At 34.1% G+C, this 54,760-nt stretch overlaps 1 protein-coding gene and 2 long non-coding RNA genes across 18 annotated transcripts; all 3 read right to left on the reverse strand.

Annotated features, from left to right (window-relative positions):
- Positions 1–18,383: 18,383 nt before the first annotated feature.
- On the reverse strand, positions 18,384–19,466 carry LOC112775848 (alpha-methyl-mannoside-specific lectin-like). Its single transcript, XM_025819744.3, has one exon. The coding sequence runs from the start codon at positions 19,402–19,404 to the stop codon at positions 18,562–18,564; it is 843 nt and encodes a 280-aa protein (XP_025675529.1). The 5' UTR covers positions 19,405–19,466; the 3' UTR covers positions 18,384–18,561.
- Positions 19,467–21,834: 2,368 nt separating this feature from the next.
- On the reverse strand, positions 21,835–23,800 carry LOC112776586 (uncharacterized). The gene is made up of 4 exons (XR_003190070.2): positions 23,095–23,800; positions 22,871–23,013; positions 22,656–22,783; positions 21,835–22,192 (listed from the first exon to the last, which is right to left on the reverse strand). It is a non-coding gene; the product is annotated as an uncharacterized lncRNA (long non-coding RNA).
- Positions 23,801–46,193: 22,393 nt separating this feature from the next.
- LOC112775143 (uncharacterized) lies at positions 46,194–50,575 on the reverse strand. Of its 16 annotated transcripts, none has more exons than XR_011878035.1 (10): positions 49,939–50,526; positions 49,598–49,760; positions 48,674–48,800; positions 48,194–48,270; positions 48,068–48,091; positions 47,686–47,936; positions 47,478–47,555; positions 47,029–47,202; positions 46,799–46,878; positions 46,194–46,594 (listed from the first exon to the last, which is right to left on the reverse strand). It is a non-coding gene; the product is annotated as an uncharacterized lncRNA (long non-coding RNA). The 16 variants fall into 16 exon arrangements; XR_011878030.1 differs by having other exon boundaries at positions 48,657–48,800; XR_011878021.1 differs by having other exon boundaries at positions 47,686–47,970; positions 48,657–48,800.
- Between the last annotated feature and the right edge of the window lie 4,185 nt (positions 50,576–54,760).

The raw sequence follows: 54,760 nt of genomic DNA on the forward strand, positions 1-54,760 counted from the left end.
ATAAAATATCTAAAAGATCCACATGATGGATGAATAGGTCCACATATATCACCTTGAATCCTTTCTAAGAATTCAGGGGACTCAAATCCAATCTTTACTGGTGATGGCCTTAAAATTAACTTTCCTTGAGAACATGCAGCACAACAAAATTCACTAGTTTTAAGAATCTTCTGGTTCTTTAGTGAATGTCCATGAGAGTTTTCAATAATTCTCCTCATCATGGTTGTTTTCGGATAACCCAATCTATCATGCCAAGTTATGAATTCATTGGGCTAGTAAACTTCTGGTTTACAGTGGCATGTGATTCAATTGTACTAATCTTGGTATAATATAACCCAGATGAAAGTGAGGGTAATTTTTCTAATATAACTTTCTTATTTGAATCATGAGTTGTGATACATAAATACTCATGATTTCCCTCATTCATTGTCTCAACATGATATCCATTTCTGTGAATATCTTTGAAACTCAACAAGTTCCTCAGGGACTTGGTAGATAATAGTGCATTATTTATTATAAATTTTGTTCCTCCAAAAAACAAAATTATAGCTCTTCCGGAGCCTTCTATCACATTGCCTGAGCTAATAATACTATTAACATATTCCTCTTTTGGCACAAGATGGGTAAAATATATATCACTTTTAAGAATGGTGTGCGAACTTGCACTATCCGCAAGGTATACATCTTCATTATATATCCTTGCCATTTTCTTCAAAGACAAATAATAAAAATGAGTAGTATGCGCAGTTAAATTGAATACTTGATCGGAATTATTTTTCTAAGAAACACTGTTCAAAATAATGTCATATACTGAAATTTTATTTTAAAACATGACACATTTAATGATTTCAAAATTTATAAACATTAATATTTCATTATTTATATACATCACATTTGAAACTTAAATACATAAAAAATAAAACTTAATAATAAGTTCTTTACATTATTTATTTACATAGATACTTCACAATCCCATATATTAAACTATTCCATCATTGATCAAATGACCAATATTTCCCTCAGGGTCCTCAAAGAAATCAGATACATCATAATGAGTGGTGGAATTTTCAGTATCATTTGAAACAAAATTTGTTTCCTTTCCTTTGTCATCCTTTTTCAAAGATGCCTGGTAAAGATCGACTAGGTGCCTTGGAGTACGACAGGTATGTGACCAATGGCCCTTTCCACCACAACAGAAACACTTATCCTCTGTTGAATTATTCTGCCCGATATTTCTTTCTTTATCCCACTTCTGGTGAGATCCTCTCTTTTGAACATAATTTATTTTCCTTCCATAATTTTTCTTGTTATTAAAACCTTGCCATTTACCTCTTCTGGGGTAATGATTTGCCGCATTTACTTCAGGAAATGGGGCGGCGCCAGCTGGACGCACTTCATGATTTTTCAATAGCAACTCATTGTTGCGTTCAGCAACAAGAAGGCAAGAAATTAACTCGGAATATTTTTTAAACCCTTTTTCTCGATACTGCTGCTGCAGGAGCACATTCGAGGCATGGAAGGTTGAGAAAGTTTTCTCCAACATATCATGGTCAGTTATCTTTTCCCCAATTAATTTCATTCGTGAGGTGATTTAAAACATAGCAGAATTATAGTCATTTATAGATTTAAAATCTTGTAAACGCAAGTGCGTCTGATAAACCCATATTTTATGATATATTTTGTGCTTAATTTGAGTGATTTATCCAATCCTTCACCCACTTATTCATATTAATTGCATGGTTTTACTTCTCCTTCCTTATTATGTGATGTATGTGAAAAACATGTTTCCTATGCTTTAAAACTAAATATTTTAATTACCTTTAATTCCATTCGATGCCGTGATCAGTGTGTTGAGTAGTTTCAGATCTTCTAAGGCAGGAATGACTTAAAGAATGGAAAGGAAACATACAAAAATGGAAGGAAAGCACAAAACGGAGTTTTTGGAGAAACTGGCATCCACGCGATCGCATGGGCGACGCAGACGCATGCCAAGCGCGAATCAATAGCGACGCGGCCGCATGACTGACGCGACCGCGCGCCTTATGCAGAACGCATATGACGCAGTCGCATGACTGACGCGACCGCGTGACAAGAAAAGCTCCGAATGACGCGGCCGCGTGACCCACGCGGATGCGTGACAGAGGCCACGCACTAGAAATTACAGAAAATGCTCCCAGCGATTTCTGAAGCCCTTTTTGGCCCAAATCCAAGTCCAGAAGGCATAGACCAGAGGTTATGAAGTGAGGGAATGCATCCATTCAGGAGAGCTCGCCAATTTTAGTTACTTTCCATGAATTAGATTTAGTTTTAAGAGAGGTTCTCTCCTCTCTCTTTTAGGATTAGGATTTAGGACTTTTCTTAGGTTTAGGAGTGACTTTCGATCCCAGGTTTAATGTTCCTTTACTTTAAGCTTCCCTTTTACTTTTATTCATTGCATTACTTTAGTTGATTATTCACTTTTGCCATTTAATTTATGAATTCTTCTATGTTACAGATTACTCTTTTGAATTAATGTTATTTGAGGTATTTCAGTTTAATATTGCTTTCTTTTATTTATGTCACCATTGCTTCCAATCTGAAGATAATTTTTATTCCAGCAATTTGGCTTTTTCCCCTTTTGGGCTTGGTTAAGAAATCAGTAACTCAGGAGTTATCTTAGCTCAACATAATTGATAACTGTTATCTTTGTTAGTTGAATTGACTTTTAATAATCCCAATCTTTTCTTAGGAAATAAATAGGATTCGAAGGTCAAACTAATTAGTCCCTTGACTTTCCTTTGCTTTAGCAAAGATTAACTAAGTGGAATTAATATTGAATCTTCTTTATTGTTGAGAAGGGTGACTAATTTAAACTTCCAATTTCTCATACCTTGCCAAAAGTTTGCTTTACAGTATTTATTTATTTTAATTGCCATTTAAATTATTTGTCATACTTATTCCTCACTCTCAACCCCGATTTACAACCTTTATAGCCAATAATAAGAACATACTTCCCTGCAGTTCCTTGAGAAGACGACCCGAGGTTTAAATACTCGGTTATCAATTTTTAAGGGGTTTGTTACTTGTGACAACCAAAACGTTTGTATGAAAGGACTTTTGAAGGTTTAGAAACTATACTTGCAACGAGGATTTATCCGCAAAATTTCTAGACCACGCAAAAGTTCCTCTCATCAAAATGGCGCCGTTGCCGGGGATTTGCTAGCGTGTGCCTTATTATTGGTTATTGTAAATATTTTTCTTTTACTTGTTTATTTATTTCTGTTTTTCCTTTTTAATTTTATTTGCTACTATGAACTCTCACCCTTCTCGCTTTGAGTTTGGTTCTAACTTCGTTGAAGGAAATAGAAGTTACAGCAGGAATATGCATCAAGGTCAGACCAATCAAGGATGGATGGAGCCAAGAGGATCTAATCAACCCTTTAGGCAACAACACCCTCCAAGATATCATGGACAACGACCATTCTACAATGCATACCCAGCTGATAGATATGGTGGACAACCTTGTAACTACCAACAAGCCCCACCACGTGCCTATAGACCATCCTCTCAACATAACCTCGAACCACCACACTCACAAGCTTCTCTTCACCATTCGCCACCGTATGATCCTTTCCTACCCCAGTTCCAATCCACTCACTCCCAAGCACCACCACTTTCCCATATTTCATGTCCAAACCCATCACCCCGAGAATCAGAGGTTCGCCTCAAGGAAACGATAAATAAACTTCAAACAACCATTCGACAACTGGAGCAAGCAGTAAAGCAATTAGCTGCTAGATGTTCGAACACCCAAGGACCCTCCACAACCCCAGGTGGACAATCTAATGAAGAGCGTAGCATGAAGAAAATACTAGAAACTCCAGTGGACAAGACAGAGCATGGCTTCGTACTGGAACAAGTAGAAGAAGCTGTTATTATTGAAGAAGAAGAGTTGGTTGAAGACTTAGGAGACACTGAACTTCCATGGGAAGCCAGAGTCGTGGAAAATTCTGTCAAGGACGTTACAACAGATGCTAAGGAGGATTGTGCACAATTCCCAGGGCAGGTACTTCATAAAGAACTAGACAGAATAACCCAAGAAGTAAGTTTCCTTGATAATGATAATCTCCAGTCAAGTCCTCCTAGTGATGGACTTGCATCCACAAGTGAATTCTCTGAGATAGAAGAATCTTCCCCAAGTGACTATGAAGATGATACGGAGGTAGATTTCTCTCAACCTCCAATCTACGACTTAAGTGACGAGGAAGACATAGATGGCTTTGATCAGGACATGGATACATTTGAAGAATCTTGCAAAGAAGTGGAGAAATTCACAGAAGAACACAAGGGAGTAGAACTCACAGAACCATTGGAATCACCTACCCCAAGGCCATTACCACCCAATACAAGCTTCAAGTGGGTACAATCCTTAACCTTTAACTGTATTTTTCCACTTGAATATGGTTTACTTGAAACAGATGGTCAGCTTAGAGTTCTCTGTGGCTTTAAGAGTAAGCGGGAAATGGCTTGTGCTCAGAGCTGGTGCACAAGGTTCAGTAAGGTTCCACGCTTCAACTTGAAGTGCAAGGATTGGTATCATATTCAATCGAATGGATCTCGGAAAATATTTGGTTATCCTGGTGAGAATCCAATTTCTAAACCGCCCAGATGGAAAAGTATGGATCAAGATGAAGGCGGATCTAACAGCAAAGTTAGGGATCCTGGAATCTATTCTGACATTCGTCACCCCGGGAGCCTGACAATCTATTTGAAGCTGCTCAGAAGCTTCACATGCCTAGTATGGGACCCCGGAGGCTATTGGCATTCCAAGCATTGGTGGAGATTTTTGGATGAATTTAAATATAAGCCGCCAAAAGAGGAAGCTCTTCCAATGTCCAACTTAAGGACTTTAACTAAAAGTGCTAGGTGGGAGACAACCCACCATGGTATGATCGTTCATTTTGCACTTTTGATTTTATTTAGTTTTTTTTGTTTTTGAGTTTTATTTTATTTTATTAAACCTGGAATCATGCATAGCATCTCATTCATCATTGCATTCTGCATTTTTCATGCATAAAAAAAAGGGGTGCGCGACGCGACCGCATCATCCATGCGATCGCATCAAATGGCGAAAATATACTTCCCACGCGACCGCGTCATCCACACGGCCGCGTGACCTGGAGATCGGCGTAAAGATCCAACGTCCAGAAAGTTAGGCTGGAATCGTGCGGCCATTGTGCGTTTCGCACAAATAACCCACGCGACCGCATCACCCACGCGATCGCGTCACTTGCACAATGCCAATCCCACGCGGCCGCGTGAGCGACGCGACCGCGTCGCATGGATTGTACGAACACCCCAAAGGAGACAGAGAGTTGCGCTGAAACGACGCTGGATTCGTGCGTTTAGCACAAATCCCAGCAACGCGATCGCATGCCCCAGGCGATCGCATCATTCGATCTTTTTTGCCCTCCATGCGATCGCGTCACCCACGCGATCGCGTCACGCCCCATTTCACTCCAGTCACGCGACCGCGTGCCCCACGCGGCCGCGTGGATTCAAATTTATAACCCCCCAACCACGCAAACCCTATCAGTCGCGCCCCCCCTGAAACCCTCTCCACCCTCTCTTCCCCTCCAATCCAACCACCACCACCCAGCCACCATCACTGCCAACCCCAGACGCCACCGACCTCCCAGACGCCGCCGCCACCTACCCCCCTTCCTCCTTTCCCCTTCTTTCTTCTTCTTTCTTCCTCTTTCTCCCCTCTCCGCCACTGCCCCCTTCGCAACCACCACCCACCGCCGCCGCCCGTCCCAGCCGCGCCCCCCATCCGCCACACACACACCTACCCCCTCCCTTCCCCTCTTACCCTCCTACCCCATTACCCATCCCTTCTTTCCCCCTGCCCCGAACAGCCGTCACTACCACCCCCAGCCACCTTTTTGCCACTATCCTTATTCGGCCTACCAGGTTCCGACGAACGCCACCCTTCTATCCTTCATAGTTATTTCATATTTTTCTGTTTCTGTTCATCATTAGGCTAGTTAGATATGCATGTTGTAGTGGATTTTAGGTTGTTAGGTAGCCTAGAATGTGGTTAGTGGATTTAGGTCTGTTTAATTGCGATGTTCGTGTTTCTTGTTTCATTATTTTCACAATTCTGCTGTTGCTGTGATCATGTTCATATGCTGTACTTTTCTGTATATTGCTGCTCTTTACACTGAATTTTCATGTTTATATTCCTTATATGTAATTGCAAGCTTTAATTTTAATTCATATGAACTATTTGACTGCTGTTTATTTTCCGGGACAATCCAATTTTAGCCGGAATGCTGCCCAAATTTCTCTAAAATGTTTTCATTCATGTTTTGGTTTTGGCGTTTTGAAAACTGCTTTCCTTTGCTTTAACCAAACCCATTCTTGAATGCCAGGGCAAGTTTTCTTATCCTTTTTAATTTCCCGGTTCATATATTGCATTTTTGATGTTTGATTCCAATTTTTGCTATTTCTATATCTATTTGAATCATCATCAACCTGTTTTTCTTGTTTGGTTATGAGTTACCTATCGCTTCTAATTATGAATGCTTGTTACTTAGAAACTTATCCTTATGCCACTTACCTTAACCCATTTTTCATTGACTCTCACTAATTCTAATTTCCTGAACTCTTTTTTTTTAATTCTAACCAAACTAACCTTTTAAAATCTTTTTTTTGGTTTTTCACTTTCTTTTAACCCTCTAACTATGGCATACTGATAATTTTTCCTACTTAACATGCCTTCTATTACATTTTGGATTGTGAATTTTTCCTTTCGAACTTTTAACTCCTATACAATCCTTAATGCACATTTACTTAACTCATTTACCTCATTCTAATTCTCCTTTGCCACTTTGTAATTCTTGTGACTATTTGCCTATTTGTTTTCCTATTTTTTTATATCCTGGTTCTCTGTTTTTCAGGATGTCAGATTCCCAGAGAAAAGGGAAAGGAAAGGCAACAACTGGCAAACGGAAAAGAGGAGAAGCCTCTATGTCCATCATAGATCTCATGCATGATGCCTCCTTGCGGGAGAAAAATTTTACCCCGCAGGAGAAGGCCGACCAGCTAATCCCTTCCACTGATCCAATAAAGTTTGCAAACCGATACTGTGAGCTGAGGTATCCGGTGTTTGCAACCTCCAGGAACTTATACCTGGAGAGGACTCTGAAGATCCCAGAAGAACTCCAGCAATACACCTCTGACCAGATCAAACAAAGAGGCTGGTTCTTCCTGGAGAGACCTCTGACTGAGGTCAATGCATCTTGGGTTAGGGAATTCTACTGCAATTACTTCAAAACCTCCCTAGATGCAGTGAACCTCAGAGGAAAGCAGATTCTGGTTACTGAAGAGGCAATTGAAGATGTTTTGAAGCTTCTGCCTAAGACTGATCAGCTGGATGGTTATCAGAAAGCTGAGGAAGACATGCGCTTTATGCGATTTGATTGGGATGCAGTCAAAGCCCGGATAGCCCTTGACTCGACCATTTCCTGGATCATGGGTCAGAACACCACGATGCCCAAGGGAATCAAGCGGGCATACTTGAATGATGAGGCTCGGCTATGGCATCAGATATTTAGCAACTACATTATGCCGAGTACTCACGAGACTGAGATACCAGCTGCTATGATCACCCTCCTATGGTGTGTGATGGAGGGTAAGGACCTGTACCTGCCACGCTTTATCCGGTACTATATGGCCAGGGTCCACGTCCGAGGCACTCTTCCCTTTCCTTACCTGATTACCCAGCTAGGCCGTCGAGCTAACGTGCCATGGGAGGATGCTGATGAGAGGCCACCTGCTGCAGATTGAAAGAAGATTATCCCGCACAGCAGAAACTTTCTGGCCTTGGGCTACAGACCTCCATTCCTCACTGCCCCTGGTGACACTGCCACACCATCTGCCGGCCCCTCTTCCTCTACAGCTACACCTGCCACCACCACTGCCCCTCCACCTGCCCCAGAGCCCATCTATCATCTAGTGCACCGCCTGTTTCGACGGCTTGACCAGATGGAGCGTCGTAACAAGCGACGCTATGAGCACCTGAAGTTGATGATACGATCTGGCGACATCCCCTCCGAGCCTGACACACCTTCTGAGGCATCTGAGGAGGAGGCGGATGCGCCTGAGGCAGAGACTCTTCCACAGAGGGAGGCTGAGCAGCCAGGCACCCAGCAGGCAGACACAGAGCAAGTTGCTTCACAGCAGGAGGCCCCACACCAGATCCAGGGTGCAGATCCTGAGATCCCTATTCAGACAGCACCTCCTCTGCAGCAGCCAGACCCTCAGCCCGCCACCACAGAGACACCAGCTACCCGTCCTTCCAGTGATGACACCCCTTCACACCCTGCTTGAGTGAGCATCGGGGACGATGCTACATTTTAAGTGTGGGGAGGTCGCCATCTCTGGCGTATATTTTTTGGTGAACCACTACATACTCTTTCATTTTATTTTGCTACTTTTCTGTATTTTTCTTTTTATCTTTATTTTTATTTTCTGATACATGGCTATTTTTTATGTATTTTTACTCTATTTCTGCATTTTGCATTTTAGTTCATATTATTAGCCATTTAGTTTTAGATGCAATTCTAACTTATTAGTTATAGAATTGTGGATTAATTAGTATAGTTTACCCTTTTTAGCATAAGATAACTTGGAATAGATTGAAAAAAAAGGAAGTAAACTAGAGACTTTAAACAGAATCAAAACAATCCACACACCTTGTATATATAGCATTACATGTTAGTTAGTTAACAAGATTTCATCAAGGAGAAACACTAGAACTTTAAAGCCACCTTAAGTTTTACATTGAGAATAATGAGAATTTTTAACTAAACCTGCATGACATACATAACTGATAAATGATTTTTGAGCTAGAGAACACATAGCCTGTGAGTTTTGAGCTTAATTGTATGGTTACATTCAAACCATAAATTTTATTCCTGTGTGTTCTGCCCTTCTTTTATATTCTGGTGTTCTTTACTTTGTTTTAATCTATATGTCCGATTATAGAATATAGATGCATACCAAAAGAGTGATTGAGGCCATTGTTTGATTTTAGCTCACTTATCCCAAAATAGCCTACCTTTCACATCACCCTTGTTAGCCCCTTGAGCTTTTAAATCCCCTTTTATTCTAGTAGCCACATTACTAGCCTTAAGCAGAAAAACAAAATAAAATCCCAAGTTGAATCCTTGGTTAGCTTAAGATAGAAAATCAGGTATAGTTTAAATGTGGGAAACCTATTGGGAACATGGATGATAGAAACAAAGGGTAGAAGGTTGAAAAAAAAAATAAAGATGTTTCAAAATAAGAATTTTTGGGAAACATGCTCATGTGAAGTTAAAGAAATTAAATTACCATGTGCAAAAAAAAAATTTATATATTTTTAAAGTCTTTGAATAAAGGGGATACAAAAGAATTCCCCAATTGCAACAATAAAAGCAATGCACATGGGATAAAAAAAAATTGAAACATGAGCATGTAACATCAAAAGTGGGAAAAGATGGGAAAATAGGTAAAGAAGTTTTGTTTTACTAAGTATGTATGTAGGTGAGATCTTAGTCTAATTAAGGATTCACTTATTAGCTCACTTAACCTTATACATATTTCCTTACCTTTACCTTGGGCCCAGTACAACCTTAATTAAAGACCTCATGACTTTTGTATGTCTATATTCTATAATTGTTGATTGGTTAGATGAAGAACAAAGTTATAGAAAGTAAGAATAAAAAGAAGAATAGAGTGATTAACCCAATAAACACTGAGTGATTAGAGAGTAAACACAAAATCCAGTGAGGGCTCAATAGCTCATTAACATTTATCTCTGTTTAAATTATTAATTGTCTTGCAAGTTTTTAAAATGTTTTTCTCTCCCATCTCAATTGTAAAGGCACTTTATCACTATCTAAGGCTTGGCTATATATATACATGACTCCTTGAGAATGTGAGTTAATTCAACTACATGCAAGCTTTATATGCAAGTGAATAAAAATTAGAATTGCATGATGCATCATTCATTTAGGTAGTTGCATTTAGATTAGATTGCATTACATGACATTCCATCACTTTAAACCTTACTTTTCACCTTGGATTTAGCATGAGGACATGCTATTGTTTAAGTGTGGGGAGGTTGATAAACCCATATTTTATGATATATTTTGTGCTTAATTTGAGTGATTTATCTAATCCTTCACCCACTTATTCATATTAATTGCATGGTTTTACTTTTCCTTCCTTATTATGTGATGTATGTGAAAAACATGTTTCATATGCTTTAAAACTAATTATTTTAATTACCTTTAATTCCATTCGATGCCGTAATCAGTGTGTTGAGTAGTTTCAGATCTTCTAAGGCAGGAATGACTTAAAGAATGGAAAGGAAACATACAAAAATGGAAGGAAAGCACAAAACGGAGTTTTTGGAGAAACTGGCATCCACGCGATCGCATGGGCGACACAGACGCATGCCAAGCGCGAATCAACAGCGACGCGGCCGCATGACTGACGCGACCGCGTGACAAGAAAAGCTTCGAATGACGCGGCCGCGTGACCCACGCGGACGCGTGACAGAGGTCACGCACCAGAAATTGCAGAAAACGCTCCCAGCGATTTCTGAAGTCCTTTTTGGCCCAAATCCAAGTCCAGAAGGCATAGACCAGAGGTTATGAAGTAAGGAAATGCATCCATTCAGGAGAGCTCGCCAATTTTAGTTACTTTCCATGAATTAGATTTAGTTTTAAGAGAGGTTCTCTCCTCTCTCTTTTAGGATTAGGATTTAGGACTTCTCTTAGTTTTAGGAGTGACTCTCGATCCTAAGTTTAATGTTCCTTTACTTTAAGCTTCCCTTTTACTTTTATTCATTCCATTACTTTAGTTGATTATTCACTTTTGCCATTTAATTTATGAATTCTCCTATGTTACAGATTACTCTTTTGAATTAATGTTATTTGAGGTATTTCAGTTTAATATTGCTTTCTTTTATTTATGTCACCATTGCTTCCAATCTGAAGACAATTTTTATTCCAGCAATTTTGCTTTTTTCCCTTTTGGTCTTGGTTAAGAAATCAGTAACTCAGGAGTTATCTTAGCTCAACATAATTGATAACTGTTATCTTTGCTAGTTGAATTGACTTTTAATAATCCCAATCTTTTCTTAGGAAATAAATAGGATTCGAAGGTCAAACTAATTAGTCCCTTGACTTTCCTTTGCTTTAGCAAAGGTTAACTAAGTGGAATTAAGATTCAATCTTCTTTATTGTTGAGAAGGGTGACTAATTTGGACTTCCAATTTCTCATACCTTGCCAAAAATTTGCTTTACAGTATTTATTTATTTTAATTGCCATTTAAATTATTTGTCATACTTATTCCTCACTCTCAACCCCGATTTACAACCTTTATAGCCAATAATAAGAACATACTTCCCTGCAGTTCCTTGAGAAGACGACCTGATGTTTAAATACTCGGTTATCAATTTTTAAGGGGTTTGTTACTTGTGACAACCAAAACGTTTGTATGAAAGGACTTTTGAAGGTTTAGAAACTATACTTGCAACGAGGATTTATCCGCAAAATTTCTAGACCACGCAAAAGTTCCTCTCATCAGCGTCCATTCATATCGGGCTTGAGGAAGTATCACCGTTTTCTGATGATTATACCTTTCTTCAAGGTCTTTCCAAAGATCTGCAGGATCTTTTAATGTGAGATATTCATTTTTCAATCCTTCGTCAAGATGGCGAAGAAAAATTATGGCTTTGGCTTTATCCTTTTGGGATGCATTATTTTCAGCCTTAATGGTATCTCCAAGATCCATTAAATCAAGATGAATTTCAGCATCTAGTATCCATGATAAATAATTGTTTCCAGATATATCAAGAGCATTGAATTCAAGATGAGAGAGTTTCGACATAATAAAATTTTGTTACCTGAGTCTTCCTAAACTTTGATAAGAGTCTCGTGCTGATAACGTGTTGTAAAATAACTAAATAAATAAGGAAGAAGTAACAAATATAAAACATGGAAATATAATTAGATAACTCAAGTAGTAATATTCACTAAGATTACTATATCAATATAGTAAATATAATTAATAATATTGTAGTAAAGAATATAAAAAAAATAGTATAGGAGAAAGAGAGAGAGAATAGAAAATATTTTAATATTCTTATTGCTATATGTTTTCTGAGACTTCCTATTTATAAATACAAAAATCCAAGCATTCAAAATTTCATTTATTTTTATTTTGGTTTGGAAGCTTCATTTCTCATAGAAAAAATCAAATCGTCCTTATATTGAATGGGCATCTATGTACTTTGAACTTATCACAAACTGGGTCCAACTGGGTCCATCTTTTATATTTTTCTTGGTCTACATTATTGCTAGTAGGTCCATCTAAGCCTAGAAGTGAATGAACAAGTGTTGTGAATCCTTGGGATTGGATGTCTTCTTCATCGTTATTATATTGGGGACCCAACATACACTAATAAAGTTTTATTATGTGACTACTTGTCCGGGTCCAGTTGCTTCGAACAAAATCTCTTTTAATTTGGACACACTTTTTAAAATAACTTTAATGTAAATAGTAATGTTAGCACGATAAAAAAAATTAACTAAAATTTATTTTAATTAATTTTTTTTATTATTAAATATTTTTGAAGGTCAATTATTTATATGAAAGTTATAATATAAGAAAAACGTGGACGAATATATGTGGTAAAATGATATCAGACTTGAAGAAGAAGAGTAAAGAAAGGAAGGAAAGAAGAATAAAGTAAGAGAGAGCAAGATAATTCTATTGTTGGGTCACTCTACCGTAAAGATCAAAGTTGGGAAAGATGTAAAGATATTGTGTTTTCTGCCTAGAAATGAAACACGTGTGCCGTTGGGTTTGCATAACGGAGGAGGCTGCGAGTAGGCTTAGATGGAGTGAGCCTAGCCATTTTCATAAAGATAGCTTGAGCTGTTGATTCAGGGCTGGTTGGGCATCTGGGTTTTTGTTGGGTGTGGGCTTTGGAGAAAGCAGATTTTTGGGCAGCCTCCAACCTCCCAAAATATTATGTGTTAGTGAGTGGGGAGAGATGTATTGTTTCCACTATCCAGTATGATCCTGGAAAATGGGGCAGCCCAAAAATATTAATCTAGTAGTGCCATTATCAGGTATTTAATATTCGTTCTCTTGTCGAAGAGTCTCAGTTCAGGTAGTATTTTATCCTCTCCCCACCACTAAAGTCTAGAATTCAAACTCTAGAGGTTGCATTTGAGGGAAAAATATGATAAATGTGTGAGGAATGTGTGAGTGTGTTGTGTACCTAGGATTGGAGGTTGTTCAATCCATTGGGATACTTAGAATTGGGGGTTGTCCAATCACTGACAAAAAAAAAATATTCGTTCTCTTTATTCATTACTTTTTAAGTTATACGAAATTAACCTATAACGAATACATCACTAAAACAACTACTTCCTGCTAAATAAACTAAAAATGTGTTTGATAGACCCGTCCGAAAAGAAAAAGCACGTTTAACTTTTTTGAAAGTTTAACTTTTTATTTGGCTAATTTTTTATTAGGCAAACGCAGAAGTGATTTTGTATTCAAAACCACGTTTACCAGAAGCAACAATTTCTAACTTCTGCGTTTCACTAACAGACTTTGAGCCATTTTAACTAAACATCTATTTTTCCTTTATCAATTTTATCCTTTAGACATGTTATTAGGCTTTTTTACTGAAATGCGCATGAAAAAATCTTTAATTCCCAATATACGCACGGTTTGATTTTTCTCCTCAAATACGCACGGCCATTTTACTTGGGTCAGCCACGAAATGGTTCTAGGCAGCAAGTCAAGCATGGTGAACACGAAATGATGCATTAGGTCTGACACAGGCTATATCTTCTGTAGCAGGCACGAGATGGGAGACCTCACCTATGACACACACGAAATAGTGGAATTCATATATGAAGCACACGAAATAGACCAACTCAATGCAGGCACACACGAAAATTTTTTTAAAAAATACCCAATAGCAAAAATTTTATTTTTTATTATTAAAATTTGTTTATTAAAATACTTTTTAATAAATTATTCTTTTATTGATTAAATTGTATTTTTTAAAAATTAATAATTATATTTTTTTTAAAATACCCTTCAATAATTTTTTAATTATTAAATTATAATTTTACCAAAATTTTCATTAACAATTTTTTTATATTTTACTATTAACTTTTCGATATCTATATATATTATTTTAACATTAAATAAAAAATTTTAGTAAAATTATTTTCAATATCAATATATATTAATTGTTATACATATTAATAATGATAAAATTTTTTATTTAATGCTAAAATAATAAATATTGATATAAAAAAAATTAATAATAAAATATAAAAATAATTGTTAACAAAAATTTTGATAAAATCATAATTTAATAATTAAAAAATAATTGAAGGTTAGGTATTTAAAAAAAAATAATTTAATTATTAATTTTTTTAAAAATATTTTAATAAAAATACAATTTAATCAATAAAAAATAATTTATTAAAGGATCCTATTTTCCCTCGTTCATCTCCTTCCTGTCAAACATTAAAACACTAATCAACAAAAAATTTATAATTTGTATCTAATTACGTCTAAATACGTTTTTGTTGCAAAAATCCTAAAAAGAAGAACACATTTAAATCAAGCTCATTCTTACCATTCTCATGTGATATTTGTCGGTGGGATCATGGTTTTCTTCACTCTTTTTTTTCCCTGCACTCACCATCCTAAAACTCTAGTTCCTTTTTCGTTTTTGTTATGCGAACACGTGAAACTCTAATTCCTTAAACCCACTCCCAATCCATACACACTAGGTCCAACTTGTTTTCTCCATTCAGTGTACAACAACGGTTACGAAACCCACATCCAAAGCCCATTACGGGCTTCCCTCCTTCTGGCCACTTAGCGCGGCTTCCAGAACACCCAGCCCCGACAACGCCTGCAACTGTTCTGTCGAGCTGCTCCCCTCCAAAGATCCACATGCCACTTGTCACCGCAACATTCAACATCAGGGAATCTCTTTAAATCTGTATAACTTTACCTCTGTACGCTATAATTTTCCTTATTGAGATTATAAGAGAATAACGAAAAGTTAGTGAAAATAGTTGGCAATGAGTTACTTATAATAATGAGATTAGCCAGCTGTCATCTTGAAAGTCACATAAGTTAAAACAGGTTAACTAACAGATTAACTAGTAAATGATGAATGTAAGCTAACTAATGTAAGCTAACTAACTGAGTTAAAGCATGTAAGTAACTAGCAGTCATATTTAACTGACTAGCTTACTTTATCATGACTCCTACTACTCAATTTCTTTTTTGGTGCTTTAAATTTGTTAAGCTCATTTATTGACTTACTGTCATGACCCTTACTGTTCTGTAGTTATGACATTTATTTGAGAAATTATATCACGGCTACTGCTGCTGTTGCTACTCTCCTCTGTTGCCTTTTCATATTGTTTTGAGATCACCTTTTTCTTTGACTCTTTTTCATTCAGCCTGATAGAGGGAGACCTGTATTGCTTCAGGTCTTCTATCATTAGTTTTTTTCTGAATTCTGAAAAAGCAGTACTTGATAATGATTTTATCAACACATCAGTCAATTGCACAGTTTTAGATACATGACTAACTTGAACAATCTTTTTAGTGACATAGTCTTGGACAAAGTGAAGATCCGTTTTAAAATACTTTGACTTTAAATGCAAGATTAGATTTACTGCCAACAACACTGCACTGAGATTGTCACAATATATTAATAGAGATGTCGAGAGTGGAACTTGCAGTTCAACCATGAGATTTTTTATCCAGGTCAATTCAACAACTAGATCTGCCGTAGCTCTATACTCAACTTCAGTGCTAGACCTTGCAACAACACCTTACTTCTTTGAGCTCCAAGACACCAGATTTTTTTTCAAGGAAAACACATAAACCCCAGTTGATTTTCTATCATCTGGATCACCTCCCTAGACAGAATCAGTGTATGCTCCAATACTTTGGATACTTGTTTGGTGTAGGTGCAAACCGAAGCTTGCTGTGCCACTCACATATCGCAGCACTCTTTTTACCAATTTTCAGTGCTCATCCAGAGGTGTATGCATGAACTGTGACACCTTGTCTACAAAATATGCCAGTTCTAGGCGAGTGACAGTAAGATACTGTAGCAATAGGATTAGTCAGTTGTCATCTTAAGAGCCACACAAACTAAAACAGATTAACTAACAGATTAATTAGTCAATGCTAAATGTAAACTAACTAATGTAAGCTAACTAACTAAGTTAAAACCTAATGTAACTAACTCACAGTAATACTTAACTGACTAACTTACTCTATCATGTGAAATATCCACTTCCCTTAAGAAAGTCATTTACAGTTAATTTGATTTATTAAATATAACTCGTAGAGTAGATCAATAGGCATAGGCGAACATTAACATGTTTATTCATCTATCATTTTTTTTAGTAAATATGTGTAATAAAATAAGTGCGAAATAAATTAAAATGTCAATATTTGTAAATTTTTATATTATTTTTTTAAATTTAAATCTATTAAAAAGTTTTTTTAAGATTTTTTTTATTGATTTTATACTGAAATTTTTTTTTTTTGAAAGTCAATGATGAAACTCTAAAGTTTTATTAGGTCATAGAAGTTTGAATGTTATACTATAATATATCATTTTTTTTTTAATTTAAGTCGATAGAAATAGATACATAAGTTATTATATTTTTAATAAAATAAAAATTTATAAAGGTAATTTTAAAAAAATTAGACCGTTATTAGCTTCTTTATGTACAATATATGTTTTATTTGTATACTGTTATCGAGTAGATTGTCCAATGCAATGAGCTTTTCACCAAAACCTAATAAATAAGCAAGCACAGGGAAAGAACAATTAAGTTCTAGATCCCCACGCTTTACCCCTCTAATCTTTACTGAAGTTAAGCCTCTCCTCAACGTTTTCTCACTCAATAATTGGATATCACTAATGTCAAGGTTGAGACTTATTATTAATTTGGCTTAGCTTTAAATAAGTTGTTGGTTTTTATAAAGTCTTTTTTGGTCTTTGTAATATATTTTTTGGTGACTCGGTCTTTGTAATATATATATATATATATATATATATTGGATTTTAGTATGATAAATTTAACAATGATTTGTTTTTATCATTAGTTTATTCTATTAAATAGCGACATGACGTGAAAAAGCAATTAGAAAAGTTTAAATTTTAATGAACTAAAATCAATTTCTTTCGATAACAATCAAAATAAAAAGAAAAAATAATATTATAGAGAAAAAGCCTTGTTAAAACCTCTAATTAAACTTATTTACTTGTAATATAGAAGTATATGCATTAGTAATTATCTTATTCACAAGTATCAACACAATTTTAATTAAAAATATGTTTTTTAATAATATTTTTTTAATATGATATCAAAATTATAGTATTTTTTTTTTCGCTCCTCAAAACTCTTTTATATATGAGAGTATTATTTATATTTTTGTTCTAATTTTCTTATTTGTACTTAAGTTTTTGTAATTCTGTTTGTAATATATTTTGTTGGTGTTCCATTCTGATAATTTTGTCTATATTTTATTTTAGTAATTTTGTCTGCGCTTTATTTTAATTTTCGATAAATTTATCTGTCTCATTCCAACAGTTTTATCTGTATTCTATTTCAGTAGTTTACTCTATTTTTGTCTGTATTTCGTTTTAGTATGTAGTTTGCTCTATTTCAATAATTCTATTTGTGTTTTATTTTGACAATTTCTTCAAATACATTTTTTTTAACTTAATTAAGCTTATTAAATAAATTACTTTTATTTTTATTTATCAAATATAGTGATTATAAGTAAAAAAAAGTGTCGTTAAAAAACCAACTTTAATAAAGTATTTTTAAAAGTTAAAATTTTACCAAATAATCTAGCCAAAAGATCGAAAGCCCACTACTCTTTGGCTTATTATATGGCCTATCGTCTATATACGTACATGTTTCACAAAGAAATGGTGCTGGGAAAAATATAATAGAGACCAAGGGGATATTCCAAATTTATGTATTGATTTGGCGACACCAAGAAGCAAAAGGTACCAAGGCCAATCCAACGCACTCTAAATTTGTTTGTCAAGCTATCCTTTTCATATCATATTATGAAATCACTTATTTAAAAAATTTAAATTAGATCGATAAAGACATTATATATCCAACAATATTAACCCTGTTTGTTACCGTGATAAATGGTGTATGTCAGTTTATGTGTGGGGGTGAAAGTGAAACATCTGCAAAATGGATACTCTAGAAGGCGATAACAAAAGTAATAAAGTTGACGACACTTGTAATAAGAAGATAACAAACTCATACATTATTCATACAAAAGAAAGTTGGTTCTACACGCACGCCCATGGCTTTAACATTACGAAATAAAACTTAGACCGTGGACAATACTTGTCCTATTATTTCCATATCTTACATGCATGAAAGGTAGATTTGTGATATAGAGACGATTATTCTTCCATATCATATCATGAAGCGTCCAAGTTTAAGGTAGTGGGGTGAAGTGTACAACAAGGTTGAGGTGAAGGACCAAGATTGAAGCTCATGAGATTGGTATTGTTGTCCCGAAGCAGCTGAGAATCCAACCCTACCCCATTCTGGAAGATAGTCCCTCAAGTCAACGTTATAAGATACCTGATAACTTTGACCATCAGGGTAGCTAGCAGTCACTTGTAGGTTTTTAGAGTTAGCATCATAGCTTACGAGAACATTTAGGGTTTGGCCATTTCTCCTCTCCCACTTGGTGGTTGCAGCGGATTTAATAGAGTTCACATCAATTCCGATGTGTTGGTAATTGGGGTCCCAACCATTGGAGTCTTGAGCATAGAAGGTGTCAAATTCAACGGCGAGAACTTGGTTGGCCGAAGGGTTCTGGGCAGTTGAAGGGTCAAAGAGCCCTAAGGTCCCTCCGGCCGAGTTGTTTGGAATTTCGCTATCTGGTGCCGCGATGAAGAAGGCTATGCCATCGGCACCATTGTCAATAGGCGAGTTGATAACGAAGCTGAACTGTGCTTGGAAGTTTGTGAGCCGGTTCGTGCTCTTCTCCCAGAGGCGCACCTGGGTCGAGTGCAAGACTCGACCCACAGTACTCTTTGCAGGGGTTCCGTTATCGTCTACCTTGGTCAGTTGGATTCCCTTGCTTGCTGAGAACGTTGCATCACCTTGCAAGATTAGGTTTCTTTCATCGTCTTGTTCAAAGTTGTTGTAGCTGAAGGAAAGGGAATCTAGTGAATGGGCTTTGTTTAGGAGCAAAAGGAAGATGGTTGCTATGGAAAGAAGAGGGAGGATTTTCTTGGAGATAGCCATGGTGATGATTAATTAGATGAGTGTGTAGGCTCACTCCTTTGGTTTGTGTTGTGTGAAGAATGGTTTGAGGCTTATGCCTATTTATACTTTCAAAATAGGACTGTTCCATTATTTTTCAAATTATCATTCATTTTTATATATCTTGAAATTAGTATTATGATTTTAACTATATTTATTAATAAAAATATATTATTAAATAGAAGAGAAAGAGAAAGAGAAAAAGGTATCCACCACACTAAGTTCCTGTTTTGTTATATTATATTCTTTTTAATAATAACAATATTATTTAAATTAATTTTATTTTAGTTTAACTAAATGATTCCAGAAATTTATTTTTAGTTTACTCCTCAAATCAAACATATTTAGATTCTCTTTAAGTTAATATCTATTAGTGTAACTTATTCGAAAGGTTAAATAATATTAGTTAACTTTACTATCACAGTTACATTAATAATATCTTTAAAAATAATACTTAGTTCTATTTTAAAAAAAAAAGTTCTCCTTATATATATTAGAGTAATATTATATAATCAATAAAATTACTTTTTTTGCTAACAATTAGTCAATTTTAAACTACTAAATTTTAGATCTTTTTCAATTTAAATTTTAATAATATAAAAATAAAATATTCATCTAAAATATTGATAAAAATTATTTGGTTTTTTTAATATTTTTCTACGTTATCTTCTTGTCCGCTATTTTAAATTTCCAATCTATACTTTTGTCTCAACCCCAAGTGTTATCCATATATCAATAGTATCATATTATATATGGCTCTAACTTCCAAGAGAAATAATTGTTAACCGGGGAAACAACTACACATGGAACGGCCAGGCATCGATCTGTGTTTTTTTTTTCCCATGACGTACATGAATTATGATTTATGAGTTAGAAACTAGAATATCTAAAATTTAGATGTTTTAAATTTTAAATTTTTATTTTAAAAGATAAAATAAAATCTACCATACAAGTAATTTGAAAATAAATATAGGAAAATTTGCATTGTATCACATATATAGGTGTTTTTTACGGTAAAATTAATGGTCTAACACACATATAAATACGTAGGCTAGGAGTTAGGATGCAGTTATAAACGAAAATTAATATATTATTATTTTTATATTTATTTTTTATTTAAAAATTCACATTTGTTAATACAATAATTTCTCCTAAATTAAAGTACAGATTTCCTATATATACGAATTATTTTAGCTTACAAGTTGATATAAATTAGGCTAAATTTAACAAAAATAATCCTCACAATAATTGCGTGTAAACACGCGCTTACTCAATCGTTTCAATAGCGCACTTAAATTATAAAAGACACTTCTTCTTCTTCGATCAAAATTCCAATCCTAAAGATTCAAACGACGCTCGAAATCTCTCAAGAAACTGTCAAAATCGTCGCGAAACTCAAGGAAACCTATAAAAAACTTCAAAATCTCCATAAAAATACAAAAACAAAAGAAAAAAGATTATTCAAGGTATTATTTTACTAATCGTCCAATTTTTTCACTTTTCTCTTTCTCATTTCGAACGCAAAATACTAGATAGTTGTATTTCTATTTATTAAGTAGATTCATTATGTATTCTTGATTTAAAATACATACTATTATTCTCGTCATACTATTCAATCAGTGATAACTGTTTTACATACTGTTTCGTGTCTAGTTTAACATATATTTTCATGTTTTTTGTGCATATTTGGAACTGAGTTTCTATAAATAGAAACTTTCATTATATTTTAAGTAAATTCGAATGTAACTGGTGATGTTGTTCTTGAATATTGTTCTTGTGCTTCTGGTGTCATTTTATGCATGTTTTGTTGACTTGAATATCATTTTGAACTCATATTATGTCATGTAATCTACAAAATAATAAAGGTATATATGGCTGATATTTCGGTATATATCAAGCGAATTCGACTGTAACTGGTGCTATTGTCCTATCCCTAGTGTAACTAGAAACAGAATATTGTCCTTGTACTTCTAGTGTAATTTTATTTGTGTTTGATTGATTTGAATATTATTTTTAACTCATATTATGTCATGTAATCTAAAAGATACTAGAGGTGTATATGGCCGATATTTCGGTTTATATGAAACAAATTCAACTATAATTGTTGCTGTTGTCCTATCCCTGGTGTAACTAGAAACAGAATATTGTTCTAGTGCTTCTGGTGTCATTTTATCCATGTTTGGTTGACTTGAATATCATTTTGAACTCATATTATGTCATGTAATCTAAAAAATAATAGAGGTGTATATGGCTGGTATATATTTCGGTGTATATCAAGCGAATTCAACTGTAACTGGTGATGTTGTTATCTATTAACCTTATTTTTTTATTCCTTACAATAAAAGTGACAAATAAGAATCATGCTGCACCAAAATATAATGTAAGCACATATATCTTATACCAACTCAATTGTTTTTTTGTATAAATATAGTTTATTTAAATGATTCTTGTTTCGTTTGTTTACAAAAAAAAACTCGTGATTTGAGATGCTCGACAAGACTCCTGAATGAAAAGTTACAAAACATGAGCAATGAAAAGAAGGCCATCATCCAGGAATTGTGATTTGATGGTTTGATGCACATCCCTCCAATAAATGTGCCGCATAAGCTCTTGAAAGAGTTGGCATATTCTTTTGATTTGATAAGAAACACATTGGACACCTAGTACGGTGTGTTGACCATCAACCAGGAAAATATAGAAGCGGCCCTCAGCTTGAATGCATCTTGTAACACCTTCACTATCAGAATGTCACGCTTCCGGCTGCTCTACTCTGATGGCAAGAAGTATTACGACGACTTCATATACTTAATAATAAAATAAGAGCCTTTGACTCGAAATCGTATCATTGTTCTTTTTTGAAAAACGGAAAAAAATACTTTTTAAATAAAACAAAACAAACATATACATATACAAAATTAATTTATTTTTCAAAATCAAACCGCTTCCAAAATCAATTCATTTTTCATATCTCAAATTATTTCCAAAGCTGATTCATTCACATTATTAAATTAACTCCAAAACCATGAAAAAAAACCATTTTTTCATACTATTCAACTAAATACTCTACAAACCAATTTCTCGTCAATAACTGCACACCACTCAAATAATCAGTAATTCAGTCCAACAAACAACCACGTCCATAAGGAAAATAAAATGACAGAAATATATTTTTCACTTCATTATCTATTTATAACAATTCTGTAATATAAAATAAGTTTTAAGAAAACTCCTACCTCGACAAGTCGAAACACAAACCTTTTTCCTCGGCCCTAAAACAAAGACAACCGCGACCTTAGCTCCACTCGCTTCCGCTACAACATAAGCAACCTTAATCGCAACATGTGGCCCCGAAGACTAAATCCTAAAACATTAACATCGCAAGAATCTTAACAACATACAATAGAACAACGACTAAAAGAGTTCAAAACTGAAACATGGAATAGCTTACCGTACTAAAGAGGAACGACTAAACCGAGTAGCCGCAACGACAACAACACTCCCTGTAACAATGGCTCAGAGCAAAGACGGTAGCAGTGGGATGGTGGCTCCGACGGCGGCGTACAATAGGAAAACTCGCAGTGACTGTATAACCTGACGCAGACAACCTCAGTAACAACTTACGGTAGAACCAACTTAACAGAAAAGAAGATCTGAGGCAAGATTAGAGCTTACCAAGCAGACCTGGGCTTCAGTGGCGGTTTTTGGTGGCAGCGGCGGCGGCGTGGAGCTCTGGCGATGCAGCAGCAAGCATAAATGGCGGCGAGCAGATCGGTGAGGGCGGCCATCCTTCCAGCAGCGGCGGCCATCCTTCCAGCAGTGGCGGCTGGACCCAGCGACGGTAACTGAAATGGCAGTGGATCTCGACGGCCGTAGAAGCTCGGCCACCCACCTCCAGGAGTGGCGACGGAGCAAGCGACGGTGGCTGGACGCGGTGATGGTGGCAGAACCGGCTCCCTCTCTCTCTTCGTGGTTCTATTGCTCGACAGCGGCTCGTGGGCGGTTCGGCGGTGACGGCTCGGTGGTGTGGTCTCCCTCCAAGGTCCGAGGACGACGCGAAGATGGCGTTGAGGCGTGGTGCAGCGGTGGCACGACTTCTCTGCTCCCTCAACTCCGCGTTCTTTCTCTTATTCCCAAATCTCCTCTCTTCTGTGTCAGTAGCAGCGGCAACGGTGGTAGTGACGCCCACCGCGCCACCTTCCCTTCTTCCCCCTCTCCTTGCTCTCCGCGGTCCCCTTCCCTCTTCCCCTTTTCTTTCTTTTTCTTCCTTTCTTTTCTTTCTTTCTTTCTTCAGTTGCTGTGTTATGTGTTGAGTGTGTGTTGTGTGTGTGTGACCGTGAGTGAGAGAGGGTGCGGCGTGTGTGTGTGTGTGTGTTAGTGTGGGTAAGGGTAGAAAATTAGGTTTAGATAAAATTAGGGTTATGTTAGATATTTTATTAAAACTTTAGGTGTAGTAGTGTAATTTTATAAAATAAATAAAAGATAGGATAATAATTAAAAATAAAATTAAATATAAAATATTCATCTTTAAAATACCTTTCAATTACAAATTTGTAAATTAGTTTCAATTAAATGCTAATTAAATAAAAACTGGAGATAGATAAATTAATTCTCCTTTATTTATAAAATAAAGTTAAAAATATAAATATTTAAAATTAAAGCATATAAAATATTCACTATTTTTCAATTATAAGAACTCTAAATAAAAAATAAGAGTTTACTCAACTTTTATATAAAAATCTCTAAAATATAGTCTTAATAAATATAATGCATCATAAATAATTAATTAATAACTTTTAAAAATTTAGGGGTCTTACATCCTACCCCACTTATAAAAATTTTTGTCCTCGAAAATTGACTTAATATACAAATTACTAAAATAGTTTTGAATACTTTAGAAAAGCAGAGGTCTTGGCAGATATATGTATATAATTTTCCCAAATATCAAATAATTTGTAAAACTTAGGTGTAAGGAAAAAGCGTGGTTTAAAGTAAAAGTGCCAAGATGGTTCAAAACAAGAATGTCACACGGGTTACTAACCAAAACTTGAAGCACAAGAAGGTACAAGTGTTCCAGTTAGGTTTTTGCAAAAACAAAGCGGTATCTAGATAGCAAAAGTTTGAAAACAGGTTGACATAAACAAACAGGATAACGTCTGCATACAGACCTCGTACCAACTTCAAAACTTCAACCTCCCAACTCCATCAGTCACTTCACAACCTCCTAACCCGTCACAAGCCTAATCATCCGTAACTTTTTTCAAGGAACAAAACTCTCACAACTTCTCATAATGTTGCACACTTACCACTTCACCTTCCATATTCTTAAACCACTTCTTAAAGAACCAACGCATCGCATTACTATCTAAAGGTTGCACGTGACATTAAATCAATCCCCGAGTTTAATCAGAAGGGTACTAAATCTTAGTAAAAGGACAAGCGACCAGGACAATATCCACAAGAATTTGAAAGAATTGTTGGGGTCACAAGTAATCGAGGATGTACAAGGAATGAAGAGGGTCGGAAAGAAAAATCAGTTTGACAACCTCAGGAACGACCCTCGAATCAGAGAAGACCGATAGGAACAACAAAAGAAAAATCAGTGTGGTAGTTTGAAACAAAGTCAAGCTGAGTTAAAGAAGTATAAAATCATAGAAGAAGATTAACTAGAGTCAGTGATGACGCTCACAAGGTTTAAAAATTTATGATTAAGAATACCTTCTAATACATTTGAATATAAAGAATGAAAAAATTAAGGAAGATCACCTCATGCTCTAGAAGAAAAGGTATACAACCCACATTTTGCAAAAGGATGACAGAAACATATATCAAAACTGCAATATGGCTAAAAGAAAAATTAAATTGTATTTCTCCGAATAGTTTCCAAGTAAAAGGCAGAATAGGTGAGGCTTGAAAAAATGAAATTCAATTGTGTTAAGGCCAAAATAATGTCTCACCATTCTCGAAAGACATGTAGGTACTAAATCAAATAAAGTTGTGCAATGGAATCGCGGCAAGGTTGGAAAGAGTCAAATTTTGTTGGAAAGGAAAGTCTGGGGTAAAATTTTAAACTACACAAACTTTCAAAGTTCATATTCAAACTCCATTTAGAAAAGAAATTTCGAGGTAAAGTTTTCTTATAGGTTAGTAAAGGAAATAAGTGATGCGTTGTAAACAAACAGGTTTCTGCTAAATAAGGAAGCTTTTTAAAACTTCATTTAAAATAGCGCATGCCAACTTTAAAACAACTTTGTCCAATTTAAAGAATAGCTATGGATGGAATTAAGCGAGAAAAATTGATTTAAAATTTCTTAAGAAGGGACTCCAAAATTTGTTTTTAAAAAAAATTCACATCAAAACTTCAAGAATACACTTGAAATTGCCATCACCTAGGGACATTCAAGCATATTAAGGTGTACCGAAAAAGAAATCAAGTTATATGAGAAAGAATCTTAAATCAAGGGAGTTCAAACAAGATCCACAAGGCATGAAACATCAAACAAGCTTTCAATCGATCTAAAAGAATACAAAACTCGTAAGGAAAGACAACTCAATCAATAGTGAACTTTTGAGAAAGAACCACTGACTAAACAAAGACAAATAAGAGGATAAACGGTGCACTTAATGGAAACGAATTTAAGTTGACTTGGATGAGTATGAGATTCACAAGAAAAGGAAAACTAAGACTAATGGTGACGTTCACAAAAGTTAGAGAGTAATTAAAAACAGAATCAAATATGACATTCACAAAAATGAAAAGCTTAAGAAGGGAATTGGTCCGTTCATAAGAAAAAAGACACGAGTCCAACATTTTCAAAAGAACAACAATTGTATAGACAATGTGTTATACTATACTAAATTCAAATTAAAAATAAATTAGGTGAAGTTTATTAAACGAGAATCAACTGGAAAGAGACAAAAATCTTTCTTTAAAGAATATCTAAATACATAATCAAATAAATATATTTGTAAAAGCTATAATATAGTTGTTGGAAAATCAAGTTGTATTTTTAAAATAAGTATATTTTCACAAACTAATAAAAGAACTGGCGAGGTATTGGGAGTAAATAATTTTTAACTGCATAAAGAATTTTCAAAGTTTTATTCAGAGAATGTTATATCAAATCAAAAATGATTTTATAAAGGCTTTAAGAATAATGGTTGTAAATATAGTCAAGTAAGAGAAAAGTTAAATCACAACTCTTTTAAAAAGAACTCGGAATAGGGGCTTAAAGGAATACACTGCATCAAAACAAATTCAAAATTGTACCAAATAATACATGGATCAAGAAAAGAGTTCAAACAAAGAAAGATAAACACACCAAGGACGTTAAGCAGACATATGCGTCTAGGATCAAACGAGGGAGCATATGAACAGAAGAATAAGATTGAAGAAACATCAACTTACTTCCCAAAAGAAATAGCAATTGAGGACTCTAAAGTAAACTTATAAGAGAACAAGTCACATGGCATCAGTAGAAATAAGACACTTAACCGAGTAACTTTGAGAAATAGTTTCTAACGTTCTCAAAACCCACGATTCGCATTATCTGTGACTCGCATATCATCTATGATAACCCATTGGTACTTCCATATACATAATTCACTAGTGTTAAGCCAGCCAAACTTAATACTAGGAATTATGTAAGGCAAGATTAATGGCATTAATCAATAGACCGTCATGTGCATAAATCTCGAATTCTCGTTATCTGAACGAGACCTATTACATGACAAATGCTCAGAACATGCAATTAAAGCATAGTCGGTCCATTCCTCAGGCTCTACAGGAATGACCGCTCTGATACCATCATGTAACACCCTCACTATCAGAATGTCACGCTTCTGGCTGCGCTTCTCTGATGGCAAGAAGTATTACGACGACTTCATATAGTTAATAACAAAATAGGAGCCTTTGACTCGAAATCGTATCACTGTTCTTTTTTGAAAAGCGGAAAAAGAATACTTTTTAAATAAAACAAAACAAATATATACATGTACAAAACTTCTTACTCAAATAACTTATACATATTATATACATACAAATCATACAACTCCTATCCCTCTTACATAATATAATATTGATGGCAAGGGGTAAATAAATAAAAACTAAATATCATTATCGACTAAGCGAAACGCAATACAACCCTTCGTGAGCTTTTTCATCCGTCTCCTAAAAAAGATAAAGCTGTAAGGGGTGAGAATCTAACCACACGGTCTCACCACAGAGTTTCAGAATTGTCATAATAAGATATTTAAAGAGAAATCTATTTTTAAGCTCAGTGATTATTGTTCGCCCTTTGAATATTTTAAAAACTAACAACTAGTCATCTAAAAACCTTTCTCGAAAATCAATATTTAAATATCTAGAAATCTAAAACCTTTCTTTTCTTATAAGGAAATCTTAATCATAAACCAACCACGCAATCAATCAATACAATCATCAATTCAGCACCAAAGCTCATTCTCAAAAGTAGCACACCAGGACAAACACAAGCAAAACAAACAAGGAAAGCACAGGTTTAGGTAGCAGTTACAGCAAATAGTTCAGGTCGCAGGTAATAACAGTTTAACAATTAGGCAAACAAAAACAAATTCAAACCCATGCAAAGCATACAAATGCATATGATGCATGCCTATACTATGCCTAATGAGCTCATCTGTCGGTTATACAGCCAACCCGACAAGCCTGATTTGCTAAACCCTTGGACTGTCCCCCGACGTGCATCCCCATGAGTCTATGCATAGTTTTTTCTCATATATATATCAAATCGCTCAATAGGAGTACCATTCCCGGGAGTTTATAAGTGCCCGGTTACCCTTACGTCGTAGGATCAACAGAGTATTGAGTCTCAACCTGGAGTAAGTGGTGGCAAGCCACTGCGTCTATCCAGGGAAACTCGTGTCTCAGATAATTCAAATAAATAAGCCATATGAATATTTCAATCATAATTCATCAATATCCATATCATTCTCAATATTATCATCATTCATCAGTTCATATCTCATTTCCAAATTCATTCAAGAATATACTTTAAAATCAATTCTCATAATCCTTCACTCAAATTCAATCATCATCATCCATCCTCCCATTCCGTTCTTCAACAACCCCAACTCAAAATATAATTTGTTCTTTTCTAAATAAATCAAATTTAAAACTTATAATCTTTAAAACCAAATCTTTTTAAATAACTATTCCAAACGAAACTTTCAATTTTTATAAAATTTCGGCAACATTTCCTCTAAAACTCGGACATTGCCACCTTTTTTGGGTCCCATCCAAACATTCCTCAACCATCCTCAATCATTTCCAAATCTCAATCATTTTCCAAAATTCAACCAATTCTAATAATAAATCTTTTTTCAAAGTCAAACCAGCTCCAATATTAAATCATTTATAAAATCAAACCAACTCAAAATCAAACCGCTTCCGAAATCAATTCATTTTTCATATCTCAAATCATTTCCAAAGCCTATTCATTCACATTATTAAATTAACTCCAAAACAATGAAAAAAACCACTTTTTCATACGATTCAACTAAATACTCTACAAACCAATTTCTCATCAATAACCGCACACCACTCAAACAATCAGTAATTCAGTCCAACAAACAACCACATCCATAAGGCAAATAAAATCACAGAAATATATTTTTCACTTCATTATCTATTTATAACAATTCTGTAATATAAAACAAGTTTTAAGAAAACCCCTACCTCGACAAGTCGAAACACATAAACCTTTTTCCTCGGCCCGAAAACTGCAACAATGACAACTGTGACCTTAGTTCCACTCGCTTCCGCCACAACAGAAGCAACCTTAATCACAACATGTGGCCCCGAAGACTAAATCCTAAAACATTAACGTCGCAGGAATCTTAACAACATATAATAGAACAGCAACTGAAATAGTTCAAAACTGAAACAAGGAATAGCTTACCGTACTAAAGAGGAACAACTAAACTGAGTAGCCGCAACGACAACAACACTCGCTATAACAGCGGCTCAGAGCAAAGGTGGCAGCAGCGGGATGGTGGCTCCAACGGCAGTGTACAAAAGAGAAACTCGCGATGACTGTATAACCTGACGTAGACAACCTTAGCAACAACTTACGATAGAACCAACCTAACAGAAAAGAAGATCTGAGGCAAGATTAGAGCTTACCAAGTAGACCTAGGCTTTAGTGGCGGTTTCTGGTGGCAGCCGCGGCGGCGTGGAGCTCCGGCGACGCAACAGCAAGCATAAACGGCGGCGGGCAGATCGGCGAGGGCAGCCATCCTTCCAGCAATGGCGACTGGACCCGGCAATGGCAACTGAAATGGCAGTGGATCTCGACGGCAGTAGAAGCTCGGCCACCCACCTCCAGGAGCGGCGACGGAGCAAGCGACGGCGGCTAGACGCGGCGGTGGTGGCAGAACCGGCCTCCTCTCTCTCTTTGCACACTCTCTCTCTCTTCGTGGTTCTGTTGCTCGACAGCAGTTCGGTGGCGACGGCTCAATGGCGTGGTCTCCCTCCAATGTCCAACGACGATGCGACAATGGCATTGAGGCGTGGTGCAGCGGCGGCGCGACTTCTCTGCTCCCTCAACTACACGCTCTTTCTCTCCCTCCCAGATCTCCTCTTTTCTCTGTCAGCAGCAGCGGTGATGGTGGTAGTGACGCCTACCGCGCTGCCTTCCCTTCTTCCCCCTCTCCTTGCTCTCCGCGGCCCTTTCCCTCTTCCCCTTTTCTTTCTTTTTCTTCTTTTCTTTTCTTTCTTTCTTTCTTCAGCTGCTGTGTTATGTGTTGAGTGTGTGTTGTGTGTGTGTGACCGTGAGTGAGAGAGGCTGCGGCGTGTGTGTGTTAGTGTGGGTAAGGGTAGAAAATTAGGTTTAGATAAAATTAGGGTTTAGGTTAGATATTTTATTAAAATTTTAAGTGTAGTAGTGTAATTTTATAAAATAAATAAAAGATAGGAATTTTATAAAATAAATAAAAGATAGGATAATAATTAAAAATTAAATAAAATATAAAATATCCATCTTTAAAATACCTTTTAATTACAAATTTGTAAATTAGTTTCAATTAAATTCTAATTAAATAAAAATTGGAGATACATAAATTAATTCTCCTTCATTTATAAAATAAGGTTAAAAATATAAATATTTAAAATTAAGGCATATAAAATATTCACTATTTTTCAATTATAAGAACTCTAAATCAAAAATAAGAGTTTACTCAACTTTTATATAAAAATCTCTAAAATATAGTCTTAAATAAATATAATGCATCATAAATAATTAATTAGTAACTTTTAAAAATTTAGGGGTCTTACACATCTGGTAACTGATTGCATTAACTGTTATAATAGAGGTGTATATAACTGTATTTCGGTGTATTTCAAGTGAATTTGAGTGTAATTGGTGATCTTGTTTTGCTACTTTTGTAATAGGGGTGCTCTTTCCAAGCAAAGTTAATTTTAAAGAGTTTACTGAGGAGGACAAAGAAGTTTATAGAAGCTTCTAAGGCAAAACATTGAAGCAATTAACAGACTTGATGATGAAAATAGGTGTTGACCGTGATGAAGATCAACTTACGTTCAAGAGGGCATTCATCCTCCTCATTCAAATGTCGTTCTTATTGCCGATAACAATAAACAAGATTTCTCCCATCCACATGCCTCCGATTTTTTGTGTGGACACCATACGGAATTGGGGTGGCCATATCTTCGACTTCCTCATCAAGGGCATAAGTGAGCACGTCTTAAAAAGGAAAAAATCAGTTGATAGCTACCTCTATGGTATGATAATTGTATACTTTCACGAATCTAAACACAAAAACAAGACGGCATATGCAATCCCTGGATTACCCTAGGTGATGCATTGGACTAAGGAGTTACTGCTTGAGAGGATAGAAGCTGAAATTAAGGGTCATACGGTAGCTGAATAAAAACATTTCTTTAATTCCGATGTATTTCTTTTTGTATATGATGTAAACTAATGTTTTACCTTTTTTAGGGCATTGTCAAGAGGGCAAAGCTGAAAGAAAAATTGACGAGAATAAAAAAAAAGAAGGAAAAAAGGAAAAGACACAAAAGAATAAGGACATTTCATCGGAAAGTGATAGTGGTACTTCCTCTTAGTCTGATTCTGAACAAGATTCAAAGGAGCCACCAAAAGCAAGAAAACAACCAACTATAAAAGCAAAAAGGTAAGTATTATTTTTAAGTTTATTTCGTCGTTTTTACTATATTTTTTGCCTCATGACTGTTTGTTGTCCAGAATGATATACAAAAAGAGGAAGCAAATTGTTCAGGATTTATCTTCTGAAATCCAAATTGAATCTGATGATGAGTAAGATTCTCAAATTATCATTGGAATGCTATATTTTCTGTTTATATCAAAATTTTATGTATTAACAGAATGTTTCCAATTTATTGTCAGAAGTGAAGAATTGGAGCGAATAACAAAAGAAAAATCGAAGAAAAAAGTTTAGATTCCTACAAAAACGTATACATTGCTTTAGGGGGGTATTTAATCAATTTTGTTGTGTTTGTTTGATTGATAATTCTTTAATTTTCAGGATGCAATAAAAAAATCACATTATTGAGGATTCATCTTCTAAAAAAGAAATTGAATCCGATGACGAGTAAGAGACATTTTAAAGCTATCTTTTCTTTTTCATCAAAATTTTATTTGTTAACATAATTTTATTTGTACTGTCAGAACTGAACAAACACAAAAATTTTTAAGAGAAGCAAAAAAGAAGAAAACAAATGACAAACCTGCAAAAAGGTATGTTGCTTTTCGATGTATTTTGGCAATTTTACTATATTTTTGGTGGCTGATGATTGGTTGCTTTCCCAGGATGCAGGAAAAAATGACAGATATACCAGAAGGTGGGCTCTGCTCCACAGAATCTCACTATGATTGTTCCCAAATGTAAGATCCTTTATTTGATAACATTTCTTAAATCCTGATGTAACTAATTATTCTAATTTTACTGAACAATGTTTATTTTGCCTTAGAATGCTGGATGTGTACTTGGTAAGTAAAAATGATCCTGTCTTTCAAACACAAACAAATCAGAGCAATATAAATAAACCAAGTGATAACATATAATTTCTATTTCTATTGTATTTCCTTAATTCTTGTGTTACCATGTTCTACTTCTGATTCTGTATATATTTTTTTTAGAAAAAAAAAGCCCTTTAATGATTTATTCAAGAAAAAAAAAACTACAACTATGTAAGTTCTCATAAAACAGAGGTTGTGTTTCTATGCTTGAGGTGTATTCTGACATGATTTCAGTGTATTTAAGGTTGGGGGAACAAGAAGAATCGTACAATGACCCAGCTCAAGAAAAAATAATTGTTCTTCAAAAAGAGATACATTCACAATCTGAATTGCTCGATATGTGAGTTTTCCAACTTAATTTCAACCTTCTATTCTTCTATTTTAAAAAAGTTTATTAACTTTTTATTTTTCTCTTCATTAGACTTCCACTTCAAATATGTGCACCTCCATCAAAGACAACGACATCAAGCCCTCTGCAAAATCAACCAATCCCTGCAAATTCTCTCAGCGAGGAATTTAAAGAAGAAAAAAAATTAATGCGTAAGAAATAATGCTTTTAATGTATTTGGTTTGTCTTTGGGTTTATTTGTTCATGGTTTAAGGGTTTAAATATCTTTTATATAGAAGTGTATTTGGTTCTTATTTTAGTGTATTTCTTTTGAATTGAGGTGCAATTATTTTTTTAATTTAATTCTTTTTCTGTAATTCTCCAACACTCCACAATTTCATCAACCTGCTGAAAACACACCAACAGAGCCAATAGCTCCTTCTAAAATGTAAATTCTACACAATATAGCTCTCTTTCAATATTTTTGTCTATTCTTATACTATGTTATATGTTACAATGCAGTTATCCACCCCCTCAATTCACTACAGCATTAAGGGAAATTTACTAAAATAAAACATTTGGCCTCTAAATTTAACAGAATATAACTTTTGCATAATGGATACCAAAATAAAACTTTCCCATAAACCTTGTAAACCGCAACAGGAGACCCACAGTTTACAAATGAACGTAAACCGCTACAGGGATCTCGCGGTTTACGTTGGAAGAGCAAATGAACAGAATCCGCGGTAGGGGTGTCGCGGTTTCTGTGTGAATGGTGAATGGGCAGAAACCGCTACAGGGGTCCAGCGATTTATGCTTTGGCATAAATACGCGTTAGGGTGTCACGGATTATTCAGTTTGAGTCACTTTCATATCTTAGAGAGAGAAAGAGACGTTTTCTAGAGAGAGGGAGAGAGGAAAGTGTGGGTTTCTTGATTTTGTTGGGGGCGAGACTATGGCGGACGAACGCAGTCTTTACGGGCTCAACAGTGTTGTGCACGTTGCCGGCAGCAGAAACAAAGATGTTAGTTTTTTTTAGTTATTATATTTCATATAATATTTTGTGTAGTATCCGGCTGCGGTAGTTAGGATAAGAAAAAGGCCCACGACTCTGCATTCTCCCCCTCCACAAGCGCAAATGCAACGGGCAAGATATTCGAGTTTCCATCTTGCACAATAGCCAAAAGCAAAGTCCTGCCATACTTCCCATACAGATGAGTACCGTCAATGCTTACTAGTGGCTTGCAATGCCTAAATGCCTCAATGCATAGAGGGAATGTCCAGAAAAAATGGTGAAAGTACTCCGTAGACTCATTAACCTGATCACCTACACTCACTGGAGAAGTCTTCAACAATGCAACGGTTCCCTCCATCGTTGCTTGCACCCCAAGGATCCAACGAGAGGCAACTCGGCATACGACTCTTTCCAATCCCCGTAGATCTGCAACTGCCTTCTGTTTTGCCATCCACACCTTCCTATAACTAGGCCTGAATCCATAGGTTGACTCAGTAGCTTCTTACAACACCTTCATCGTAACCGCAGCATCCGCCCTAACCAATGGAAAGATCCTCACACAAATTTTGCGTGGTGATCGAGCTGTCGGTGGTCTCTTGAAATCGACGTGGCCAAGTAAGTGTGAGGTCCGTTGTACTTTCTAACTTTCCAATGACCCTTGTGCTACCGACGTGTGATGCCAATCATCCACGTGCAGCCGTTACCAAACTCCTTGCATCTCTCATGATACTTCAGATGATCTGACTCCATCACCCGATACTGAACTCCACGACGGATGCTATAATCCTTAACACTTAACACAGCTTCTTCCTTAGTCTGGAAAGATTGGCTAATCTGAAATTTTCCAGAAGGATTTCCTTCGTGTAATCCTTGGCCTTCGAAGGTGGGATCTATGTCCGGCTACTGGCCCACTGCTTCCAAGTTCAATGCGGAGAAATGTGGCGGTTGTTGGTGCGACCCAAAGCTGGATGGCCCCTGACGTGCTGGTGCCCCCTCCCCCCGGAGTATCCTCCTCACTATCCTCCAATATGTGATCGGGCTCATTGTCCGAATCATCTTCCGGCATCACCTTTTCAACATGATCTGGCTCACCATCACCAAAAAGACCAGTAATCAAACTAAGGGACCTAGCTGTCGGTGGTGGAACAGATGGAGGTGCAGCCAACAGACAACAAGGTGCAACGACAGGAATCAAAGTAGAAGTACCCCCACCGTCATCGACTGAGGATTTGGCGCTGAAGCCCCAGAACTGTCAACACCATCTTCCAACTTGGCATACAACTCGTGTATTCTCACCTCCGGAAATCTGCATGTCTTCGTCCAACCCTATCACAAATATTTCGTATTGTACACCACTTGACACAATCACAATCGGAATCTTGTAGAACACCTTCTTTACCCACTTGGCCCCACACAACCCTGCCTTTTGTAATATACTCATCTTTAGATCTGACAAAGTATTTGTCGATCGGATAAAAACGCTCAATGGTTCTTTATCCTTGAACTTAACACCATGCCTTTTACTTTTTTTTTTTTATTTTACTAGAATAGTGGACTAGAACAAAAAAACTCTCCTCACTATCCATTTGTGAAGGTGTGAAAATGACTCTCTACAAATGCACCATTCCCTCTTGTGGGGTATATATATATAGGCGAATTTGCCAAAGCATAAACCACTGGACCACTGTAGCGGTTTATGCCCATTCACCATTCACACAGAAACCGTGACACCCTACCGCGAATTCTATTCATTTGCGCTTCCAACGTAAACCGCGAGATCCTTGTAGCGGTTTACGTTCAATTATAAACTGTGGGTCCCTTCTTGCGGTTTACATACTTTATGAAAAAATTGTATTTTGGTATCCATTATGTAAAAGTTGTATTCTAGTAAATTTAAAGGCAAAATATTTTATTTTGGTAAATTATCCCAGCATTAATAATGATTACTAAGATAGCATCATTTGTAAAGCATGAATTTCTTGCGTCATCGTTCAGCCTTGGTTTTCTGAATTGAGCAGGAAGATACACTGACTCAAGAGGGTCAACCACAGTTGAGACAAGAAAAAAAATAATAGTAAGTTATGTCAAATATTTTCAAGCAGATGGTTAAGTGTTGGTTTAAATTGAGTTATTTGAGCAAAAAAAAAGTATTTTTTAAAAATAAAGTATTTTTATTAAATTTTAAATATATTTAGATATATTTTAAAAAATATTTTTATTAAAAAATAAATTATTTATTTATTTTAAAAGTCAATAATATCTTATTTAAAAAAATAGCATAAGCAAAAAAATTTTTAATGTTAATTTTTTTAAAGCCAATCTAAACTGATCCTAAATTTAAATTAAGATCACTTGTCACTATCCTAATACCTAATCACATATATTCACATATTATTTAAATTAATTTATTTTATCTTAATTAAAATGATTTCAGAAATTTATTTTTAATTTACTCAAATCAAACATATTTAGATTCTCTTTAAATTTAATATCTATTAATGTAACTTATTCGAGAGGTTAAATAATATCAGTTAACTTTACTACAGTTACACTAGTAATATCTTTAAAAATAATATTTAGTTCTATTTAAAAAAAGTTCTCCTTATATATATTAGAGTAATATTATATAATCAATAAAATTACTTGTTTTTTTGCTAATAATTAATCAATTTTAAACTATAAAATTTTAAATTTTAAATTTTAATAATAAAAATTATAATAAAGTCGGGTTGTTCTAGTGGTTAGCTCACTAGTCCACTTAATCAAATGTCACGGATTAATCTTTATCGATATACTTTTAAGTGGAACTCAGATTCATAACGAATTAATTATTGGCCTGACTTCTTAAGTTAAGAGAAACCGTGAAAAATAAAATAAAATATTGATAACATTATTTGTTATTTTTTTATATTTTTCTATGTTATCTTCTTGTCGGCTATTCTAAATTTTTAATCTATACTTTTGTCTCAATTATTGTTCATAATGGCTCCAACTTTCCAGAGAAATAATTGTTAACGGAGAAACAACTATGCATGGAACTAGATGACGAATCCGAATTAGATAATGGCGAGGCAGCGATCTGTTTTTTTGGTCCCCATGACGTACATGAATTATGATTTATGAGTTAGAAACTAGAATACCTAGTGCCACGCACAAGTAGTTTGAAAATAAATATAAGAAGATTTGTATTACATATATAGATGTTTTTTACCGTAAAATTAATTGTCTAACACACATATAAATGCGTAGGCTTAGGAGTTAGGATGCAGATATAAACGAAAATTAATATATTATCATTTTTATTTTTTATTTAATAATTTACATTTTTTAATGCAATAACTTTTCTTAAATTAAAGTAATAATTAAGGAGTCACTCAAATAAAGACGTTTAAAATATTTTTTTAAAGATATTTTTAGTAATTAAAATTTAATACATATAATCGATTAAATTGTATTATTTTTGTTAAAATTAGGCCAGACAAATTAATTTGACCAAAAAAATAGTGAATCAAATCATAAACTGATCTAAATTAATATTATTTTTTTTATAAAAAATAACTACAATACCCTTATTATAAAAAATGACTAAAATACTTATTTTATATATATTAGTTTTGAGAATCTTAAATTCTAGCCATTTACTTCTCTGTCGTCATAAAGTTAGAATTTTGAATTTTTAATATATATATATATATATGATAAGAATATTTAGTCATTTTCTATAATAAGAGTATTGTAGTCATTTTTTATAAAAAATAATATTAATTTAAACCGATTTAAGATTTGATTTACCATTTTTTCGATTTAATTAATTTATTTAACCTAATTTTTAACAAAAATAATACGATTTAATCGATTATATGTGTTAAATTTTAATTATTAAAAAACATCTTAAAAAAACGTTTTAAACGTCTTTATCTAAATGAGTCCCAATAAATTACGTCAAATATTTTACAATCAAAGCAGAAGATTAAATTCAAATCAGCGTTACTTGTGAGTATATATCCTAATACCTAATCACATATTCATCTTTACAAATATTATTTATATATTAAAATCAATCACTAAAATTAATCATTAATATATTTATATATAAATATTAATTATTTTTAATATATATTTATATTTTAACATATATTAGTATATATTAATAATTAATTTTAATATTAATTTTAATATACACATAATATAATTATTTATCTTGGTCACCAAAAAGTGTAACCATCGTATATGGTACCCAAAAAAAAAACGGTTTCTTTTGATATATATTTTTAAATATTTCCAAAATTACTCGGACTACTAATCTATTTGTAATAATTATATGGCGTGTGCTATGATGACTATTATGTTGATTATAATAGCTATACAATTTTGACAATATTTAAGATGATTTTTTTCTATTTCAAAATATTTTTTAATGTAACGAAACAAAAGTAAAAGGTAAATATTTTTATGCGTTACTAAATTTTTATCGGAAACTTTTAATGATCTATTGTAGTATTACTAAAGTTGTATCTAATCCAAAATGCCATCCAGATACCTTCACAATCGTCCATTTTATCTTAGCTTTCCGGACCGGTTCCCACCTTACAGGTAATGCCATGTGAATTGATCGACACTGTCGTACAACGACCATATTAAATTAGTACTGCTATACATAATAAATGATGAGAAAACAACATTGATTGTTTTTTTTTTCTTTTTTTTCGACAAAAGAAGAATTAAATCTAAGATTTAACTAATTTTGTGCCTTAAAGTACATTTTAAAAATATAATAATAGAATAATTTTAATGTTTTCCCGACAAAAGAAGGATTAAATCTAATAGTAATAGATAAGAAAGTTACACTTACAAAGATGAAACAATTAATGGGCATCCTCAAGTGAGGGCTCATTAAAACTACCTCCAGAAAATCCAATTATTGATGATATTATTAGAGGTTTACACGAGTTAAATTAATTCGGGTTTAAGAGAGAATGAAAACTAACATGATAAAATTTGATCGGTTTGAATAAAAGTTTTTGTGAGTAAATCTGAATCAGTCTAGTTCAATTAAATTAAATTAGATCGATTCAATAATTAGATATTCGATTAAAAATTTAAAAATAAAAAAATTAAAAAGAGCATATCTTTTTAAAAAAATATAAATATTAAATAAACAAGTTATTTTTAACTAAGTTTTATTAATTATCTCTAGCCATATTTTTTAATTGACATTATTTATTTGTTTAATTTTAATTTCAGCATCTTCTCTACCTTTTTTTAACTTAATTAATTTAGCTGTCAAAAATACTTGTATATATAATATTATTATTGTTATACAGATTTTTAGCAAAATATGAGTTGGTTCAATTTTTAATGAATTTAGGAGCGAAACCTACTTATTTTTAAGGATTTCAGTTTTTAATTGTGCATCAAACATTTTTGTTGGACTAATGATAAAAACAAAAGAATGTAGAAACTAAAGATAAAAGCTACAAAGTTTGGAATAAAAAAGATACAAGAGAAACAAAGTAAATAGCAAAGTTGAAAGAAAGTAATAAATCGCCTTTGGCATGATCAAAGGACTTTAAAATTCAAATACATGGAAATCAAAGAAAGAAAGAAAAAGACGTTGAAGAGAAAATAAATTGCTGGAAAGAAAATTTGCAAAAGGAATTGAAATGAAAGTGAAGACTATGGAAGGAACTCTACAGAAAAATGAACTCTAAGCAAGATCAGAAAGTTTCTGGAGATGTGATATTGCAATAGCTTTTTCTGAAAATGAATTATAACCTCTATTCCTTCTAAGCTGTGTCTATTTATAGCCATTTTCAACCAATCAAAATTCTTTCACGTGCTCCACATACAAGAAAACCAAACATAACTGTTTCTACCATAACGATAGTGTGATAACCGTCTTCAACTGCCTTAATTAGTAGCCTCCCCATTGCTTCAATCACAGATCCTCATTTTCGATATGCATCTTTGATCAACCTAATTTGCTCATCGATGATTTTCCTTCGATCACCTTGAGCACCTTCTCGACATAGTCCAGACAAATGTCTTCGATTTGTTCATTATTATTTTTAGCCAATAAATTACCCCCTTGAATCAACGATTCCTTTCTTAAAACAAAGAATGTGTCGATTCAATAGAACTTTCCTTCTCTTTTATTTAAAACATAAAGAGAATAAAATTTAAACACAAAATGTTTAGGATCCCCAATTGATACCAAATTTTGGAAACCACTTCATTTCGTCACACCCATTAAATGCGTGTCCCATCATGCACACTTTTTCATTAATTTCGGACGTTGATCCTTTTCAATTCCAAATTATAAATACCACTCCACTAGCTTTTAACACTTTTTCAGAAAATTCCCCGTTGCGTATCTTCTCCTTCCTAGTGCCATATCCTTTCATCTTTCTTGTTCAACATCCGAAAAAAAAAACACTTTCTCTATAAAGTTCCTTACTACTCGTGATATTCAAACCCATCTACTCTCTTTCCTCAAGGTATTTTCATATACTTACCATTAACGTTTGAGCTATCAATTACATATATTTATTTCTATAAAGGAGTATTTTTCATTTCACTTATCTCGCCGCTGCTTATTTTCTAGAATCACTATAGCTACAAGTAGCAATCTTTCTCCTTCCACAAAAGGGAAAAAAACCATGGAGGAAAACCCATGCAATTGAAGATTCTGTTGATGCCGTCAATGCACAAAAAATTCTTTTCTCTTTTGGTGTTAAGGACTAAATGCATTGGTTCGTGAGCCCTTTACTTCCCCCTCTGAGATTGATCAAGTCCTTTCTTTTTTTTCCTTCTCTCCTTAGCCAAGAACTGTTAATAAAAAAGGACATTTATATGGCTCCCTTTGATGATCATACAAAACCATTTCGAAATAACTCCAAAATTTCTTCGAAAAATATTAACTATATGGCCTGGTTCAAAAGGATTGAACTAGAAAATAATGATTTTTGGACCTGATGTGACATATATGACCTCCTTCGCCTGTCTTAGTACCAACTCACTACTTATCATTGGATGATCGGAGCTACGTTATACTTTTGGAGTCAGTCGACTAATAACCTTCATTTGCCATGCGGTATGGTTTGCTCTACCCTTTTCGATGTAGCCATTATCACAGGGCTAACTCCTTCGGAGATCGATATTTCCCCTAACATGGAACCAACAAAGAAGTACAAAATCAACTGGTAAAGCTCTTCTTACGTGAAATTTATAAAAAATAACATGGGTCAAGGTAAAGACCCCATTTATGATTATGAGCACGTAGTCTTTTTATGTTTTTGGTTGAATAATGTTGTAGTTTTTTGTTCTCGAAGTGTCACCATGTAAGGATTCTATCAATCTTTTGCTGAACTGATCCACAAGAGTTGATCGACCTTATGTCTTTCTAAACTACTCTTAGGTAACCTGTATGATGAGCTTGGTCACATGGTAACAAGACTCGAAAATCGATCTCCTCTCAATGCAGGGGGGACCACTCTGGCTCCTTCAATTGTGGGTGAATGCAGTTTTTGAGAAGTTTATGGAAGTTGATGGCGTCCTTATTTCAGCTAAACAAATCATTAAAGGCATCCACCTTACATCTTTGAAACCAACTTTTCCTGGTCCCAAAATTAGAGATCTTTTTTGGGGAGTCTTTACCAGATTTTACCATGCAAAAATCTTTCAGAACGGGAAGCTTAACTTTGCATCTTTTTCCGATAAAAAATGTGGTCCTACTTAATTTCGAGCACCAAGAATTTCAAAGGACAATAATGAGAAGGTGTAATGTTCAAATGACAGAAACTGGAGCAATTATATTGCCATCCAAGTTTCCATTACTGGCATTCCTATGTACAAAAAGGACCAATATTGAGTCACTTTACATGCTCTTCATTTTGTGGCTCGACAAATAAAATTTTCTTAAGCCTTTCCAGCTCCATTCGGTTCAAAATTATCAAGTCAACTGGGCCAAAAAATCTACAGCTCCATGTCACTTATAACTCGAGAACTAAAGCACAACAAAGGTCATCGATCTGAGTACGAAGCAATTGAATTTGTCCCGAGTCGATATGTGACCAAATCTTTTCTTGTTTGGTGGAAAAAATATTATTCTCAATACAATCGCAGCCTTGAAGAGATTCTTGAAGGTATGTTGATTTGCTCAAGCATGGGTGAAAAGTCTGCCATCATTGCTGTCTCGAAGAGGAAAGCAAAATCCTCGAAAGCTCCAAGAAAAAAATTGAAAGCTTCGAAAACTTCTTATGCAGCATCAAATTTGGTAGAGGTATCAAAACAAACTATTTCTATTACTTTCTTACTTATATTTGCAATTAAGGTTATCTAAAAAACTTTTCATTTTCTTAGGCTAAATAACAACACATCAGCAAGTCTGTCGAAACCCCTTTAGAAAATTCAAATACCAAAACTTCTCCATCGAACACTAGAGGTTTCGAAGCTGACTCTGAAGATATCTCTTCCAGTTCTCACAACATTGCAGATTTTGAAGCTACCAAGATATTTGCGCTTTCTTTTTTCATATATGTATAAAAAGAAAAAACTACAACCTCTTTATCGAAAAGTTTGTATGCAGGAAATGACTCCTTCTCCCAGGAGAACTAGTACCAGCGTCCCACCATTCATCAATTATCTTTTACATCTTCCAGAACTAACTCGATCCCACCAATCAATACTGAGCCAAAGAAGACAAAAGATGTTTAGACAGATTTGTTACAAACTGGAGTTGTCATCGAAGCTCCATCGACCACACATGATGTCATCGTGGATACTCCTTCTGACAGGGTCAAACTCATACCCTTTGCACAAGACCCAATTCCCCACATGCTTCAAACTGGAGGTGCAGAAGTCAATAATCAAAGGGAAGAAACTATCAATCTCAGTCAGGGTGATGACGTGTTGAGTGAGCTTTTTGGAGTCATCTCGAAGATCTCCAAAGACAAAGAAACCAAGCTATCGAGTTCTGAGAACAAATTAGTTCATTTAGATTAGAATCTACAAGTTCCTAACCCTCTTGAAGGCACACATGATCCAAATGTGACAAAAAATTCCATTGATCCTAATATTCTTGATCTCCTTCAAAAACTAAAACTTTTGCTTGCCAATCCTGTTGATGCATGGTTCTCACAAGATGGTCTTGATGCTGCACTTAACTAGATTTTGAGTCCAATATTTTCCTTCAAGATCCTTCTGATCATATCAAATCACTTGCATTTTTTATCAATCACATAAAAAAACTTTTCTCGTGTCAGAACGAGCTTGAGTTCCATCAAAAGGAAATGAAAGAGGTTAAAGATCGAAGTGACAAGGTTGAGATTTCCTTAGCTGATAGACAAAAGAAAGTCTTAGATTATGAAACCCATCTAACCGAGACTTTTACCGAATTGAACCAATGATTAATAGGGCAAATGAATTCGAAAAGAAACTTGCTAAAATCAGGCAGAATAATACCCTTCTCTAAAAATTTCTCAAGAAGCCCCAAAGTATAAAATAATTGCTGGACAAAAAAAGTCCTTTCTCCAAAATATAAGATTGATCGTATCTATTTATAAGTCCCATAAATTTTGGCCTTTAAAATTACATAACTTTTTAAATCAAAGTCTTATATTCTTACTTATAAATAATAATTATCATGATTATTAGATTGTGTTCTAACTCTAAGTTTAATATATATAAAATAAAAAATTATTTGAATTTTTTATTTACATGAATTCTTTATCTTTTTTTAAAAAAACTTTTTTATAGGTACGATCTTATTAAAAATATAACATAACACTTTAGAAATTAAAGTATTGGTTGTTTACTTGTTTACAAATGAAATGTGCACTTACATTTTTTTATAAATAGTATTGAAATATTTACTTATTGTATTATACTTTTTTTTTTAAATTTAATTACCTTGTGAATTTCTTTATTTTATATCAATATTGAATATTCATATAAATACCAAAAAAATATACAAACTTGTGTTATGTAAATTAAATATATTCATAAAAAATATTTAAAAGCATTTTAGACATAAATATTTAAAAATAGTCCTTTCTTTTTTCATTACACGGGTACATAACCCTAAGAATAATAAATAATAATTAATTATGCTACAATCCAAATCTTTTTAACAACCAAATTTAATCAAGTTAGTTCAAATCCAACAAAAATTAGTTTCATTAGTGAGAGCGTATAAATACGCTCCAACTCTCAGTAACGGCATCACGCGTTTCTTTTTCTTCTTTGGATTCTTTCTTCTTCTTTGCGCTCTTCCTCCTTTTTCTTCGCATTCTGCATGCAATTGCTGCATTTTTTTCTTTTCCTCTTTCTCTTCCTAGTAATTTTGTAATATTATATATTTATTTTTTTCTTTATTTGATTTTTTTTCCTTATGATGATGATGAGGAGGAGGAGGAGGAGGAGAAGGATGATGATGATGCTACATAAAGATACCAAACTCAAGCCTATAACAAGAATTACATTGAATCTAAATAAAAATAATACCGAAATTTTAAAATGGTGACCCAAAAAAAAAACTGAACTCAAAACAAGTACAAAAACATGAATCACATTGAATCTAACTCATGATAACACCAAAATTTGAAAACGATGACACCAGAAAACTCATCAACATGGTTTAAATCATATAAGAAATACTACAACTACATAGATATTCCAAATCCAAGCCTATGACAAAAATCACACTAAATTTAGATCAAAATAATATCGAAATTTTAAAATGGTGACACTAGAAAAAACTAAAGCCAAAACATGCATAGAAACATGAATCATAATAAATCTAACTCATAATAACACTGAAACTTGAAAATGATGGTACCAGAAAACTCATTAACATAGCTTAAATTACATAAGAAACACTACAATTACATAGAGATTTCAAATTCAAGTCTATGACAAGAATCACAATGATGATGATGATGATGATGGAGGAGGAGAAAAAGAAAAGAAGAGAAAAATATCAAATGAAAAGGAGGGAAGAGGGAGAGGTGGAGATGGCGATGGCGGCAGTGGTGGTAGCACTACAAGAAAAACGTTGAGTACTGTCAAATTCATTGAATATATTTGACGGTAATTATTTTACTGTCGGATTTACCGTCGAAAAATATCAGCTGGTATAAACCTTTTCGGTAAATATTTACCGTCAGATTTTTGTGTCCGACAAAATTTACTGTCGAATTTTCCAATGGAATATATTAACAATAAAAACGGATCATGGTCGATGGTACTGTCAGAATAATCTTATGGTAACATTTGGCACCACTTCGTTTTGCTTTTCCTGCCATATCACCGGTAGATTCATCCTATGCTATTTTCGACAGAAAAGTTATTTGAATTTTTTCTTTAAAAAATATTACTGTCGGAATAGTCCAACGGTAATTCCAACGGTAGAGTTCTTCTTTATTTAAATTATATTTTTGCATCCATTTCTAGTGTACCTTGATAATTAATAATTGAAATACTGCTTCAAATTTGACGTGAATTACGAAAAATTTAAAATACAAATACCGAATAATGGTAATTGAAATATCTAAAAGAATGCTAACTATATTACATTCAGAGAACTATGTTTACATTCACTGAAACATATATTATAAATATGCAAAGTTTCATAAAGAAATACATATCACAAAACTATATTTACGTTAACCCTAATCAGATTCAGCATCTTCTACCTCTGATTCACCATTCTCCTCTTCCGATGTAGTTTCCTGATTATCATCGAACTCATCTTCCTCTTTTTCGCCGCCATCGACCCCATCTTCACTACAAAAAAAAGGGGTTAAAATGACGGTTTTTTAAGGTAATTACGGCGGTTACAACCGCCATTATTGCCGAAAATGTCACCTCCAAGAAACGCCGAAATTCTGGGCGCCATTCTGGTTATTACGGCGGTTTTTTGGCAGTTAAAATGGCGGTTTTTAACCGCCATTTTAACCAAATAAAACGGCGGTTTTGTTGTTGTTTAAAATGACGGTTTGTAACCGCCGTTTTTACCTGGGTTTAATGGCATCCTCCTCGTTTAAAATGGCATTTGTAACTGCCGTTTTTACCTGGGTTTAATGGCATCCTTCTCGTTAAAAATGGCGTTTATAACCGCCATTTTTACCTGTATTTAATGGCATCTTTTTCGTTTAAAATGGAATTCTAAACGCCGTTTTTACCAGGGTTTAATGACATCCTTTTCATTTAAAATGGCATTTTTAACTGCCGTTTTTACCGGATAAAAATGATATTTTTTATCTTTTAAAAATGTAATTTTTACTATTATTTTTATCTTGCTAAATAAATAATTTTTTTATTAAAATTCTACAATAACAAAATCATAATCCATAGACAAAATATTATATAACTCAAAGTATTAAACATAATATATGATTTTTTAGTATTACAAATAAAAAATAATAATTCCTATACAAAGTATCAAACTATTATATAACTCATAAACAAAGTATTAAACATAATATATAACTTTTTCGTATTGGAAATAAAAAATAATAATTCATATACAAAGTATCAACTATCTAACAGGCCTATAAGCAGTAGTTATCCACAAGTTCTGATTTAATTCAATAAATAGTCCATGGTATTATGATTATCACTGGCTACTTCTTCTGATTATTCCAATTGCCACTTCTACCTTCTGGGATTCTTTGGACGCTAAACATGTACTCATTTGCAGTTGTAACCTGATAAAAAATTGCCACTTCTACCTTCTGGGATTCTTTGGACGCTAAACATGTACTCATCTGCAGTTGTAACCTGATAAAAAAGAAAAAAAAGAAAATACAATCAAATTCGTGTGTAGTTTCTTTTACATGAAATTGAATAGTTTTGAGTATATATAATGGTACTGGTTTATTTAATCTTATCATTGACACCAAGATAAACTTTCATTGGAAATCTTTTCCTAAAAATTAAAAGTAGAAAAGATGAGAAAAAATGGAAGAAACAGAGAAACTCGACCTATAATCAAGTAGAAGAAGATTGCGAGCCTTGTCCAAGAACTAATGACATGTGTCTGATAAATGATGTTTTATGAGTATCTGCATGTGCACACACACAAGTGTCATAGATGAATATAACTAAATTTAAGAATTTGACATATGAATATATTCATCAAGTGGCATAGATCACAAACAAAACTATATTCATCAAGTGGCATAACTGTCATGAACCTGGATAAAATGTCTAACCTGGACAAGCACCAATAGCAATCAGCCTCTATTAGAAATTTTCTCTGCAGATAGATCAAACATTGACCAATTATCGATACCCCTTGCAAGTGTTCTGATAGGAAAACGACTAAAAATGGTGTAACAAGATCATTTATCCCCTGTACATATCCACTGGCAGGATGCCGAATAGCCCTGGCAAAAGAACAATAAGTCATATAAGTAAATGACTAAAATAATAATACAAAAAAAATTAGCATTAAAAAATTAGTCAAAACAAAGTATGATCCGGAGTATCAACCAGGGATAAAGTTTGATATACTTAAAATCGGAAAAATAAGAGCCTAAAACAAAAAGATCTATTCTGGTTATAGGTTCTTTTTCCTATATACTTTTCCTAAGTAAGCTATTGCTCTGAACTGATAATCAAAAGTAAAGGTACTCTAGAACAGAGCAATTATTCCCAACACCTTCTGAAGTATACACTACAGATGAGCTCTAGCAATCAGCTTCAGACTGTTTGTATGATTAAATTGTTCAGATATATCCTGAAAGGACAAATGTGATCAATAAAAGGAGTTAAATTTTATATTACATTAAGCCATCTTAAATTATCAACAGTAGAGCTATAACAAAATCATAACTTCCTAGAGCAAATTAAATAAGCAAGCAACTAACCTTGCTTTCATCATGGAGACGAAATTTCAAACTATTTACTGCTTCAGTGACTCTCTCTTTATTAGCTGACATTAGGTGTGTGAATGCTGCCTACAAAACAGCTTTTACCTTCCCTTCATCATCCTGATCACTGGTTCGTAAGACCAGGTCTGTATTTTTAGCCCCAATCAATCGTGCAACTTCCGGAACAGTATGAAGCAAAGCCTTAAGCTCCGAAAATAAAACACAACACACCGCTGAGTTAGCCCATACTGCATAATTTTTCAATGATGCATTAGAATAATCCTGCCAGCCAAATATGGATAAGAAAACTTCTATTAGATACACATAAAAACAGATTAAATAATCAATTAACAACAATCCAGTATGATGATGTACATACCGAAACTTTGTTCCCACTCTTGACCTGTATTCGAATACTAAATTACAATGAAATAGAATGACAAAAAGGTCGACCATCTGAATATGCTATAAACATCAGAGTTATAGGCTGATTACATGTACATACTTTTCAGAATAATGAAGGAGGTACAAGTACATGAGCTTCTTCACTTTCAATGATTGAGAAGCAACATTTTTAACAACCTACAATTTCTCGTTCAATGAGTAAATGGAGGGAGAACAGAACATGAGAAAGAGTAAATGAGCAGCATATCATTTTCTAAAGCTACACATCATATATATGCATACTCTAATTATTTCCCAAGCAATCAAGGTACTCTTTGGGTTAACTGTAAGGTAAAATCCTGCTATATTAAAAAAAGAATAACAAATTCACAACAAAACTAGTTCATTATGTAGTTTCAACTCAGCTAAACAAAAAGAAAGCCATTTAAGGTATGTTTGGTTGAGGTGCAAAAAAGGCCTGGAAGTTTTTGCGGATGACTTTAGGTGAAGTTAAAAAGGGAGCTCATCCATGGACCCTAAACCTTCAACCAAACATATCTGTATTGTCAAAATTTCAACAATACCTAGAGCAGCATCATACCCCTGCTTGGACAGCAATGGAGGGGGCTTTTCCATAGGCTCAGGATCGATCATTTCGGTCTTCACAGCCTTTCTTACAGCTATAGCTGTAAAACCAGAAACAGAAAGTATAGCCAGCCATCCTCCAACTGCACAGCATTAACAACTCTCACCATTACATAGTAAACAAAAACATCAATTACACAAACAAACATGAAACCAGGAATTTTGGCTTTGGTCCAAACTGTGTTCTTTTCAATTCTTATTTCACCCTACAACCATCCTTAATCCAATTAAAACCCCACACTTTCTCCCCAGATATAAGTTTATTCTAACCATAACAAGAGTTTAACCAGTTAACCGAACGATACAAATGAAATATTTCAATTGGAGCATATTTTCTCATTTTCAGATTTTAAATAAATTTCTCTTTATCAATCGAGGTACAAAAATAAAATGAAATTTGCTATGGTTCAAGATCAAAATCAAGATGTAACTGAGTGCAAAATGAAACGAGAGAATAAATGAAAAGCGCAACAAGCTACTGAGAAACTATTCATAAATAACCGATGGAGAAATCAACGCTTACAAGTGAACAAAAAATGAATAATGGAAATTACATTCTTGTGCTTATTTTCCTTCCCCTACCAAAACAAGAAGATTATAGTGCCACTTTAAAAGCCTCAAACTTCATCTAATTGGCTTGGCTAAAAGAGATTAGAACAGAACCAATAGGAACATATGTGACATGTAACAATGAATCAAAGAAAAATTCTCCCTATAATTTATATTTACATTGCATTTGGAGAGGCATAGCTTTCTAGTGATAAGGATTAATCCCCTCACCAAAGACTAATAAAAGCCTTTCTAATTTTATACCTGAATAAAAGATCAATTTTATACCTGATTGACATAAATCACCACAGGAAAAGGATAATTATCTTACTCTCCTTCTTGGTTTCTTTTGAAAGTTGTTAACAGAGAAGAGCTTCTTCAAGACCTTCACATTCACCACCATGCTAGGCCTATTGATATTCTTAGTTGCTAGAACTAGTGCATCATCATTATTGTTATTATTGGCAAATCTTGATGAAGCTGGAGTAGCACATCTGAAATCAACACATATTCTATTATCACAAAACTTAATAATACTTTATCAAAAGCCTAGAAACCAAGGAAATTAGATTCTTAATTCGATAGTGAGCAAAAACAAACAACCATTGATAGAAAATTAGGAATTTAAAAACCCTAAATTTCAGTAAAAAAGTGAAAAGAAGAAAGAAAGACCTATGTGGCGCTGGCGAATGAGGACCATGGCGTGGTGGATTGACTTGGCCACGCCGAACTTGAAGACGAAAGTCTGGAGGCGGTGCTCAAGGAAGTTCTCGACGGTGAGAGCGAGGACGTAATCGCGGAAGTTACAGAGAAGGCGGCACCAAATCACAGAAGCTCGCTAATGGCAGTAACAATGCTGCCTGCGGCGGCGAGGTGATAAACAGAGCAGCAAGGAGATGATAGGCGATGGCTAACCTTCAGATCGAAGCCAGAACAAGATCGTAGAAGCTCATTGAAGGCAGCGGCACGATGTTGATAGGTGTCGCGAGGGGATGAGCAGCGGCAGGGAGATGAACGATGGCGGTGAATTAAGCGGCAGCAACAAATATTCAGATCGAAGCCAGATCGAGAACCAGATAGAAGCTCGATGAAGGAAGCAACAATAGCGTTTCTTGCAGCGGCGAGGAGATGAGAAGCGATGAGAGGATAAATGATAGCGAGGAAATAATTGGCAGCGACGTGAGGTGAAGGACAATGGCGTGAGATGAACGGTGGAAAAAGATTAGGGTTCGTCATTTACATTACCCACAAACTTCTCATATATGCAGCAACACATCATCCAAATTAAAAAAGAAACTGAAAATGATAGGGGCGGTTTTAAACCGCCAGAATCAACTAAAACCGCCACAAAAATATGAAAATTCTGGCAGAGACTAAAAACGCCGAAATTGGCAAACAAAACGGCAATTTTGTGTAACCGCCATAAAACTATTGCCATTTTAATCTACTTTTTTTGTAGTGCTTCTTCTTGAAGATCGTCGTCCTCTGGTGGAAGTACATCGGCATCTAGTCCAAGGTCAATGATGTCATCATCCATAACAGTAGATTGAAGGGAGATTGGCTCACCGGTATCAACCACCATTTTTGGAGGAGTTGGGTTATCAATTTGATAAGGTTTCTGATGTAACACCCTAACTTTTAGCACCTCATGATCACACTAAAAGTCTGAGTGCTAATTACCTCTATTCCTTTAATTATATACTATGTTTATTTAATATTGAGTCTTTGTGAATACGAACTGAATCTTTAGTTAAGAAAACGGAAAGTTTTTACTTTAATCACTTAATCACAAAGATATATATATATATATATATATATATATATATATATATATATATATATATATATATATATATATTCACATAGCATTATTTACATAGACTTATTTCAAGATACTCAAATACAAGTCTTATCCCCTCTAAAAGCTAAAAACAATAAACGACGAAGGGAAAATAAAATTTAAGAACTTAACTCGTAAACTCAATCTTCTATGCTCCTGTAGTTCCGCACTAAACCTTCGCACCTGTAGCTGAAAGGGGTGAAAATAGGGGGTAAGAATTGGGAAGTTCTTTGTAGGATCGGTGTTAGAAGTTAAGTTCGTTTCATTATGTTTCCAGTCAATAACAACATCCAACAAAGTATAATCCAAATGAACAATTACAGAACATAGAAACCCGATCACAAACACACACAATCATAGAAAACACAATCACAAACAAATATATGCAAACAAGTATGATGCATGTCTAGTCCTACGTAGGCCATGAGCTCATGTGTCGGTTGCCTACCCGCTCCCAACATTACCTGGGCCCAAGTCCCAAATATGATTTTTCAGATGCATACAGTGTGCATATAAGTCTTACAGCCAGACCGCATACAGTGTGACTTTTAAGGGTATTTCAATATTCTTACATATGAAAAATAGTTCTCAGTGTGTGGGCGTCCCCACTATACATTCGATACTAAGGCCCAAACAAGGTCGCATCTGCTCTCCTGTGGCAGACAGTCTTTTAAAGTCTTTTTATCTGTGTCCTCTGCTCTGTTGTGGCAGATATCCCTTTAGTTAATACATTTTTTTCTTTTCTGTGCTATGCTCTTCTATGGCAGAGGTTTGTTAGATTCTTTTAATCTTTGCTCTCTACTCTCCTGTGGTAGAGATCCCTTTAGTTAATACATTCTTTTATTCCTGCTTTTTGTTCTCCTGTGTCAGAGGTTCTTTAGATTATTTTAATATTTGCTCTCTTCTCTCCTGTGGCAGAGGTTCTTTAATATTTTTCTTTCCTTTTCTTTTCTTTCTCCTTCTTTGCTTTCCTATCATTCCATAATATAATTTATCTTCGCATTATTCCCTTGCCTTTCCCTAAGTGTCTTATGAAAAAGAATTATAAAGTACTTTAATTAAGTCTGCGTTCTCTAAAATTTTTAAGATTACTCTGCTTACTTGCTTTCTCATTAATATTACACATTATAATATTCTTACAAAGTAATATATTTGATAAATACTAATTATAATAATGATTTATTTTAATATAAATGAGTAATTTTAAAAAATTATTTAAAATAATATTTATAATCTTCTTTTAAAACATAGTTTATAAAATCTTATTTTTAAATTTTTATTAATTACTTTCTGAATTACGAATTTTTTAATATTCTATTTTTAACCTTAATATTTTATAAAATTATATTTGGAACCCTAACTTATTTTTATATTTATAAAAAATAACCTGAACTTTTATAAAATACCCATTTTTACTCTCGTGCTTTATTTATTATCCAAAATACTCGAAAAATTATATAATTTACAAATTGTACCTCGATTTTTATATACACATACAATGTTACCCTTCAAAAATAAAGTTTAAATACTAATCTTCCTCTATACCAAAACCGAAACCCTTAGCCCTTTCCTTTCAAAATGTTACTTGTGTGTTTAATCTGTTTTCGAGTTTTTCGATTGCTGATTTTTCTCAGCTTTTGATTTAATTTTTCAACTACTAAATCTCATCAATTTCTTCAAAATACTATATCACAACAGTTCCAAAATCATTAAAACAACCACAGCTGAGCTGTTTCTCATAGCCAAACCAACAAATTACAAGCAACAACAATAATTCAACATAAACTCATTCAAACTCAAACAATAATCAACCAAATCAACATTCACTTATCAAATTCACATTTAATTATTATAAAGTTACCAAACCCTACCTCCATACGAAATTAAAATACTCGAAACTCCAGAGAAGTTTTTCAACTGAGTTGCTGAAGAAGAAAACGTTAAAAGTTGTCTGTGCCTCTTAAAACTCTAATTGGCCGAACTCAAGGAGAAGAAGAGCGTAGCTATGTCACCATCAATTTCTACTAATCAAAAATAACATCAACATGTAAAGAAAGAGAATATAAATACTTTTATTAAATTATATTTTTTTATTAGAGTTGCAGATCTTAAGAAATCGAACTTGAAAGGAGATTGGCCATGGATTCACGTTCTCTCGCACGGTCTTTCTCTTTCTTTTTCTTGTGATTTTCGGTGATCAAGACGAAGAAAGGAATTAAAATTATGTATGATGGTGATGATGCATTTGATTAAAAGGGGCAGGTGTTTTATAAATATAAAAGAAACGTGGCATTGACTTTTTATATATATATAAATAAAAGTTTCATTTTTTTTCTTCTATTCTTTTAGAGGCTAAATTTAATTTTTGTTTATTAAAATAATTTTTAATAAATAATTTAAACTAATAGAATAAGTCATAATTAAATTAAACTTCAATAATTATAAAATTTTATTTAATAATTTTTGGTAAAATATTTTTTAAAAAAAATAAAATCTCAACAAATATAATGACTCATAAATAATTAATTATTTAATTTTTAAAAATTTGGGGTGTTACATCTGATCTTCTGTAGCTTCATCAGATTCGATGCGGTCTCTTGGCTTAATCTTAACTACAACCACCCAACTAGATTTGCATAAATCTGGATAAGACAAATGGTATACATGTCGTGCATTTTGAGGTAGTATAAAAGGATCGTAGTGCTTATATTTCCTGGTCACATTAACTTCAGTGATATCGTAGTCCTTATACTTTTGTGTTCCTTATCGCGAATTTGGATCATACCATTCACATTTGAATACGCATACCTTGTATGTAGTGCGACAGAAATACTGTAATTCAATGACCACCGCATGAATTCCCGTGAACCCAAACTCCAATGTTATCTGTTTTCTTTCTAATCGACCATTGTAAGGTATAGAACCGATATCCATTGACATTATAAATTGGATAGCTAGTAGTCTCATTCATTGGGCCCCAACTAAGTGCAACTAGTTCCGAATCTGTTGTGTCAGTTAGCTGCACACAGATGTATTCTCGGAACTAACATGAAAAATTATTCAATGAGATTTCAAGATTTGTCTCTTGGAATAACCTATATGATAGAATAGGATAACAAAATTTTAATTAGATTAAGGCCCAGTTTGGGTAAACAGCTTAATTAAGCTCATTTTGAAAAAATAGGTTAAACAATAAATGACTATATTAAAAGCATTTTATAAATAAGTTATGTTGTGTTTGGGTTTTTAGTTCTAAAAGTGCTTATTTTATAGAAATGTGATAAAAAGTAGTAGTATTATGAGAGACGTCATTTTTTTAACTTCTCTATAAGCTCCTAAATAGCTTCTTAGAAAGCTGCAATTTGGTTTTAAAAACTGCATCAGACATTAATACTACTACTTTTCATAAGTCAAAAGCTCAAAAAAGTTACTTTTGAAACTTCTCAAACGGGCTCTAAGAAGCTAGTATGTTACTAATTGTAATATTTACGAAGACTTAAAAAACTCACATGAGGTAGGGTTAAATTTGGTCACAGTTAAACAACACATGCAAATGTCCAGTGTCGATTTCTTTCTGCTCTAATAACCAATAGTCACTGTTCGCACCCATTGCAACTCCTTCAGACAAAAGATTGGATATATTGTTCCATTTGA

The sequence above is a fragment of the Arachis hypogaea genome, chromosome 19 (genome assembly GCF_003086295.3).
Source record: "Arachis hypogaea cultivar Tifrunner chromosome 19, arahy.Tifrunner.gnm2.J5K5, whole genome shotgun sequence".
Lineage (NCBI taxonomy): Eukaryota > Viridiplantae > Streptophyta > Magnoliopsida > Fabales > Fabaceae > Arachis > Arachis hypogaea.

Excerpts from the sequence above, each read along its gene's own strand:
- LOC112775848 (XM_025819744.3), bottom strand. The coding sequence starts at position 19,404 with ATGGCTATCTCCAAGAAAATCCTCCCTCTTCTTTCCATAGCAACCATC.